Source organism: Eublepharis macularius, chromosome 4, assembly GCF_028583425.1.
Source record: "Eublepharis macularius isolate TG4126 chromosome 4, MPM_Emac_v1.0, whole genome shotgun sequence".
Lineage (NCBI taxonomy): Eukaryota > Metazoa > Chordata > Lepidosauria > Squamata > Eublepharidae > Eublepharis > Eublepharis macularius.
This window is the reverse complement of record NC_072793.1, coordinates 94,907,047-94,974,455: the sequence shown is the minus strand read 5'-3', so window position 1 is coordinate 94,974,455 and position 67,409 is coordinate 94,907,047. Positions and strand designations below refer to the sequence as shown.

Below are 67,409 nucleotides of genomic sequence, written 5' to 3'. Positions count from 1 at the left end.
GTACATATTTTAGCATCACAGCACCTCTTTAAAGTAGCTGAATGATCTGATGTAACCCAATGATATCGCATTGAACAGGAATTTGAAACTAGATCTTTCTTAGCCTAAGTCAGTTGCCCTGGCTTTACAAAAATGGGAGGGAAGAGAGGAAATGGTAAGTAGTCAGTTTTGAAACTTCCATCCTAAGAAACTTAAGTTATCCTAAAAATACCCGTTAATACCTATTGTCACATCAGTATCTTGCAATCAAGTGTTATGAAAGCTACAGGGAATGCTAACAGGTGGTAAGATATACTTATCCTTAGAGTCATACAGACATAGTACCACAGTGAGGTTAAAATGAAATATAAGCATTTGACTGCTTGATGGAGGATGACCTTCCACCAATTTTAGCTTGAAAGAGGGGTTAGAAACAGGATAATATTCAAAATTCACCCCTTTCATTTGCAATTCTAAGTTAGCCCCCTGCCCTCTTTGATAATATATTAATAATTTCAGGCAGCAAATAACCAATTTTGAATTGTTTACATCCAACAAGATAGGATTAAATCTGGCTTGTAGGTCATTGCCCATATGCCCCCAAGCACACTCAGTAGGGAAAAGTGAGAAGGGAGTTCTTCATGTTTATAAGGTCTCCTGTTAACCAGAGGTTATACTATGGTTGGAGGGGATACAGGGAACTGTAGATAAACCAGGAAGATGCCATTGATATGGCAGCCCTGGATGCTACTGGGCATCCCACAGTCTATCCTGAATTTCAATTGCCTCCCTGTGTCTTCAGAGAATAGGGCCAATGGAAAAGAAGGATCTGTGCATTCAGAAAGCACCAATGTTGCCTTAAGGATAGTGTGTTCTCTCCACCACCAGTATTCTAAGAGGAATTCCTAATTATCATATAGGTGATAAAATGAAAAGCTTGATACATCTTTATATTTACCTGTTCTGTAAAGTTTTCTTTTTAATTTTAAATGCCTTCCTTTGCAGAGGGAGGGTTGGTTTGTAGAATACTGCAGGCAGGTTAGAATCAAAGAAAAGGCAAGCCCATTCCACGTATACACCTCACAGCTGCCATCTCGAGAACTGCTTTTGTAAGAAGCCATATCCCCATGTCTCTGATAATGTACCTCAATGGGATCTTGTGGCTTAAAACAAGAATTGCTTTTAGAGAAAATTCTGCATTTTTTTCTGTTCCACACCTTGCGTCTTTTGCTTCTGTTCTTTGGCAATAAGGTGACATCATAGCATAAAGGCAAATTAAGATAAAACAAACGTGAAGTGGGATATTCAGGATCTGCTGCTGTTTCTTAAATCAATGAACAGAGGCATTTTCTATTGCAATGAAATTACTGAGACAAGGGCAGGCCCAGCTTTCACTTCCAATAAAATTCTATTACCTTTTTCCCCCAGACTTGCATATTTTTCTCAGTATTGACTCATCTCTCCTAAGGGGAAACTGTCAGCTCCCATTTGGCCTCAAACCTTACATTTTGCAATAACCAATTTTTACACAGCTGAGAGAAATCATTGTTCAGGAGGAGGGAAGCAATATTGTTTACCCGAGCACTTGCCATCAGTCTTTGCTGCTGAATCTTTGAGGCTCTACAGAGAGGTCAAGAAGGTGAAACTAATCAACTCCCTTACCAAAATTGGACAAATTGCACAGTAAATTGTATCATACTTTTCATTGTCAGAGGAAAAAAAACGAAGTTTCCAAAAAGACCAAGCTGATACACTGCTTTCTTTCAAGCTACCCTAGGCTGTTGAGAATTCTACTATAAACTGCCTACCGAACCAGAAAGTACTTCAGAATGTATTTATCTACATAGAGCAAAATTCAAGTCAAAAGCTTATACCCTGGAAATCTGTTGGTCTTTAAGGTGCTGCTGGAATTGAATCTTGCTGACCAACACAACTAGCCATTTGAATGTATCTATATAGTGTTCCATCTGTTTAGTGACTGCTTAGGGACTGCACTATAAGTAACCTAGCTTTGTCTTTTCCCCTCTCTGATTGGCTGGGTATTGAGGCTGGGTTTTGTGCCATCACAGTACTATTTCCCCAACCTTTCCCCAAGATACTCATGGCAACATACATGGTTTTATCTCCATATCACTTGCATCCTTTCATCCAGTGTCAAGAGCTGACAAGTTGGTTGAATCAACAGATTGCCAATCTGCCATATTGCTGGAGCCTAGAGCCAGTTCCATACTATTAAAGAACTACTTCACTCAAGAATAGTGGCACTGAGGAGAACTTTTTAAAAATCTGGAGCGGAAGTGTTTGTCTGTAAAATAAACATGAAATTCATTAGGCAACACTAGCCTCAAAAAGACTTAAGAGAAGGTTAGGTCCAAGGGAAGCTGGGCTGTGGGGGAGGTATGGAACAAGGAAAAGGCATGTGGGGACCCGAGAAAGGAAAACTGGAAGAAGCAGAGACTTTAGAAAGAAAAGTAGAGTAAATCCAGGTGGGAAGAGAAGCTGGGTCTGGCACAAGTCTATCTGATACAAGAGAACGTCTTTATTGTCAGATTTCTATACACGATACTTGCATTTGATGGACATCTTGCTAGTATTGGAGTGTGCACCAAGAATTTATATTTTCCTTCTGGGTCATCTAGTTATTGAAGGTTATCAGACTCACCCAATCCCCTGCAATACTGAAGTCAGAATAATTTGTTTGATTTTTGCTTGCTTGTATGCCTGTTCAGCGTTCAGGACTTTCTCTTGCTATGTGTGTGCACACCCATCTTTCCCCCACCTTTCTATGTATAATCCTTTTTTAAAATCAGTTACGTTATTGTGCTGTTAATGAAAAAAGTTCAATAGTTTCTAAGAAGTCCACAGCCAAAGTATGAAGACTGCATCCTTCGCCCATGTGTAGCCATCCTCTGCTCCTGAACATGGAGCTTCCACTTACGTCTGACAGGCCTAAACCCCGTTTGCCTGTCCTGTCAGTCAATTAAGTGGATTCTACAAGAGAAGATGAAGATTTCTCCATTAACTCTTAACACTACCTACATATTATCTCTCTTATGTTCTCTTCCTGCATCTCCTGCCCAATTTTTTTCTAAACTAAAAAGCCCCCAATGTTTTAGCTTTTCTTAATGGAGAAGGTGCTGTAACCCTTCCCCCCACCACCACCTTTTTTTGGTTGCCTTTTTCCTGTCCTCTTAAACCAGCTTTGAGATGGGGTGATTAGAACTCTACATGGCATTCCTAATGTGGCCACATAATAGATTTGAATAAAAGCATTATGATACTAGTTTTATTTCCAGTCCCCTTCCTAATAACTCCTAGTATGAAATTTGTCTCTTTTACTGCCACTTGGTACAGTATTTTGATAAGGCTATCTACTGTGACCTCAATTTCTCACTTTAGCATTGGTGTTCTGTATTCTGCTTGATTCTATAGTCCCTAGTTTGATTTTTGTAAGAGTTTTGGATCTCCATTATGCATGTACAATGGTATTCGCTATTTTATTTGTTATAATTCTGCAGTTCACGGCCATGCTTGACAGGCTCAATGTCCTCAAACTTCTCATGGGTGCCAATGTGGTATACTGTTGGTGTGTTGAAGCTGAACTGAGGAGGCCTGGGTTCAAATTCCCTTTCAGGCCATAAAACTCATTAGGTGAGCCCCGGCCAGTCATTCTCTCTCAGTTGAACTTAACTGATGTTGTGAGGGGGAAAGAATGAGATCACCCCACAGGTGTACTTGAGCACCTTGGTAGACTATAAATGTGAGGAATCAACTAACAGCAAAAGGTTCTCTGCAAAGGTTCAGGAAATAAGAAGGCAGTGGTGAACTATGAAAAGGCTAGGGTGTTTTTTTTTAATTATCCAGTTGGGAGAATTGTGAATCCAAGCAAATGCAAACACGTGCCCTTTTTTGAGTGGGGGAGATGAGAAATTGTATTACACACCCTTTTTGTATAATAAGGTGCTGGTGCCATCCAGTGGCCTATTCATAAAATAGCTGAAGTGTACATACTCAAGGATGATGATGATAAACATTCTCTTGAGGCCAGTTCTATCAAGACCAGCATTCTGGTCCTCACCATAGCCATCCAGTTGCCCTGGACGGCCAACAAAGCACGTAGGTTAGAGATCACATCTCCACAGGACAGAGTCTTTGGAAATGACAGATGAAAAAGGTATTAGAATGTAAAATTTTGTTAACAAGTGATTAACTATTCCCAATCATATATCCTCCTGCCATTGGAAGTCTGCTGGATGATCTTGGCCTGTCACACAAACAAGTACTCCAAAGACCTCCACTTTTCATTAGCATTCCCCCATGTACATTCTGTGAAGAAAAAAATTACATTCAAATTAGTCCTTCCTAAGGAGAGCAAAAAAACCCCCTGTACTCATACAGAGTCTTGCAATCCTTCCAAGGTACTTTGCTCACTAAAATCATTTGATCCTAGGTATAAACAGGCTCAGTTTGGACCTTACTTAACCTGAAGGGTAAGGCAAGCCCAAATATGCAAAGATTTTGCTTGGCTTTATATTAATGTCTTCAAAACATACACAGATACAGTAAGAGAGGGGAGGTGCCACTTTATCCAAGGAAACTCCTATTTTGGCCTACTCTGGCATAATTAATGGACTATATAACAGCTGCCCATTTGTTCCTCTTAGGTATCAACATTAGGGTCTCTTCCCATGTTGTCAGTCATTTGAGGGAACTCTGCTTACTCTGGTCTGACTGATACCATTAAAAAGTAACATCATTAGGAATTAATCCAACAACTTTCTTAAAGAAAATTTTTACAAAAGGATATATCGGTGGTATATGTCTCCTGGTAAATTAGCAAAAATGAGTAAAGGTACGTCAAACAAATGTTGGAAATGTGAGCAACATGAAGGAACATTTTATCATCTTTGGTGGATTTGTCACAAATTCATATGATAATACAGAAAATATTGAAGATCAATATACAATTTAAACCAGAAGCCTTTTTGTTGGGACTAGAGATGGGCACAAATCGAATTATGACCCCAAAAAACACACAAACCAGGCCAGTTCATGGTTTGCCCCAGCACCAGCCCACACTTACCTTGCCCTGTGGGCCTGCAGTGTCCTCCCCTACCTCCCACGAGGGGCAAGAAGGCTGTTTTCAGCTTCTTCTGCCACTGTGTAGGCCCGCAGGGTGTCAGAGGAAGCCAAAAACAGCCTTCCTGCCCCTCAAATGGCCGCTGCGGCAGCCATTTGAGGGGCAGGGAAGCCGTTTCAGCCACCTCCGTTGCCCTGCAGGCCTGCGCGGCAGAGCAGGAGTCCGAAAACAGCCTTCCCACCCGTCAAATAGCCACAGTGGCCATTTGAGGGGCAAGGAGGCTTTTTTTGACCTCCGCCCCCCTGCAGGCCCGTGCAGTGGCAGAGGAGACCGAAAATGGCCCTCCTGCCCCTCGCGGGAGGAGGGGGAAGACACCGCAGGCCTACAGGGCAAGGTGGGGGTGGGGTTTGGGCAGTTTAAAGGGCTCTGCCCCATGAGATCCCCCATGCCACCTGCCAGCTGATAGTTTAAAGGGACCTGCCGCTTGCAAGGCAGGAATGGGCCCTTTAAACTGTCAAATGCCCCTTTCCCTGCCACTAATAAGCAGCCGGAAAGAGGCATTTTAAACCTCACGAACTGGTTCGTAAACTGGCCCCAGTTCATGCCTGTTCGTGGTTCCTGGTTCGTGAACACCCACGAACCGCGAACCTCATGGTTAGGTTTTTTTGTGGTTCGTGCCCATCTCTAGTTGGGACTAATGGACAAACAGTTGGAAAATAAACATGATATCCTATTTCTATATATGACAACGGCAGCTAGGATTTTATATGTGCAAAAATGGAAAAGTACAGTATTGCCTTCAATGGATGACTGGATTGTGAAAATGATGGAGTTAGCAGAGATGGCTAAACTTACAGCTCTGATCAGAGATAAAACACTGTCTACTTTTATGGTTAATTGGAAACCCCTTATTGACTTACTGCTTGTGATGAGAAAAAATGAATTGATGATTTGTGGATTTGATTTCTAAGAAAATAAACTTGGGAAAAATAAATAGAAGGGGGGCAGTATTGAAAAGGTAATTTTTAGAGGTATGTGTGTAAAATGTGTGTAAAGATATGATAGGTGTTGTAGAAGAAAATGGAAAATGAAATATGTATTTTTCTTTTTTTCCTCTCTTTAATTTTCATTCTTTTTCTCTTTTTTCTCTATTCTTTTTTCTTTAATTTTTCTTTTCTCTGCCCTTTTATTGGGCTTTTAATCTTATTGATAAAATAAATATTATTTTTTTTGAAAAAGGAATTAATCTAACAAAAGAAAAGAGTCCAGTAGCACCTTTAAAACTAACCAACTTTACTGTAGCATAAGCTAGCAAGAATCACAGTTCTCTTCTTCAGATGCAATGCTTATGCTACAGATGCAAGATTATGCTACAGTAAAGTTGGTTAGCCTTAAAGGTGCTACTAGACTCTTTTCTCTTTTTGCTACTACAGACTAACTCACTGGTGGTGAGGAGAGACCCATGTTTGAATCCCCACTCTGCCATGGGAGCTTGCTTGGGTCAGACACACACACATCCTAACCTACCACACAGGGTTGTCGTGAGGGTAAAATGAAGGAGAGGAGAACAATGGATCTCAAGTTTGGATCTCCACTTGGGAAAAAGGGAAGATATAAATGAATTAAGTAAATAATAGATAAAAGTTGCTGAGAAATATGCCTAAAGTCCATTGGGTGATATTTATCATGTCAGTTTCATGAGAACTAGTATTTACTACTTCACAGTAAATCTTTTCATTACCTTTCCTTATTGAGTATTAGTTTGCAGGCTCAAATGGAAAAGGTACCATGTGAAACAGATGTTGAACAAACACTTCATGGTTACTTTTTGATATGATAAAGTGATGTGAGGAGTGGGCCTTTGTGCCCCCCTGCAATCAGACTGCACTGGGAAAGCAGAGGTTATAAGTCAACATCACAGCACATAATAGAAAAGTGTGTGGCAGGAAGAAGGGGGCACAGTCATGAAGACCTCACCAGTGTTGAAGCCAGATCTGTGGGCAGGTAAACAAGAATCAGAAACAGGAAATACAAGCCAAGTGTCAGGAGGTTTATTGTAGTGAGAAACAAGCTAAAAGGCATGGAGGCATCTCTCCACTGTGAGAGCCCATGACTTTCTTAGTGCCACTCTTAAAGGATGTGGAGTCCTTATTCTCTTCATCTGTACACTAGCAGCAGTTCCTTCCAAAAAGCAGTAAAGAAATATTGCAACTGTATAGGGGGTTGCAACTCCACAGGTAGGGCTCCACAACACCTGAGGGTCCCAACCTGTTGGTTGAAATCTACTGTTTTAGAATATACCTGATTGATGACTTCTGTGTTATGTTTCAGGTAGGTAGTCGTGTTGGTCTATAATAGAACAGCAGGTTTCAAGTCCAGTGGCACCTTAAGAGACCAACAAGATTTTCAGGGTATAAGCTTTTGAGAGGCAAAGCTCCCATCTGAAGAAGGAAAATCTTGTTGGTCTCTAAGGTACCACTGGACTCAAATTCTGCTGTTCTGTATCCTGAAGTACATTGGACAAAAGCTTCAATTTCCTCGAGTGATTTAAGTCATAACTCAAGGGGACATGAGAGACCCATAATCAGACTTCCCATCATCTTTAATTGTATTTAGAAATAATCAGGGGAGCAAATTGGATTGGCTTCTTGGTGCTAGGTCAGAAGGTTTTAACCCACCCTCACCTGGCACCATGACTCCAATCTAATTCAGGGGAACACACAATTGTTTTTCAACAACTGTAAAGATGTCAGAAGATACAATCACAAATCTCATCTAGTTGTGCTCTTACATTTAAATCTTTATGCTTTTCTACATCAACTCTTTGGAGATCTACCATGATTTTCTCCAGTTTCCTTCCTGATCCTTTTCCTGATCTTTCCTGCCTTTGAAAGGTACAAGGCTAGACAACTGCAATTTGGGCTGCCAATCCTTTAATAATCTTGATTTCCACCACCACCACCCTATATTGCCAGAACTGTTCAACAAAGCATGCAAAGCTGCTGATTTTCTCAAAATCATCCTGAAAGCTAAGAAGGCCATCAGGGCCAGGGAACACTGTCACAGCATTGTACTCAGCTTCTCTCATAGCAAGGGGTACAAAGAACAGTTTCCCCGGCAGGCAGCAACAATGCTAGACAATTCTGCTTGCCAGAACTCGAATGCTGTACAAGTCAGTACTTGTGCCACCACCGAGCCCCTTCAAAGCTGGGAGCTGCATGTCAGAAGCTCTTTATTAATGAAGCCTCCCACTTGAAATATTGTGAGTAATTCTTACAGCACACTTCATCCAAGTTTGCAGTTTGAGACAGACATGGCTTCCAACTACAAATTTCTGTTTTGCAGGACCCCCTCCCCTCCGCCCCTACAAGGAACAACACTAGAATTATATATGTTAAAGGCAGGCTCTTTTTTCATGAGATCTCTATCATGAGCTTTCTTTGGTGGATTTATTTGGGTAAGCAAGTAATACACCCATCATAATTCCCTCTAACAGGAAACCAGGTAGTCCATGGGCCAGACCGTATGCTAGAATTAGGTGCCAAATTTCTTTATGTTTTTCTGAAGGGGGTATGTCTATGTATTAGGTTTTGAAGTGATGACCTGTTCTGATTGGTATGATGTCATAATCATGGCCAAAGCCAATTTTTTCCTACCTTTTCTAAGCTGAGCTATAACTCTTGAACCAAACGACCGATTTCAATTTTTAAAGCACTGTTCAGAAGATTAAAATTTGCATGCTAATAATGCCTTGATTTATCACTACTTCCATGAAAAAAGGCTTAAATTGAGGGAAAAGAAAATTTTCCCCACATTTGATGCTTTACCTAATCCCAGTCACCTGAAGTATATGAGACAATTGCATCTTATTATTTTATCTTTCTGATGAGCTATAGTATGAAGAAATTCATTCTCATATGCCATAGTTAGGCACATGAAATCAGATCCATTTTATATGGTTTTTATCCATGTAACAAGTAACTTAGAGTGATTGTACATTGTAACATATTCAACCAAGAAAAACATTTATCGTGCATTGCAAAATGAGTTTCCTGGAACCCTGTTCTATTTCCTAATGATAAAGGAAAACTGCTTCTGTATCGTGATGTGTCTTGATATCCAAACTTGCAAGAGTAAATCGGGCTCTGAAAAGTGAGTTGCTTCATTTGAAGTCTGTACTTATTGATAATGTAGCCTTGGCTCCATTACAAATAAGGAGTGACACCCACAATCAAAGAGTACTCTGAGTCCTGGAATCAGAAGATGTTGGAAGTATCATGAGGTGATTGGGTGCTTCGCTTGACATGCATCCGGACAAAAAATCCCATAGTTCTTTGCCTATGACAGACAGATATATGATGAAGGGAGCTTTTACTCTCAAAAGCTTGTACACTAAGAATCTTATTATTTTCTAAGCTGCCACTGGACTCAAATCCTGCTGGACATGTGTATTTCATACAAAGAATTACCCACAATATTTCTTTGGGGTCCATTGTAGCATGTGTTTTGTGCTTGAGGAGAAACTTGAGTTTTTGGACTAGGAGGGGAGAATAATGGTTGGTAAGCATAAATAAAGCCTCTTTTCCCCAACCTCCCCTTGAAAAGAACAGTTTATGCATATGCATCTGCCCAACACTCAACTTAATGCCTTTCCCCAAGTATTCTTCGTAAGTGCTGAACCCCGTTTTGTGTGTGCTCAAACTTGGTGGGTTGATGATCTGCAGGGAGGACTGCTCTGTGCAATTTTAGCACCATTAAAAGCAAAAACGGATGCCCCAGATACTCAAATCCCCAAACTCCCTTGAAATGAACAGTGCACGTCCACATTTTACCTGAATTGATCTCCTTGCAAGTAAGAGAATTTGTGGAGGAATTAGCAGGCAAGGATGACAGTTATGCAAGAGGTCGGTAACTATGGGATCTTTTCCACCAATTTTTACAGAGTCCCTTCCCAAAATAGCAAACGAGGCTGGTGTTTAAATTTCAAAGAGCAATATTTTATTGAAAGAGGAAAATGCATGCACATACACACAGGGTAAATAGTAAAAATGGTTACACACACACACACAGAGTCCTAGGAAGCTAGGCAGAAGTTGGAATAGAGTGAGGAAGGGCAAAGTATATCTACCTATCCTGAATAGTAGTCCAGTCCATGGAAGGAGAGAGTACCTTCAAACATCCAGCGTCCTCGGCCAGGAGAGCAAGAGGCTTAGAGTAACCTCAAGGGAACAGCACTTTGGATCCAATAAGTGTGCACAATTTGAATGGGGACAGGGCACTACTTTTATATGGTAAAACATGCCGTGAGGTGGGGTAGCCCACCTAGCTGCTAGAACAAAGACTCCAATGGTCAGTTCCTGGGAGTAACAAAAGGTTTGATTACCTTGATTGGTAGCTGCCAGGGCGTATAAAAGAGAATGCAGAATTCGCTCTAGCGCTGCACAAAGGGGCAGTTTGCTAATGAAGTCCACCAGAGCTAAGTTGACGAATTTAGTTGGGGGGATGTACTTTCCCAGGAATGAATTTACACTTATGAATGCCATTTGATTAGCTCCTCAATCAAGGACAGGAGATCACATCACGGGAGGAGGGAAAGAAATGTGTTAAGTGGGGATGACTCTGTGAGGCCTTTGTTGCACTGGGTTTCTTAGGAGCTGGGGAGACTGCAAATCCAATCGCCACTGATCATGCCGCATTCCAATGCAGCATTCCATTCATGCCTGGGTCTCCCAGGCAGGACTCAGCAACTGTTAGCTGGAGGTCCTCTGGCTGCAATATAAGCTGCCACCATCATCCAGAGGCCTGGTGATTTTATATCACAAGCAGCCATGTTAAAATGGCTATTAAACATGGCGGAGGCTGGGCCGACTGCTTACACACATCCACAGCCAACACCCCACTCTGCACATGGGCCCAAACTCATGATAACGAAAAACCCAAATGAATTTAACCTAAATCAGCACCAGCCTTCCCAGAACAAAGCAATAAAGGAACGGAGTTTGTTTGAAAGCTCCAGATCATTCATTCATCCAGCCTCCTTCTTTCCTCAGAGGCCTGCACTTAAACCCACAGAAACAAATATTAAAACACCCCACATTAATATACACAAACTTATTTATATGCAAACATTACATGATGACCTTCTGTTTTGTTTGACATTCCCTCAGTGATCCCTCCCTCCTGCCCAATGTTTGAATTATTTTTGTTAAGTTTTTGTATGTATTTTAGCTCTGGTTTTAATGATGCATTGGGGAGAGGTAGGTTGGTTTTAATAGTTTTATAATGTGATTTTATTATGTATTTTTTAATTTGTTGACTGCCTTGGTGGCTCTTGTGAGGGCAGAAAAATGGGATAGAAATTTTGTAAAATAAACTATACTGTGAATGTTTTTGTACCAAGCCATAGAGAGGTGGAGTCCACTCCACTTCCACCATGTAAAGATATCTTATTCAAACACACACTTAGGACCAACTTCCAGGCAGGAATTTGGAGATGTAGTTTGCAAAGCTAGCCAAATGTACCTGACAGAGATGGCAATCTTGTCATCAATTAGATGCATGAAGTATCTGTACCAATTGCAATTTTGAAGATGTGATAATGCAAGTGTGCACATTTCTGTCAACTGCCAAACTGCTCATGCCTAGGGTTGCCAGCCTCCAGGTAGTGGCTGGAGATCTCCCGGAATTACAACCGGTCTCCAGGCCACAGAGATAAGTTCACCTGGAGAAAATGGCTACTTTGGGGGGTGGATTCTATGGAATTATGCCATCCCAAGGTCCTTTCCCTCCCCAAGCCCCACTTTCTCCCAGTTTCTCCCCCCAGATCTCCAGGAATTTCCCAACTTGGAGCTGGCAACCCTACTCATGCCTGTCCTATGAACTTCCTTGCACTGCTACGTGTAAACTACAAATGTAGCAACTGTAAAAAAACAGATGTGAACTTCGCACTTGAAGATTGAGAAGATTATTACAATGAAGATGAACATTAAAGTCAGTTGAATAAAATATTAAATATCAGCAGTTGTGAAATGATAGCATAATATTTGTAAATAAAAACCTATGTATATTGAACAGCTGCTAAACTCAGGGGGGGAAAGGATGTTTCTCTGCAGTAACAAAGTTATTATTATCTAGTTACACTGAATAAAAATCATATAAAAGTTAATCTTGTCTTATGTGCCCACCTATGGGCATATCAAAATGAATTTCTTCATGCTATGGCTCATTGGAACAGCAAAAGAATTAGCTACAATTGTCTAATATACTTTAGGCAAGTATCTGGATTAGGTAAAGCATCATGTGCTGCAAATAGTATAAAAATGGGAGGAAATTTACTTTTCCCTTCATTTAAGCCTTGTATCATGAAAATGGTAATGTATAGGGGCATAATTAGTATTAATTGCTAGGAATTTTTTAGCTTCGAACAATGCTTTAAAATTTGAAATTGTTCACTTCTGTCAGAAGTTATAGTTCAACTTAGAAAAGGTAAGAAAATTGGATTCAGGCATGTGGATGACATCATTAAAAGCTTATAGTACCAATCAGAATGGGTTATCACATCAAACATAATATAAAAACAGACTCCCTTCAGGAAAAAAAGTATATAAGTTTTGCCACCCTACCTGATACCAGTATGTCAATTTTTGGCTCCTGGCCCACTGACTAACAGTCAAATACCTATTATGAGGTCTGCAAGAATACAGGCTCTTTTCACCAGCAAGGCTGAGATTTCTGCATATGTAGAACTTTCTAGGTATGAAAAGCGTCCATACATTTTAAAATACTCCTCCCCTCACAAAAAGGCCTGATGAATATGGAGTACATTCACTGTCCTCAGAATGCTGAGAGCAGTTGAGAGGAAAAGAGAGGAAGATGAGGTAATTGGCCTATTCAAGATGCTGAAAGCTTATAGTATCCTGGAACGAAGCTGAAGTTGGTTCCCAGTTCCCAGTTCCCAGTTCCTTATTCGCAGTTCCTTATTCCTTATTCGTTATTCGCAAAGCCAAAGAAAAATATTGTGGGAAAACTGAAAAGCTCTAAACTCCAAAATGAAGTTTGCAGGGGCACATATTATCCTAAGTGGCCTGCCTGGAAAAAAACTTGTATTAGACATTGCTTTGAATAAGGACGTAGGGAAGTATAAGCCCTCTGAAACCCAAAACAATCTTTGGATCACCCCAAATCACACACCCCTGCACACCAGAGACTGTCCCCTACAAGAGGACATGTGCTGGTGCTGATCCAGTCTCTGGTTCTGGACCTAAGGCCTCGAATGTAGCCTGCCTCCAAGAACCTTGTATTAGACATGGCTTTGAATAAGGAAGTGGTGAAAATAAAAGCCCCCCGGCACCCCAAAATAATCTTTGGATCACCCCAAATCACACACCCCTGAACTCCAGAGACTGTCCCCTACAAAACGACATGCTGGTTCTGATCCAGTCTCTGGTTCTGGTCCTAAGGCCTCCTATGTGGCCTGCCTGGAAAAAACTTGTATTAGACATTGCGGTAAGGAAGTGGGGAACTATAAGCCCTCTGAAACCCAAAACAATCTTTGGATCACTCCAAATCACCCAGCCCTGAACTCCAGAGACTGTCCCCTACAAGAGGACATGTGCTGGTGCTGATCCAGTCTCTAGTTCTGGACCTAAGACCTCGAATGTGGCCTGCCTCCAAGAACCTTGTATTAGACATGGCTTTGAATAAGAAAGTGGCGAAAATATAAGCCCTCTTCACCCCAGAATAATCTTTGGATCACCCCAAATCACACACCACTGCACTCCAGACACTGTCCCCTACAAGAGGACATGTGCTGGTGCTGATCCAGTCTCTGGTTCTGGACCTAAGGCCTCGAATGTAGCCTGCCTCCAAGAACCTTGTATTAGACATGGCTTTGAATAAGGAAGTGGTGAAAATATAAGCCCCCCGGCACCCCAAAATAATCTTTGGATCACCCCAAATCACACACCCCTGAACTCCAGAGACTGTCCCCTACAAAACGACATGCTGGTTCTGATCCAGTCTCTGGTTCTGGTCCTAAGGCCTCCTATGTGGCCTGCCTGGAAAAAACTTGTATTAGACATTGCGGTAAGGAAGTGGGGAACTATAAGCCCTCTGAAACCCAAAACAATCTTTGGATCACTCCAAATCACCCAGCCCTGAACTCCAGAGACTGTCCCCTACAAGAGGACATGTACTGGTGCTGATCCAGTCTCTAGTTCTGGACCTAAGACCTCGAATGTGGCCTGCTTCCAAGAACCTTGTATTAGACATGGCTTTGAATAAGAAAGTGGCGAAAATATAAGCCCTCTTCACCCCAGAATAATCTTTGGATCACCCCAAATCACACACCACTGCACTCCAGACACTGTCCCCTACAAGAGGATATGTGCTGGTGCTGATCCAGTCTCTAGTTCCAGAGTTGAGGCCTACTATTTCACCTTTCTCTCAGAACTTTGTACTTTATATTGCTGTGAATAAGGAACTCAGAAATATAACATCCCTCGGCACCCCCAAATAATCTTTGGATCACCAGAAATCAAACAGACCTGGGTTCCAGAGACTGTCCCTCACAACAGGACATGTGCTGGTGCTGATCCAATCTCTGCTTCTGGAGCTGAGGCCTCCTATTTGGCCTGCCTCCCAGAACCTTCTATCAGACATTGCTGTAAATAAGGAACTGGGGAAAATGAAAGCCCTCTATGCATCAAAACAATCTTTGGATCACCCCATCTCACACAGACCCGAATGCCAGAGACTGCCCTCTGCAAGAAAACGTGCTGGTTCTGATCCAGTCTCTACTTCTGGAGCTGAGGCCTACTATTTCACCTTTCTCCCTGAACCTTGTATTAGCCATTGCTGTCAATAAGGAAGTGAGAAACATAAAAGCCCTCTGCATCCCCAAATAATCTTTGGATCACCCCAAATCTCACAGACCTGAACTCCAGAGAGTGTCCCCTACAAGAAGATGTGCTGGTTCTGATCCAGTCTCTGGTTCTGGACCTAAGGCCTCGAATGTGGCCTGCCTGCAAGAACCTTGTATTAGACATTGCTTTGAATAGGGAAGTGGCAAAAATATAAGCCCCCCTGCACCCCAAAATAATCTTTGGATCACCCCAAATCACACACCCCTGAACTCCAGAGACTGTCCCCTACAAAAGGACATGTGCTGGTTCTGATCCAGTCTCTGGTTCTGGACCTAAGGCCTCCTATGTGGCCTGCCTGGAAAAAACTTGTATTAGATATTGCTTTGAATAAGAAAGTGGGGGAAATATGAGCGCTCTGCCCCCCAAAGTGGTTCTGGTGCTGTAAGATCCCTTTTCAGCTGCCTCCAAGAAGCTTGTATTCGGAAAGGTTTCTCTCTCAAAGCAGCCCTGGTCTTGGGTCTGCTCAGATTTGGAGCCTGGACTAGTGTTAATTTTTATGCCCTTTCCTATTATTCCCATTCAGATATACTGTAAAACCAGCACATGTCCTCTTGTCCTGGGCTATCCAGGTCAGGGCTGTGTTGTATTAATGTACCTTTTTTGTAATTATATCTGTTAATAAATAGTAAAATCTAAAATCAGGAATTTCAAATCTGACCCCAAGGGTCTTGAAGCAGTATCATTCTCTTCTTTAAAAAAATAAAAGTATTAAGATGATGGAAATTCTTTAAATACGTTTCTGGGTCTTAGTATGTTCAGGGGAGGAATCTAGTATTAGTGAAACCCTCATTAAGGTTTCTAAAATTGGAGAGAGAGAGAGAGAGAGAGAGAGAGAGAGAGAGAGAGCGCAGAAATCAGTTTTGACAAAAATTAAAAGCAAATTTTGTCCCCCTATAAAATTCAAATTCCTTCCCAGTTTTACTGATTTCCCCAACTTGTATCTGTTTGAAGCATGCTCAGTAAATTTATCAAAATCAACATGCAGAGGACAAAGAAGTGTCAAATGTTGTTTTTAAAGGTCTCTGCTCACATAATGCTATATCTCTTTCATCTTGTATTTTTATAGACAAATAAAGCTAGTACAAGATAGTGGATAAGATGGTAAATTGCAACTCCTGGTTTAAATGTCCTCTGCCACCAATTCACCAGATGTTTTTAGACAAGCCACTCTCTCAGCTCCATCTGTAATAACACTTATTATTGAACAGTAAAGCAGCAGGCTCATGTGGATGAGGAAAGCTTCCCCCCCCCCAAAAGCCCCTCATAGACAAGAGTATCTGGTCTTAATCTACTTGGGCAGCTCCCCAGCTTTTCTAAATTAAGGGTGGGAAACCCCTGTAATGACCATCTTATACTGGGATTTTTGCATTGTTTTCTAATTTTGTAATCCTATCTGATTGCATTTTTATATTTTGTATTAATCATCCTTGAGTCTCAACAAGAAAGGCAGACTAAACAAATAAAATGCTCCAGAAGGGATGGAATGGTGAAAGCAGTTAAATCACAATTATAGTAACTATAGGCAGGGGGTCAGCCTGCTCAAGCTCTAAGAGTTCAGAATATCATTGAAAAAGAAATGTTAAGGCCTAGAGCAAGATTTTCAAATTGTTTTTCCTTCTGGTGATTTCTCACTGGATGCCAGCTTTGGGGGATAATAATACTGGCCTACAACAAAAGGAAAATAAATGAAGAGCTTTGAACATCAAAAGCATTATATAAATGTTTACTGTCACAAATCCTTACCATTATAACCTATGTTCCATATTATGATAAACCTGCAAGGAAAACACACATCTCTGTAACAGAACAAATCTTAATGGAATTTGTCATACCACTGGCCAAAGTTAAAATTCTTCCAAGAAAGCGTGTACCTTGATAAGGGAAAGCATTTTCACCAGGTGCTACTAATGCTATTTTTATGTTTTGCATTGGGTCTTACCATGACTTTAATAGGTATCTAGTATCTTTTTATCTCACTCTTCCTTCAAGGAACCCAGAGGGGCATACACAGTTCTTCTTTCTCCAGTTTATTCTCACAAAACCCTGAGAAGTAAGGTTTGTAGAGTATGACTAGCCCAATGATGCCCAACAGGTCTCACAGATTCTAGCCTGACAGTATAACTACACCACACTGGTACCTGTGTTGTTGTTTGTTTTTAATTATTTATGTTTTAGTGCTATTGATTTTTTAGTTTTGGCTTTTGCATTTGTTAGTATTTTTATTATGTATATGGGTTTTACATAGTTGTTAAAACTCCTTAAACAGCTGTAGAGGGGAAGCAATATACAAACATTTTAAATAAATAACACTGATCTCTCTCTGACATGTAATATTCTTCTGCTTGACTATACTTGCCAGTAGATCTTGTACAAACTGTAGTCCAACTATCTCACTTTCCCATTCTCAAAAACTAAATAGTATTGGGAAAAATAGTTATTCTGTAACCTGTGTATTTCCATTAGATAAACTGTATTTTACATGGGGTGAGGTAGGAGGATATTCCGTTTCAAGGTAATTTTAGACGTTTGTAAAATGGATTTTTAAGAACTGTGGTCTTTAGAGCATAGAGTTCAGCCTGCTTCTTCATATTCCAACAAGTATATTAGTTTAATGCTGGTAGCTCTAACAAAAGGTCAGATTGTTTCCCATGTCAAGAGACAGCAAGGTAAGTTTTCTTTCCAGGTACTCGCAGCCAAAAGGAGCCCAAAACATCCCTGTTCGCAGTAACCAACATAATCACCGATCGAACTTTTTTGCAGTATTTCCATGATCGATTTGACTAAATACAGTCGCGAAAGAAACTAGCGCAGTTAAACCCACTAAGAGTAGCTGTTGGTTCTCTTATACACACGCATCCTGCGCGCTGGGGGGTGGGGGTGCGGCGGGTGTTCCTTGAGACGGCCCGCGGCAAAGTGCCGCCTTGTGCACTTTGTGCCCACCCCGCCTAATACTGTATTTTCTCGGCCCTCTCCCAAACAGCAGGACCTCACTAGGCCAGACACAAGCATACCCACCCACCCGTTGGCCTCTCACGACGCCTCCGCCACACATAAACAAACGAAACCCTACAACTGTCCATACACGTCTCTAGCTCTGCCCCACCCTGACTTGACGCTGCCGGGAAAACTTAAGAGCCCGTTCGTAAATAGATTGCGGGCTTTTATAGCGCCCTTTCCCGGCAACCTCCGCACGCCACGCGCGGATTGGCTGCTGGGACGTGAGGGGGCGTGAACGCGCACGTCGCGTTCTGTATGAGAGCGTGAACGCGCTTTCTCTCTGCCCCGCCCCAGCGGTTTCCGTTCTTAGCCGCTGCTGGAGTTTGGGCCTGTGGAGGAATAAGGAAGCAGCACCGGGGAGACGCTCGGGAGCCCCCTCAGGTAGTGGGGAGGAGGCGCGGCGAAGCGCCTGTGGGGGCCCCCTCTGTCCCGCGTAGAAAAGGGGCCGGAGGAGAGGAAGGGTGGGGGCCGGGGGAAGGGGAGCTGTATCTGGCCCTGCGCGGCCTGCCCCGCCCGCCCGCCCGCGGCTGCGGAGGGAGCGGGAACCTTCACTGTCCTCCTGGGGAGGCGATGAGAATAGGAAGTTTTCCGATGTTCTCGAGCAGGAGGTGGGAGTGAAGGTCGAGCTTTCTCTTCCTCCCGCGGCTTTAGTTCTTTTACGGTGTGTGACGGGAGTGGTGGGGGTTTATTTTGCTGCTGCTCTAGCGTGAAATGGCTTGGACGCCGCCTTCACCCTCTGGGTGGAGTTCAGGAGCTGCTTGTTTAAGGAAGAGGAGAGTGAACTGGGTCTCTAGGTGGGTCTGGGATTTTAAGTCATTGACTTCTATGGGGCTATTTTAGTCGGGCAGGTAACGAGTGGTGTTTCCCTCCATTCTTCAATTAGTCATGTCTCTTCCCTTTCCTCTTCCATTGTTCATGTAAATTCCTACAAAAAGCAAGGAGGAAAAAGTAAAAATTTCTGTGGAAGTGAGTGGAGCACTTAAGATTTCACAATCATGGTGGTGTATCTTTGGTTCTGTCTCTTTTTAGACCAGCAGGATTTGAGGCCAGTGGCATCTTAGAGGACAAGGAGATTTTCAGGGTATAAGCCTTTTAGAGTCAAAGCTCCCTCAAAATCTTGTTGGTGTGTAATGTGCCCTGGACTCAAATCCTGCTGCTCTGCTACAAACTAATATGGCTACCTATCTGAAACTGTTTCTTTTTAAACATTTCATAAAGTTAGACTTAGGGTTTCAGTTGAAAGATTACCATCGTTTTAAAAGGTTTTCTTAAGCATATATATGTTCTGTAGTCTCTGGTAGTAAATTTTTCATTAATATAGAACTGGGTGGGCAGAGTTCAGTAGCATTAAATAGCTGCTTGCTCCAAGGTAGCTTCATCTTGTCAAGCCTCAGAAGCCAAGCAGGGTCAGCCCTGTTTAGGATTTGGACAGGAGACCACCAAGGGAGGTCCAGGGTTGCTACTCAGAGACAAGCAATGGCAAATCACCTCTGATCATCTCTTGCCTTGAAAACCCTATGGGTTGCCATAAATCAGCTGCAGCTTGATGACACTTTCTACACAGAGAGGCACACAGTAGTCCCTACTATAACTTTTCAATCTGCAGCTGATTTAAGTTCCATCTTCCACTCTCTAACTTTCTTTTATACTTTTATGTATTTTCTTAGTATAGGAACTTTGGATTTTAAGGAAAAGTTTAGTTGACCTGCCTGGAATTAACATTCCCAAATTAAGTGCTTATATGGTATCCAATTAGGCTAAGCAGTGTGAAGAATGAAGAATGTGTATTTACTGAAAAAAGTTGGTTGTTATTGAAAGCTTACTGTAAGGTACCTTACCAAAAAGCTGTCTTTCAAATTGATTATTCCACCCACCCACCCTCAGTGACTTGAAAGAAGCACTAGTCACATTCATGCAGTCTTTTGTGAAGTGTTTTCTGGTGGTGGTAATCAACATTTATGTAGCCCAGTTTAAGGATGTAAGGTGTGCTTTATTCTATTTAAATAGCCCCAGAAGGTATGCTAGTATTATTGCAGATTAGGCTGCAGTACAGTGGATGACCTGGGGGCACCTGGAATGCTCTTGACTGAGCAGTGAGGTCTCAAATTGAAACTTGCCTGAATCTCCTAAATAAACTATTTATATAGAGATAGTATGGGGTAACAGAGTACAACCCTGAGTTCAAATTCCTAGCTAGCCAAGAAGCTTACTGTATTCTGGGCCAGTTATCTAGACTACCCTACAAGTTAGGATAAAATAGGGAAACCATGTCCTGGGGAGGGGAACATACCTAGTAATAAAATACTTAGTTATTGGTATTTTATTCTGTGATTATTTTTAAGTGTTATAGGGTATGTTTGCAAAAAAAAAGATATGTATAAAGCTCATGATTTTTTTTTTAAAAAAAAGCCTGCATCAATGCTACACTGGTTCTCTGGTATCTCTGTTTGGCTTAATATCTGTAGTATATGCAACAGATCTTTGGGTGGTGTCTGGACCTAACCTAGAATAATAGTCTGGAAGAATGTCTTTCTGGAAATGGGGCAAAAGCCCCAAACCAGTATACTGTAATGCTAGTATGGGTACATAAGCAAACTAACAGCAGTGGCCTGACGTACTACTTAAGGCAGGTGTCTTTACAGGAAGTAATAGGCAAATACAGCTTAACACCTCTATTCCCTGGTAGCTTATTCAGAGTAATGTCTGCTGAAATCAACAAGCTCTTCCTGATATCCACCTATCACATGCTACTGAAGGACTCAAACCATACAATTGTGACTGGAATTACTATGGCAATAATCTTTTGTTTGACACAGCATAGTCCTACTCTCCCGTTACAATCTCAGATAGAAAGATGAAGCATTTTTACAACAGTCTCTGTATAAAATGTTTCAAACATAGAGAAGAATAAGAAGTTATAGTTTAACATACATAATTTCAGCTGTCACTTTTCATACATTAGAATTACTGATGATTGACCATAATAAGCAATAATAGTGACTTGAGCACTGTATGAAAATAATCACTGGATGTTTTAAATGTGGCATATGCTAATTTTAAATTAATAATGCCAACATAGCTAATAAAAAGTTTTACCTCCTGCCTGGTAAAAGCTCTTCTCAAGCATTCACAGACCCCAGCCAATAACATAGCCAGTTCTGTTGCTATTAGCGGACCATGGTAAACTCCCTCAGCCTCCTTACCAGGCTTTGGCACACTCCTGCACTGAGTACTGTAGGCTTATTACTTGCCCTTTCCTGTTTTTCTAAAAAGTAGCCAATAAACCTATCTAATGGCTTTGACCTGAAAACTTTCCATGTGAGTTTCCCTTTTCCTTCCAATTTGTGTTTGGTCTAGTTTAAATAAACCCATTTTGCCTTTCACTGGCTATGTGATGTGCTAACCATATTCTTATTAGTATCCTGGGGTCTTCCATTCTGTAGTGTGGTGTGTTTGGGTGTTGGAGCTTATTCTTCTTGTTTACTCCCCCTCTGTTTCCATTACTTCTTACTCTAAATTCTCTTGGCACAGCAATCAAAGGTGCGAGTTGAGTAAAATATGTCAAATGTAAAAACTTTGAATTACACTGGTAAGCTGGTCTGTGCCAATGTGGTATGCTAGTAAGAAAGTGGCTGAAATGGTAGGACCCATCTTCTGCATTGAGCTCGCCCCCCCCCCCCCCCGTATTGTACTGGTAAAAAAATTACATGACTTTCACTCCTGCTTTGAACATACATTTCTAAATGGCTATTGATGCCTTTTTTATGACCTATAGAACTTTGATGGAAGAAACCTGTATTTTGCTATCTCTCCTTAGCCTGTCAGTATATCACTTCTTGCAGGTAGGATTTCTTGTATAGCTAGGAAAAATCAGTTTTCATTTATTTATTTAAAATATTTTTATGTCACTTTTCCTCCCAAATGGGGTCCCCAAGGAAGCAAACATGAAAACATTCAAATGTTAAAGCAACATTTAAAATACTATATAAATATTATATATATAAAAAAGATTATATAAAATAATTCAGTTAAAACATACAAACACACAACACCAAAACCAGAGAGGAAGACCAGTAACAGTTACTGGAGGAGTGCCATATGAAACAAACTTCACCTGCTGGCAGAAAACAATAGTAGGTGACAAATAAAATTTCCTTGGGGAGGGAGCTCAAATGTTTTGGCACTGCTGCCAAGAAGGCCCTTTCTTAGGTTGCCATCCATCTAGTTTCAGATGGTGGCAACATCCAGAGCGAGGCCTCTACAGATGACCAGAGTGGAGAGGTGGGTTTTTCCAGCATTCTGCCGGTGGGAAGCTCTTGTTTGACAAACTACTACTTTTATTCTTTACAAGTTAGATTTGCAGTGTTTTCAGATGGCGTAGAACAGCTTCTGGTTCTGAAAGCTAAAATGAACACACTTCCCTTAAGCAGATAACTTTTTGATAAGATTCAAAGGGTAACTTTTCTGATTTGCTCACATTTTGGTATAATGAGTAGTGTGATTCCAGTTTTGCATTATGGTATGGTGTATGTATGTGCAGTACAAGCACAGAAAAATATTTTATTTGCACATTATTTGTGCTCCTGAATTAATCTTTAAATATTTCTAGCTTTGAGAGTAAAGTCTACTTTCACCTTGGTAGCAGCTCTCCATGGTCTCAGGATGAGATCTTTCATATTGCCTTCTGCATAAAAAAATGGAGATGCTGGAGACTAAAGCTGGGACCTTCTACATTCAGAGTAGATGATCTGCTTCTGAGCCATGCTTCCTCCCTTTGTCATACATGGTAAAATCTCCATAGTCGGCACAAGATTAATAATGGTAAGGCTCTCTGTAGTGCCTTCCTGCTCCCTTAAGCACAGTGGGATAAGCCCAAGGGCTCCTAGTAATAATGCCATGTGCCACAACAAAAGCTTCTACTGAGGGTTAGGGGAGCTTCCAGAACAATATTACATGCAATATGGGTGCTGGAAGTCGAAAGTAGGATTGCCTAACACTGCCTCCCCAGAACTAGCTTGAGTTTTATTTGCGCAGGTGGGGGAGTAGTGTTGAGCTGATTCCCCTTTCTTGATTTCCCCTATGCCCTGACCCTCAGCAATAGTTTTTGTAAAGAGTATATTGCTGGGAGAGGATACTAAGAATCACTTCTATTAAGTTATTTGTTAATGGAAACTTGAATGCAAAAAATATATATTTTGCAGATTTATGCATCAGTATAGAAACCCATTTTTCTTGGATTTGAGTCCAGTGGCACCTTTGAGACCAACAAGATTTTCAGGGTATACACTTTCAAGAGTACTGCAGACCTATGCAGCTACCTACCTGAAACCATTTTTCTTGGTATAGAATTAGAGTTACTGTGTTACAGTATCTTGAAGTGCCACTAACTACACATGGGCCAAATTATGCCCCAGTCAGCAATTAGGTGTTTAACATCAATGGCTCTCCAGTGCACCTTTTAACAGAGATATTTAAAAACACTAATCTTTGTAGTACACACATCACTCTTATATGACAAGTTAACCACACTTAGTGTGTGTCAGGGGTGGGTGGGAATCCAACCATCCTTTAGTCTTGGGTATCTTCTTCCAATTTCTCTGGGTCTTCCTCAAGTGGAAGAGCCACAAGCTAGAAGAAAGCTTCAAGCTTTGCTTAGTGAAGTGGTAGGGTGTGGGTAGGATTTACCCCAGTAATTTTTGACACTTCTGCTCCTTTAATTTGTTTCTCATTGCTTCCTTTTTATATTGATTCCTATTCCTTGAGTAATAAATCATGAGACAATGATTCTAAGAGGATCAGCAAATTGAGAGCACATCTATTGCCTCCCTTAAACTTCTTTTTAAGTAAAGTAATATGAACTTCCCTGACAGAAGTGTCTCTGTAAATCCTCATTTCTGTACAACGTACAGGATCTTGACATATCAAAGATCTCTGTTCATCGCATTATTTCATTTCTACGCTAAGGAGCTCAGGGCAGTCTATGTTGTTCTTCACCATTCGACTTTATCAGAACAATCCAGTGAGATAGGTTAGAGGGTTAGCTAACTATCTGTATTGCCATCTAATCTAATAGTAAATGCTTAACTGTGTTACTGAAAACTCTACCTTGTACAGTTCTGCACTAAATCCACCAAAATCCAAAAATGAACATGCTTTAAAATGTTAGAAGAAAACATACTTGGCAATATATAGTTAAGCAGGCCTCCATAAATCTTACTAGAGATGAGAGCATGTACTTAATATATGGTGTTCTTTGCCCTTTTGTCAAGTTGAGAAATGCCTGTCCTCATGTCACACAGCTTTGGAGCTGGTAGAAGCAGGAAAAGACTTTCACTGCTTCTGCCTGCTCCAGAAATTCCATTGTAATACAAGAGTACCTTCCAACACACACATTCCTGAGTCTTGTGGCATGCACAGAAGACTTGTGTTCAGGGAGGAGCCAAGTCAAAACGTGTAGATTCCTGCAATTCATTTGGAGCTTATTGCAATAGGAAGTTTCTGATAAGTTTATCAGGATTGAGAGACACTAAACATGTGGCACTTGTAAGGATTTGATTTGGGTATAAAAGAGGAATTTCCTTTTTCTCAGCTTTATACCCACATATGGTGCTTTGTTGGTACTAGAAAAGTCTTATTCCTGACAAGCTGGCATGTTCAGACGGGATTCCAAATGACATGAAGAAACCCCTTGACAGGACAAGAGATTACTTTTGTTGCTTCCCATGAGGAAACAGATGGTGGATAAACTTCTGTATGTGTACAGATGCAGTTTACCAAACAAGCGAGATCATCCCTAGATGCAAATGATCAGCTGTTCTCAGTATTTTAAAAAAATTAAATTGTAGTCACTCAGAGCCCAGTGGATTTTGGACTGTTTATAGAGGAAGATTAACTCTTCCATCCCTGTAGTTTCATTCCCCCTTACCCCCAACTCTGGCATTATGTGTGGAAGGCAAAAACTGTCTCCCTGCTCTTTTCAGACTGATGGTGTGTGAAGATTGATAGATGAAACCATGTAGGGGGTCCAAGGATCAAATCTTTCTTTCTTACTGGTGTTTCCTCAGTCCACATTGAGGCCATACGAGGATGCAGTTTGTAACTGGGGCAGAGTGTTAAGACCATTTTTTAATAGTACTAACCAGTTTCTTTAGTTCTGAACAGGTGCACCAAATGTAGATAAAATCAGCAGCTTGTTACTCAGAGCCTCCTATTAGACATTGAATTTCCCCTTAGCATTGTAGAGATTACCTTGAAAGCAAATAATGCCTGCAGAAAGGTCCAGCATTCAAGAGAGCAGGAATTTTGGTGCTTTTACATAGTTCTTTGTGTCAGCTTTATGGTCTCAAAATTATATTTTTCTCATTAGCATAATTGTAACATAACACCAAGCTGTGAATTAACTTTGAAGGAGGAACGTCAACCTCATGTGTGATTCCTTCTTTTCACGGGCTATAAATCAGGTCCTGGGTTTTGGTAAGCCCCACTGTTCCATCACATTTGAACTGGCACACTGTTGCTTGCAATCCTACCTCCATGGAAAGCACAAACCATACTATGCTTGTTCAAATGTAACAGAAAACACGTTTTTCAGAAAACAGGAAGCAGCTAATTATCTTGCACTGTAGAAGGGAGGTGGAGTGGAGTAAGTCCAGGTTCTTCTCAGGCTTGTTCATGTGGCATTTGAACTATGTTGTAATGATCCCCAGTGTTCCTAATTCATGTTCGTAGTGCTTGATTGTGAAGGAATCTGATAAGCTCTTACAGTGAGTTCAGAATAAAATTTGCCTTTTTGCATATTTGCTAATCTTGCATTTGCCTGACTTAAGCACAGTGTTTTCTTGCCTCTGACTTTTGTGTTGTTGCAGAGCATAAATGCTCTTTGTCTTACTGTGTGACATTCTGAAAGCAGGAGTTCATTATTTTTATATAGCCAATTCAAAGAAAGATAGTACCTGTTATATGTATATTTGGAGGTGTGCCCAGTTCAGCAAGTTCAGAATGAATTTTTCTTTGTCCCAAGATTTTGGAACTAGTAGATTGTTGCTAAGAGCACAGTCAACAATTGCATGCAGGGTGTCAGACTGCTTTTTGGTTTGTTCCCAATTGTTTTTAAATGTAGTTGAAATAGTTCAGTTTGGTTCTTGTTCAAGCCTATAATAATGTCTTGAAATCATGGGTTTGACACTTCTGAAAGCCTTCTAATTCACATGGGGAAACATAAATGTTCACATTGTGATCTGCAAATGATCTAGCAGTTACTTGGTTCTAGCCTGGACTTTGGAAAGTTGCTGTATTCTGCCCTGCATGCCTAATATCCCCAACAAACTAATTCTTAATATGCGTATGCATACATGCATCTGTGCACATTGTTCCTTAAGTCAATGAAAGTGAGACTTTGACAACTGTAGGATGAGCCTGACAAGGTAGAAGTACACTGCACTGCAAAGAAATGCTGTCCCCTCCCCTTCCTTCATCACTGTATTTATCTTCAGTGCAATAGGGGGGATTTACAGCCCTAAAGTAGTAGTCCTCTGCCTAGCCTGCTATTTTCAGAACACAATGAAAGTAAAGTACAGAAACATGGTTAAAAGCCCAGATGTGTTAAAATCTTTCCTGATTTTTTGTGTATTCATGATTAATTGTGGTCATCAGTGCCTCTTAAACATATTCTGAAACAGAAATTTGGGGTTTTTTTTGTCCCCCTCTCTAAGTTCAGCCAACTGCTAAATAATGGTTTGAGTCTAGTTGCTAGTCAGGTTTGGTTTAATTTTCTGGTTGTGCAGCTTTTTTTACTCTGTTATTGTGTGCCAGGACTTCTGTTCATTTTGTTGCATAATGATATGGCAGTTGTCCACTCATAGTAGTTGCTGTTGTTACCACAGGAAGTTAAGGCAGAAGAAGATTTCTCCTTGTTGTGCACTGTTAATAAAATGACACACACTATCACTTTATTTGTGAATAAATGTTACTGCCTCCATGTACTGCAGTGGTGGGCAGAAAGTCACTCAGGCATGACCCTTTAAACAAACATAAAACAGCTCTCTCCCTTCCCCATTTCTGTTATAATCACTTATCCTCGTTCCATTATATCTTCCACTGTGGGGCAAGTTACTGGGGAGGGGGCACTCAACTTGGTGGCCCTGATGAGGACTGAAAGGCAAAGTATGCATTTTGAATAGCCCTTGCTGTTTACCTGAGCATTTGGTAGTACTTGGTGGTGCATAGTGGCTAAGTGGTTGGGATGTGAATCGGCACTCTGCTGATTGGAATCCCACTACTGCCATGAACTCAGTAGGTAGCTTGGGTAAGCCACTCCGCTCCTCATTTGTATTGTAGTGATAATAACAACAATGACTTTGTTCACTGCTCTGAGTGGGGCACTAATCTGTCTAGAGGAACAGTATATAAGCATCATCATCATTATTGTTACTGTAATTGGATATTAGTTTTCTGTTTTAATCAGTTCATGTTTATAAGCTACCTCAGGAATAGAAATACTTTAAACAAATTAGGGCTTTTGGTGACTTCCAAGCTACTGTTACCAAATTGATCATTCTCATGACTACTAAAAAAATATATTAAAGACAACTTCATAGGTATAGGAGGAAAAATACTTTACATCTGCTGATACGTTATTAGTTTTAAAAAATTAACATTGAAAGTGTAGTTTTGATATTTCGGTTCTTTTGAAAGAAAGAAAAGTTATGTTGAGATGGAGACTGTAAGAAGGTAAAGTGAAGGTCATGGGAGTTTAATGCCTGTTGTCCGTGTGTCCTTTTTTTCCTAAATTGCTTTTATGTGATTGGGACAAGCCCATAAGACAGGGGCTCTTTTCCTGTTATGTATAGTTTTGTGCCCAAAGCATCTGATGTTTCAAAACACTGATTTTGTGTTGTGGTTCCAACTGAGTTGGGTGGGTATGGATATTAACTGAAAGAATTGTTCATGACTGGATACAAAAGTTTCTTCTGGATTTATTACATTGGATCCAGCAAGAATCTTTGACCTTCCTGACTTTCCTTCCTTCTCCCCCCCCCCCCCACCTCCGGCTACCATTTTCAACCCTAGGAAAACTTATTTCCAGCTTCTTGGAGCCTTCATGTAATAATAGCCACACAGGTCAGAAGACTTCAGTGGGGAGGAAGGGAAAAATACCTCCTTTTCTGTCAACAGGGCTCTAACAGGAGAAGAGACAGGAGAAAGTAATTTCACCCTCTTTTCCTCCTGGCTGCAGCCTCCCAACCTGCATGACTATGACTGCACACTGGTCCTTCAACCTGGAAATAAACATTCCTGAGGCTGGAAATTGCTGCTGGGGGGAGAAAGCTACAAAGATATTGGTAACCATCAGTGCCTTTGTTGATGGATCATGAGATCCAACTCATGCCATTTTGTTAAGTGTTGGAGTTTTTTTGGTTGTTTTCTAATAAATTGGGACTTGCCTTACAGCACTAACAGTGCAATCCGATGCAGTTCTGTAAGTGAAGAAGAACAAAGCTCTGACTCTCAAAATCTCATACCATGAAAATCTAATTGGTCTCTAAGGTAATAATAATAACAACATTTGATTTAAATACTGCCCTTCAGGATGACTTAGCACCCACTCAGAGCGGTTTACAAAGTATGGTACTATTATCCCCACAACAAAACACCCTGTGAGGTGGGTGGGGCTGAGAGAGCTCCAGAGAACTGTGACTAGCCCAAGGTCACCCAGCTGGCTTCAGGTGGAGGAGTGAGGAATCAAACCCGGTTCTCCAGATTAGAGTCCTGCACTCTTAACCACTACAGCAAACTGGACCTGAATCCTGCTGTTCTACTGCAAACCGACACAACTACCTACATGAAACTATCCTATGAAGAACTCCCCCATCATGCTGTTGCTGAGAACTAATCTACAAGAGACAAATTACACGAGGACGCTCACGTGAAGGGAGTTGCAATGTTAGTGGGAAGCTGAGTTTTAAAAGAGATCAGAATGCTTTGTCAATTTCCCTGCTTTACAGAGCCAGCAAAGGTTACTCCTCAGAGGGTTTGTTTATTTCCTCTTTGCCTCCTAGAAGGGGAGGTGAAACTGACAGAGCCTTCAGGAGGCAAAGTAGAAATTAGCAAACCCTCTGAGGAGCAATCTTTGCTGGCTCTGTAGAGCAGGGAAATTGACAAAGCATTCTGATCTCTCTTAAAACCCAGCTTCCCGGCTAACATTGCAACTCCCTTCACATGTGCATTCTCGTGTAATTTGTTTCTTGTAGCTTAGCTTTGAGGCTCCTTTGTAGGAGGAGAGAGGCAAGAAAGGTTGTGCTTTGCTTGTGGAAATCCATTTAATCAGTGGCTTAGATTTTACCAGAAATTTCTAATAATTCCATTTGCTACCCTGTTCACTATAAAGCTTGCATGTCTCTTGCTCTCCTTTTCCAAGGGGGATATATTAATTGGTTTCATGAATTATTATAGAACATCCTAATTAATCTGGCTTCTCTCTATCAGAATGTGTGTCTAAGTGCTTGAATACTCCATTGATTAAACATGAACATTGTATTTGATGTCAGCCTACCTAATATTTCAGATCTACATTAAAACATACAATCTAATATGCTGTGCTTTGAAGAAAATATGCTGAGGAAGGGCAAGAGATATCAGAAGCAAAACTGTAGACTCCATGACTGCAACAAATTGGTTTTGGATGCAAAATTGCTACACCTGAGCATGTGCCCACTGTGTGCTGGCCCAGGTTTTTTGCCTCCTGGGCACTCCCCCACCACCAGCAGCCAGATGAGTGGTAGTGTAGGACAGAGGCTGAAAGCAGGGGATTCCCCGCCCCAACTGGGGGACTGGCAGCCCTAACCTCCAGTGCCCTTTTGCCACCTTTGCCTCATAGCACCCCTGCCAGGGGTAGTATCACCCACTTGAGGAACCACTAGTCTACAAATACGGCTTTCAGTGCAAGCTGTCTGTTTCCTCTCTATCTTGTCTCCTTATTGTAGGGAAAAAACAATTGCAGTACAGCCTCTGTGACCTCTAAAATCCAGGTTAGGATTTATGGGAAGTATTCTCACCTCCTGTCTTGTCAAAACTGAACTTATTCACATTACGATTGAAAGTGCTTTAATTTGCAGAATATAAAATGCAGTTTACAGGACCAGTTACTGTACAGCCCCAATCCCAGTTTGATCATCTGATGGAATCACTGTGTAGTGCTAAACCATCTTGTGAATAAATATAAGGAAGTGACGGGCTCCAAACTGTTCGTGGCCTTTCTAGATCTCAAGGGTGCTTTTGATTCTGTTTCAAGAGAACTACTTTGGAAGAAGCTTATAAGTGCTGGGATTGATAAGAGATTGTTATTTTTGATTAAAAGGTTACATCAAAACACTACGTGTCAGGTTAGATGCTCTCATGAAGGAGATCTAACCCCCAAAATTCCAATAAATACTGGGGTAAAACCAGACTGTATTTTAGCCCCACTATTATTCAATCTCTTTATAAATGATCTGGCTGGCTCCCTTTCTGGAGGATATAGACGGCCACGCTCCAAGACTCGGGCCAGTCCATGTTCCACTGCTTTTATATGCAGGCGATGCAGTTTTACTTCCTCTCCCCCCGATCGGTTTGAAAAGATTATTATCACGCTTTCATGATTTTTGCGAAATAAACAAACTGACCCTGAATTTTGAGAACTCGAAAATCATGGTTTTTGCAAAAACATGGAAACCTTTAAAATGGAATATAAGAGGTAACAGTATTGAGCAGGTCAGAAGTTTTCGTTACCTAGGAGTCAATTTCAATTACAGAGCTAGCTGGGTTCCGCATAGGAGGGAATTGATAAAATCTGTGAACTGCAATGTACTTGCACTCACTCACTTCTTTTTCACCAAGTTTAATCAATTTGTGCCCACAGCTATCAGAGTATTCAATCACAAAATTAGTGCAGGACTGTTTTATGGTGTACCGATATGGATTATGGCTTTCAACAAGGATGTAGAAAGAGTACAATCCACCTTCCTACAGAAAATATTGGGCCTTCCCATGTGTGTGTCTTATGCGGCCGGCCATCTGCCTTGAAACCAATCAAAGACTCCTTGAGACTAAAGCATGGATTAATACTATCAAATTTTGGTTACATCTACATTTTAAGAATAATGAGGATAGCCTCATCTTTTACATGCTGATGGAGTCTGTCATCCATGTGGCTTAACAACATAGAAAAAAAATTAAATCAATAGGGATTAATAGTGAAGATTTGTTTTCCCTCACAGAAAAATCAGCTTATGCACCGATCAAAGACTCCTTGACATCGAGATTCAGAATCTCAGGAGTCTTGCAATAGGCAGATGTTCACCCCTAGGTTTGGGGGTTTTACCCCATGGGTATAGGGCAGAATATCTCACTTGTTTAGTGGCCCCACATTATCGCAGAGCTTACTTGTTAGCTCGGTTTAATGTGCTACCTTCTGCGATACTTTATGGGAGATTCCATAAAATGCCATATGCTAACAGGTTATGCACTTGTGCTCAGCAAGACATAGAAACCCTGGAACATGTCTTTCTGTATTGTACTTATTACTGTGATATACATCCCACACTCATTGACCCGCTGTTGAGAGAGCAAATTGGAAAATCTGATAAATGTAAAGTTATCTTCCTATTGGCTACTCAGAACCAAAAAGTTATCGAAACCGTAGCTAAATTTTTGTATCTTGCATCTATGAGGCGAGTTGTGTATTTGTAGACTGAGTTCTGGTTGTGTCAAGTGTTTTTGTTAACATGGATGTAATGCCAATAAAAGTTGCAGAATTACATTAGGATTGAAAGTGCTTTAATTTGCAGAATATAAAATGCAATTTACAGGACCAGTTCCTGTACAGCCCCAATCCCAGTTTGATCAACTGATGGAATCATAGCCAATGTTACAAAGTACCATGCAACTGATCCTGCAGGCTTAGTGGATTTGCTAAAACAGCAGTCCCATATGCTAAATAAATGCCACTAAAATTCTGGCCATTTATGAAGCAATTTAAACCATTAGGCGGGATCAACTTCCATTGATCCTGAACAAGTCTGTAGTTATGCCTCAAGTAGTTCTGTGGATATTAACTTATTTGTGATATTATTAAGCACAGAACCTTGAGTACAACGTCTAAAGAGTGCACATATACTGTTATTTCTCTGCCAGGATAACCTCCTTAACCTGCTGAAATGGCTTTGTGGATATAAGTTTGAATTACCTTTTTCAGCTGAGATTGTGAAACAAGACCCCAAGGCTTATAATATTGAATATATGAACAACTGCAAGTTAATTAAAATATGGCAAGTTCTAATGCAAGGTTTTATTGAAGTCTCCTAATTTTCATAAAATGTTAATATTGCTTAATGCCCCAAAATCAGAAAAATTGTCTTAGCTAAGGCCACAAAATTAATCTAAAACTGCTTTTTAATGTCTTCATAGGCAAAACATAATTGTCTTAGGTTAATAATGTCAGATGTTTACATTTTGGTGCAGGGCTTAAAAAGAGGGAATGCTCTAAAAACCTTAAATCATTGCATGTGTTATAATTTAAAAACTGACATAAGTCGCCAAAATAACACATACAAAGCAAGTTTTGTTCTTTTTTAAGTCTTTAATTTAGAATGCTAACATAGCACTTGGCAGCTGGCAACAGCTTACCTCATGCACTTAATTTAAGTGCAGGAAGCAACTTTTTAACTCCCACAGACCTCGGGGGAGGGGGGTTATGCACCATCTAGTAGATAATAGTTAGCAGTGTATGCATATATTGTTTTTGTTGACTTATGGGTAGGATCCTTGGCCTTTTGTAGCGGATGAAACTTGGTGGGAGGATGCTAGCCCATACGTTTTTCTAGCCCACTTGCCTTCATAATATTATTTGTCTTTTTTAAAAAACTTACTTGGCTGGAGACGATGGTTAGATAACCTGTGTCATCAACAAACCAACATTTATTCATGACATGAACAAGGCCCAGGTGCTCAGGTTTGGGCATGTTCATTGCCTGGCATGGCATGCAAGATGAGAAGGGAGTTGGTAAGCCTGAAGGTTTTGATTTTGTTTGCATAACCAACAAGTTGTGGTTGGTTTGTCTGAAAGTTGTCAAAAGTTTGACTTGCCAAAGGCAATTAGGCAAGTGGCTGGTATAAAACCTGGTAATGAGGTTGATACCTTGACCTGGATAGCCCAGGATAGCCCAGTCTCATCAGATCTTGGCTGCTAAGCACAGTTGGCCTTGGTTAGTAATTGGATGGAAGACCTCCAAGGAAGAGCAAGGTTGCTATGCAGAGGCAGGAAATGGCAATCTCTGAGTCTCTTGCACTGAAAAGCCCAGGGGGATTGTCATAAGTAGGCTACAACTTGATGGCACTTTCCACCAGCACCAATGAGGCTGAGACACAGCTTGGTAGAAGAATAATTGGGCTCCCTTCTAATCTACTTTTCAGGTTTTTAAAATTATTTTTATTTTTCAAATAATACAACTAGCAAATCATCATCAAGCAAAATTTCTTGAAAGCTTTCATCCTCCCTATTTCAAAACATTTATGCACCCAAAGTTTATGCCAAAGTGGTTATAATTTAAAATATAAATTGATAAAATATTTACTAGACGTGGGATAAACAGTATTGTGGACTGTCATAAATTCCACAAAGGAGGCCATACTATGAAGAAATGAGAGTAGTTCAGGAACTCGTAACAAGAAGTGTACTGTGTTATCCAAAGGAGACTGAGATACAGAGAAAAAAGATCTAAATAAATGGACGTGAACAGTTTTTGGATTAAATGTTGGTAAAACTCTCCAGTTGCTTAAACCCTGTGGTGTGCAGGTAGTTTTGTATGATCCGGCTTTTCTAGTGGTCTGGCAGGTTAGAAAGTCAGCCTTAGTAACTCTGTGTTAATGCTTGGGCCTCTGCTGATCCAGAATGTGGTATACAACAGATCTTGGAGGGATTTGCTTTCCTCGGCTTTACAGTTTCGATGTGGTTTTGGATATGTAGTATAGTGATTAGAGTGTTAAGCTAGGATGGATCTAGGAAACCTAGGTTTGAAGCTCCAATCTACCATGGAAGCTCACTAGGTTGGCCCACCACACACACACTCAGCCTGAGCTTCCTTACATAGTGGTTGTCATCATTAAATGGCAGAGGGCAGAAACTGCATCTTCATTGAGAAGAAACAGGGTATAAATATCTAAATAGCTTTAGTTTTGGATGTTCAGGTAGCAGCTGTGGCCAGTCATCAGCTTAGACTGCCAAACCAACTGTAAGAGAAGGCTGACTTTGGCCACATGTGTACATAATTTCTTTTCTTTCTGACTGTACAGCAGTGGTGTGTTCCTTTATGTGGAGATATCTGAAATGTTTTGGAAAACTGCCCCATTGCTGATGAGACAAGCTTCTTTGACTATATTACTACAATATAATTCAGCTTTACTTTGTTTCCAGGCCCCATTCAAAGTGTAGGTGGTGTTCTTTAAAACCCTAATCAGTTGTGGGGGAGCAGCATGTCTCTGAGATTGTCTTGTTCAACATGAATCCAGCAATGTGTTTAGGTCATCAGGAGAAGCGCTGCTCATGTTTTTTAATTTATTTAGAATGCCTGTGTATTGCCGAAGGTAGCTCATAAAATAAAAATACAATAAAATATTAGCAAAAGAACTGTCACTAGGAGTAAAAAGCTCAAAAGCTTAAAATGATATTCATAAAGCAATCCTCTGGCAGACCATAAAAACAGCTTTAAGAGCTGAAACCCCTCAATTAAAAGCCTACATACGAAAAAACATTTCAGCCTGCTGCCTAAAGGCAGTATTCCATTAACATCAGGATTTGGTAATGTGACAAGACTTCAGAATTTGCCATCTTATGAAGAACATCTGGTGCCATCCTTTTTAGACTTACTGGGGATGATTCTGTTTTTCTGAGCTTTTTCTTTGGGCTAGTTTATTATGGTAAAGATACTGACTGCGTCCAATGGTCCTCTTCAGCTAACAGAAGAACCTTCTGTTGGAGGAAAACTTCTTTCATTGGAGAAGGGAGAATTTTCACTTAGCCAAAGGGAATAAATAGATCAACGCAGTCTACTGATGTTAGTTTTGATCTTATATGAGCAGGGGGACCTGCAAATATCTCACAGGAAGGGGAAATTCATTCTCCCTGTTGCCTCTCTCCAGCCTCCTTGTCTTCCTTTACTACCCACTGCCATTGTCATGTTATCCTTTGCTCAGTCCTCATGCTGCCACTTTCTGCCCTCCCTTAAGCCAATCCTTATTTTCCTTTAAATGCATGGTTATAATGGTAGCCATGATCTTTCAATATCTTAGGACTTTAAAGGTAAGAACCAGCACTTAACATTGTTCTTGGAAACAGATGTGCAAATCTTTCAGAACAGGATTGATATGAAACGTAACCAACCCCTGACAGTACCATGGCCACCACATGTTGAACCTATTGAAGTTTCTGAACCGTTTTCAAAAGCTGTCCCATGTAGAGCTCATTACAGTAACCTAACTTGGATGTGATCAGAGTGTGGATTACTGGCCAGATCACTTTTTTTTTTTTTTTAGGAACAGCCAGAGCTGGCAAACGAACTAGAACTGATAAGAGATGCTGTGTGCCATGGAGTATATCCGAGCCTACAACCTTTGGCCAAGAGAGCCAGCATAATGAATGGTTAGAGTGTCAGACTAGGATCTTGGAGCCCCAGGTTTGAAACCCTGCTCTACCACGGAAGCTCACAGGGAAACTGTGGTCTGGTCACACTCTTGGCTTAACCTACCTCACAGGGTTGTTGTGAGGATTAAATAGAGAGGAGAATGATGTAAGCATCTGTGAGTCCCCACTAGGAAGTAAGGCAGGGTATAAAGGAAATAAATAGAAGCACCCCCAAGCTATGAACCTGCTCCTCCAGGGGATTGCAGTTTCTTCCAGGATAGGCTGGCATTCCTTTTACTATTTAGCCTTTAAAAGCATCAAGATAGTAAACTAGCAACTAAGCCCGTTGTGTAAACAATGGGCTCTATAAAATGGCCCCTGGAGGGCTGCGCTGGGCCTTCCCAGGCCTCTGTAGAGCTGCAGTGCCACACTGGGCCTTCCTGCTGCCACAGAGGCTTCCTCAGGGCCTCCAGAGGGCTGCGCCGTTGCACTAGGCCTATGGAGGCCCCAAGGAGGCCACTGTGGCGACGGGAAGGGAAGCTGTGTTGCCGATTGCTCATTTCTTATCCCCACAGAGTGCGCCTGCGCGAGGATAAAAAGTGAGTCGTAGGCAACATGGGCTTGCCTTTTATATATTAGAGATGGTCAGTCAGTTCTGGTATCCTTTAATGCTACTTTCTTTCTGTGTTACCAAGTATTGGAGTACAATGTAAATCTTCTAGTATGCTTAGTGGGAATATATTTCATTGAACGGTAAACAGCCTTTCATTTGTAATACTGACTGTGGCATTCATACATGTGTGAATTGATAGTTTTGAGGCAGGGCAGTGTTCTTATTAACATCCTACATTTTAGTGAAATATCCTGGACTCAGTAAAGGTGCTCTTTAAGTAGAAACCCATAGTATGCCAGGCTTATTTCTCACTGCTCTATCATGGAAGACCTGTATAGGGACAAATTTTTACAAAGAGAGTTTGCAAGATCTAAAGTTTTAAACAGGCTGTAGGCTGGTCCCTCTTGTGTGAAGGCATCTAGCAAATAACACTTTTTTTGGAGGAGAAAAGTGGGCCAAATGAAGGCATGTCCATTAATGCTGTATCCTTTTAAAGTGTTGCTTAAATCTGATTCACCTTCTTAGGTTAAATAGAGCCTGGAGCCAATTACAGGCAGGTAGAGACAGATCATTAAGTCTCTTGCTTGAGTGCTGTGTGAACTTGTCTGTCAGCCAAGAAGTACTAGATACTAGAGCACTTAAACGAAATGACTTCATAGTCTATTTCTGCATTCAGATATGTGTGTCCCATGACTTGCCTTTGGGGGGGGGGACCCCCAATGTGTTCCTTTAATCCTAAATAGCAACAGGTCTCTGATTTCAGAATGAGTGTAATTATTGAACACAGTATTTTAAAATACTTGTATAGTCCATCCTGCTTGGATTTAAAGGTATTATAATAACATTGTCACATTTAACTGGATTATTAAACCAGCAATACTTTTAAGACATGCTGTTGGAAAAATACTTTCAAACGTTACTTGCCAATGTTGGCTGAGTATGAATTTTATCCAGGAATCCAGTCTGTAAATTTTCCAGGCATTTTGCTTGTGCAATATAATGGCAAGACTGTAGTATAACACAATTTCTGATTCCTTGTTTTTTACTTATTTCAAATGTCTTATCTTGTTGATCACTTAATTTAATTTGGTGTACATCTGAAAACACATGCGATCAAGAAAAACAGAAATTAGAAAGCTGCTTTAAGTTCATACAAACTTCCTATTTTTTCTTCCTTAAAAGTTCAGAATTGGAAGCCATGGATTCTAGATAGAGAGAACTATAGTGGCTTTTCCATGAGTTACAGTTAATTAAATGGGGATGCGAATGAAAAAGTAGTCATCTGTTTGTTCTATTATAGCGCATCACCAATTAGAGTTGTAATCAGTGCTTGGGTGGAGGGAACAATGTATAACATACTTGGCTTACAAAAATGTGTGGAATTGTAATGTAATAAACAAGAGGTGGGATTATATCAAGTAATCGCAGCATGATACCATAATTGATTGGACAAATTTACCCCTGTATTCTCAGTAGCAAAGGCACGCAATGCAGTCTTGTATAATTAATTTGTCCTGGTCAGGCAACAAAATGGACTTTAGGCTTTTTTAAAGTTCCAAGAGATGGATATTAAAACCTGACAGAAGGATCTCTACAGGTCATATATCTACAGGGAATGTGGAATAAATGGCCTTTACTGTATTTGATCACAAATGCAAAAATACTGGTGTCTGCCATCTAAATAGAAGGCTAAGGAGAAGTTGTCCTAAAGCAGTCCTGACTAGATTTCCACACATCATATGGTCCAGAACTTGCTTATAGTTTCATGTGGGGTAGCCCTGTTGGTGTGCAGTAGAAGCACAAAATTCAAGTCCAGTAGCACCTTAAAGACCAACAAGATTCCCCAGGTATAAGCTTTTCAGAATCAAAGCTCTCTTCCTCATATACAAGTAGGAATGGAAGTCCCTGAGCCCTTATACACCAGTCAGAAAATGGGGGGAGGGGTGTTGGAAAGAAGGGAGTCAGAATGCAGAGGTACAACGCAAACTACAATCAGCTTGATTAGAGTGGGGGAGAAATGCTTAGGGGTAGGAAATGCAGGAAATTAGCATGCAAATCTGCACTGTAAAGGTCAACAGACCAAATTACATTGTCAGGAGTAAAGGAAGATCTTAAAATATGGTTATACTTCGTGTGGGATTGTCAAGGACAGAAACTCGTGTTTCTAACAAATTGAAACAGGTCACTTGTTATATTTAGACAGCAAGCTGTGTTACTGCATAATTGTGTTTGAGAACTTTATCATGTACAATGATGCAGCCAAATAAGACTGTTCAGTAACAAACATACTATCTCTATTATAAATTCCTGTGGATCCAGATTACATTTTCCATCCACACAAGGCACTTCTGTTAATGGAACAGAACATTCTTGCCTTCTTCTCCTGCTGCAGCCTGCTGCTCCTTTGGGACAGGGGTCCCTGAAACAGCACAAGGGACAAATTGGGGGTCTGCAGCAGGAAGGGAGAGTTGGAGAGAAATTACCCTACTTCTTCTTTTAACAGAAAAATTAGTCTGGATCCAGCCCTATAGGTTGACTGGATTATAGAACAAATACCTTAAAGCTTTTTGGAGAACTATTAGAAATTATTACCCAGAGTTGACTCGTTCTGGGTTTCTCTTCTTGAAGCTGCCCAAGTTGCTTAGTTTTTTAACAAGCTATATGAAATATGAATGGCAAAGAGAAGGTGATTCAATGAGGTATAAAAAAGAGGGAGTCTGTTGAGCATCACTGTTATGTAGACTATTTCTCAGTGTGTATACTTGCCAAAAATGTAGGATCCAATATATCACAGCACTTAATGGATTTATTCTTGACCTTATTACATGGCTAAGAAGTATGCCAAGTACAGCTAACAGTTCTTTTAAAAATTAAAACTTGTGTGTTTTATTGAACATAAAGCCATTGTTCGTCACTTGTTAATCTTCAAGTACAAACTGAACATGAAGAGTTCCTTCTGCATTGTAAAGCTCCATTTGAAACTGCTGCAACATTGGGGAAGACTGTACACTGCGGGAAAAGTATAGGATGGCTTCCTCTTGACAGGAGAGCTGTAAGAATAAGAAGTCATTGTTAGTATGAGTTTTTGAGTGAGGAGAGAAAATGTATCTGAAATGTCTGTTTTTTGAAAGACGTCAGAACTGTAAGAAAAAATTTATCAAGCAGGACCCTGGGTGGTTACTGACAAATATAGCCAACGGGCTTTTAGAATTACAGTGATGCCATTTTCCAGAGAGACTCCTCGGTGCTCCAGCTTCATATATTTAAAGTGCATTATGAATAGGATTATAAAGTGCAACATGGATGTCACATTCTGCCTTCTTGTGCTATGAATACCCAACAGTGAGAATGGAGTAGAGATTTCCAAAGCCCCCCAAATCACTTTCCCATTAAGATCCAATGTGGTGTTGTAGTTAGAGTGTCGGACTAGGATCTGGGAGACCCAGGTTCAGATCCCTGCCCTTCCACCTGAAGCTCGCTGGGTGCCTTTGGGCCAGTTACAAACACTCTCAGTTTGAGAGTTTGTTCTCAGAAATATCTACAAGGCCTCTGAGTGCTATATGCATCCTGCAGTGTCCCGTAAACAGGGACCCCTTCAACAAATACTTGTGGTTGTCCAGTGGTCTGCACTAGAAAGCTGTTTTACTTTCTTAGCCAATAGTTTGCTATCTCATTTCAGTGTATCTTTTTTGCAAGGCAAACTCTCATTCTGAGGATGGAATAAAGACAAAGAGAACAGTGTAAGCCACTTTGTGTCCTCACTGGGGAGGAAGGTGGGATATAAATAAAGTAAATAAAATAATGAACAGTAGTATTAAGCAATGGTTTTGTGTTTAAAATATCCTTTGTCTTCTAGCTTGGTCATAACAGCCAAACTAAAAGAAGATTATAGACAAAGGAATTTCATTTGTTGAAATTACTAAGTGCCACAATGAAATTTCTAGGTACTTGGTGGCCCAGGATTTGTTGCGCTCCAGTGTAATATGAAGAAGTTTTAAAAAGGCGAACAGTAGTGGGATGGCATTAAATGGTATAGATTGAGCATGTTCCAGCTAGCAGGTGAAAACAGAACTGATGATGTTTGGACATATTTTGGCAAGCAGTAAGTCAAAATGTTGGGACGATAAGGCAGGTGTTCTACCACTGCTGCTATGGCTGCAGTCCTTGCACATCTGCTAGGTAAAAATTTTGGCCCTCTGTTTAAAATTTAACTCACCTGGTTTGGAAGTAATGGTACTATGAAGAGCTATTGTTTAATGGGATAAGTCTTTCCTTTGCCTTCCAATATTTAGTGAGCATCTATTATAACATAGCAGAGATTCCTGTACTAATCAAATTGTTCTCTTTTGCAGTTATGGCAGCCATTCGGAAAAAGCTGGTTATAGTGGGCGATGGTGCCTGTGGCAAGACTTGTCTTCTCATTGTATTTAGTAAAGACCAGTTCCCTGAAGTTTATGTCCCCACAGTATTTGAAAATTATGTAGCAGATATTGAAGTTGATGGAAAGCAGGTGAGTGTACTCCAGCATTTACATTTTTCTATAGTACATGAGGGTTTGCGGGTGAAAGTAAAAAATTTCCTACTGATATTTTTAATTTCTGAAGGTTGATTGTGTTAGTTATCCCTGAAGCTTTAGTTATCTAAGTCTGCAGTCCTAAATATACAGAGAATTAGTTTCCCTTAAAACTAGTAGAGCTGACATGAGGAAATGGTAAGAACTGGATGATTACATTTGATCTTTATGTTCTTATATTGGTGCAAATCAGAGGGCCACAAATTAAGTTCTGCTCTTGAAATAGGGGTTTCCTGTTTCCCCTTTTTTTTGTTGCGACCCCCTTTGTCTCCTAAAAGCAGCTTCAAAGGGTTGGGGGATCCTAGAGAACAGCATGTAATTGTGAATGGACACACGCACATTCATGTACAACCAGTAGTAACTTTGCTTGTGAAAGTGGGGTTTTGACTCCAGCTCTATATAAATGGCACTCCCACTAAACTGAAGCTCTAGAAATCTGAATGTTAGCATGGTTTGCCCCTGTTATTTGGATGCAGTCATATAAAATCAGAGAGAAGATGACTTACTTTGTTGTAAGGATCTTTCTTAACTGTGTTTTGTGTCAGTGGTAGTAAGGTTTTTTAAATAGCTTTGTTTGAGTGAGCATGGAAAAGTGCTTCTGCATTTCCATGTTTCACATGGGTAGAGATGGGCATGCAAACTGTAAGTGTGGTTAGAATAACTTTCTGAAAACCTGTTGCCATATTTAGGGGGTAGCAATTGTTAGGTTGAATTGAAGTTATTCCATCCATTTATAATAGAAGCAGCTTAGGACTGTCATTTGCCCTTCAGAACACATCTGCCAATCAGACTTGTGCATGAGCGCTGCTTTTTAACCAAATTCTGTCTTCTGTTACATATGTGCATCTTTTACAGAAGTCTGTGGAAGTAATAAAGCAGAGTTTGAATTTATTTTGTTTTTGATTGGCAGACTTAACATATTCCAGAATCATCTAAAAGGGCTAGGAGTTGCCATTCAGCATGAGTTTAGAAGCAGGGGACCCCATCCAGGAATTACCCAGCATCTGCAACTGACTGTCTAGATACAGTTTCTGTAGATGTAGTATAAACAAGCTAGCTTAAAATATTAGTAGCAGAGAGCATTGCTTCATCAGAGCAACTTGAGGAAACTGTCTGAAGCGACATCTTCAATCTGAGTATTTCTGTGACTTTTAAACACCAGATAAGTATCTCAAGTGACCATTTTCACCATTGCAGACTCTAGATGCTGTAGCAAACATGGGGTGGGGGAGGGAGAAAAACATTGCCCACCGTTGCTGAGTAACTTTGCAACAGTTGTCAACATTCACTGGAGCACAGCTTCTCAACAGAGATGTTGTTAAAGCTGTTCATTTTGCTCTGGAGGGGCTAACAGCACTGGGGGACACAGCTGACCTCAGCCTAACCTGAGAATGATCCTGTTGTTGACATGGCTGTTTATTTGTTTGATCTACAAAATGTTAGCTTGAGGAAGCCTCCATAACATTATTCAAATTGAATATTTAAACTATCAAACAATTTACAGCTATTTGGGGGAAAAGCTACTTGATGTTCTTGAAGCAGCTTGGTTATAACAGGTTTAAACTTGTTCCTTCTAATGAATGACGTATTAAACAAATAAGCTTTGAGTTTCTTTCAGGGAACCAATAAAAATGAGTTTTTCAGACTCTTGAAAGAGGATATTCCAAGGCTTGCTGCCTTTCCTGAAAAGGCCCTACTGTATCCCACAGCTGTTCTTGCCACTGTGAAAGATGGCATAATTCATAAGCAAGGGAGACTTGTGGGGACAAGAACACATTTCAGACCAAGATCTTTCAGAATACCTTGACCAAAGTTATATGTGCTCAGCAGAGCTTTATCCAGGTGCTTTACTGCCCTTGCTCTTCCTGCAGGTGGAGTTGGCCTTATGGGATACAGCCGGGCAAGAAGACTATGATCGACTTAGGCCTCTTTCATACCCAGACACTGATGTTATACTTATGTGTTTTTCAATTGATAGCCCTGATAGTTTAGGTAAGTAGATCTAAATTAAATCTATACTGTGTTCCCTGTTACATTGTTCATCAAACCTTACAGGAAGTTTACAACCTCACAGGATATGCTTTTTCAGTGTAAATACTAGTTCCCTGTTGGGACAAATCTCTCAATTCTTTTTAAAAATTGGAAAATTTCCTTTTTAAAGTGCACTTCCTGTGGCAGACGGTATTTCCTCTACTGGGAATATCCACACAGCCCTACTAAGCCTTCAGACAGCATATAAATATTAATGTATTCTCATGGAACCACACTGTTCCTGAAGGTAAGGGACATACTAAGGTTCAAACTATGGGAGATGATTGTGCATTTTTAGACCTAAAACTGGGAATAGAAGGTGACCATAGTACCTTCATGGAATATAGGATTCGATAGCTTACAGACTGTCCTAAGAAGCAACAAACCCAGTGTCTTATTTTAGGTACCACACATTCTGTGTAGATGTGCATGAGATGCTTACGAGTTTCACTAATGAAAGTAGGGGCTTTGGACTATTTCTTGTTCTTTACCTACATAATTGTGTGTTTGAAAGAACGTAAACTATGAAGCAACACTTTATCTTGCTCTTAAGGGTGCTATTATGTGGTGGCAAGGGGTATGGAGAAAGCAGCAATTTTTCCTCTACTCTGAAACCAGAGAACTTTTCTTAGTATGTAGAAAAGTAGGATTTTTCTTAACTATGTTAGACTGTTAACAAGTTTCTGGATGCAAGTTTCTAGATTCTCTTGCTAGAAAAGTGGTTTAAAAGAAACTCACTATATGGGTTTTAGCTGAGTTTTCGTTAAAAATGAGGCCTTGCTTTGATTTTATTGTACTTCAGAGAACATTCCAGAGAAGTGGACTCCAGAGGTGAAACATTTTTGCCCCAACGTTCCCATTATCCTGGTAGGCAATAAGAAGGATTTGAGAAATGATGAACACACAAGACGGGAACTGGCCAAAATGAAGCAGGCAAGTCTTACGCATATTACTTTGTCTCAATTGAATAACCTTCATCCTCTTAATAAGAAAATACCTATACAGGATTTGTACGACCCATGAAAGGTAAAATTAGACAGTACCGTAGCATCTGCCTTATTAAGCTTGTGGATTTGAGTTAGCCACGCTCACTATGGCTAGATCATGAAGGGGTGCTCCTATTATAGTATAAAAATCTCATTGATTCCATAGAACACTGACCTATTTAAAGTATTCCCATGCCTAACTGAAAGACTTCAGGCAATAATTGCTGAGAAATTGATATATCTTTAAAACTTCCACACAATAGTAAATAGAGATGCAAGTTTGTGCTGTATGTAGTGCTGTCTTTCAACGTTTTCAGATAATGAGTTGGCTGACATTTTGATTGGCTTCATTAGAAGCACATTTCAACAGTGGTCCAATATCTGCATTGGTTCTTCCTCTTTCTTTGCTAGTTATGATCTTTTAGACTCAATATTCCTGAGAGGTTTCAAAATCAAAACCACTTTAAGAATGCTCTGCCCATGTACCATAATGATTGTGTATACAGAAACCTGCTTGGAACTCTACTGGTGCTTTAAGATTCTGCAAAATCCCAAATCAGCAGACTCTCTTTGGAATTAAAACCTTAATTTCTGTTGGTTTTGGAATAGTGAGGAATGAGATTGTTTATGGTAGAATTTCAGTATTTGTTAACTGTATTGTAACTCTGAGCTTTATGGGGTGGAGTAACTACAAATAGGATAAAGAGATTTCTAACTGAGTGGTCTTGCCCTGGGTCAAAGAGACTACAGACGGCTAGTAATGTTTCCCAGAGTGCAGCGCTTGAGATTCACAGTGAGCTTATATTAGTTGTTTACTGCTCAGCTTCACAAATACAATGGAAGAAAGAATAAATGTATTTTCCATGCAAGTGATTTCTGTAACTGTTGAAGTGCTGTGACTTTGTAGAGCAAAGCAATTTTGTAATATTTTAAATTTCAAAAATGCAAAAATTAAAATATTTTAGTGCAACCTCCTTTTTCTATATAATTCCAGATTTTAAAATATGAGCAAGATGTATGTAGGTACTTGTATAGACTAAGTAGACAGTATTTCAAAATGTCCAGCAAGAGTGTATAAACATGTGACAATCATGATCCCATCCTGTCTGGTGAGCTGATGGCTTATAAATGTAATATGTCCTATAATATGTACTATATAGCCTTCTCTGGCTGTCCTTGTAAGCTTTTAAAGTTAAAAATTGCATTTTGCCTTATAACTACATTTTGAAGTCATTCTCAATTATCTTTCATTGCTATATTTTCAAATACATCACTCTAACCTAACTAATGAAACAGTGGCTCTTAAAAATTCAGGGGAGTAAACCTCTTGTAACCTGTGTTGAAACATTTAGTTGAATTTTCTCCATAATACAGAACTTTGAAGAATCTCCCTTGTAGCTGCAGGAGAGCTTTGGGCTGGCTGTCCTAATTAGGAACAGGAAATAGATTTAAGAGCTTTCTGTCACACTTTTTGACAACTCAAAACAAAAACACTGGCGAAGCAGCAATGCAAATGTTTTTAGGGGCTGGCTCTTTATCCCTGCTCTGTTTCTCATGCCCTTCCTTCCTCTTCTTCTCTTGCCACCACACCCCATCTGTCACAGCATATTTCCTCAGCCTGGAAAATTTGATGCTATTTGGTTCCTGTTGGTCACACTTCACAGTCTGAGGACTTTTTTTGACCTTTGATGGGAGATGGTCTATTTCTTCCCCCTCTTCCCTATAATGCAGAGCTGGTTATGCAGTGTTATGTGTTATGGCAACAGCCACCCTTTCTCCTGGCCTAAAGATAACTTCATGTAACCACAGCACTGTAATTACTGCCAAAGAAAGGGCTTCCCTTGTGGATTGGTATTATTGCATAGAACTTCTTTAATCAGTTCCGCGCCATTCTAGGGCTTGCTGTGTAAAGGAGTGCTTGATGAATAGTGAGCTCTAGTATCCATTAAAATACTTAACTTAAATCACCAACATATAATAGTCTTGTATAACAACTGCACCACAGCATCAGCAGTAAACTCCATAAATGGGGCAGTAACTGGCCACACCTCTTGCTTCTACATTTTCTATTATTCCTCCATAAATAAAGGATTTTATTATTTTCTCTTTAATGTGACAGTGGGCAAGAGAATGTTGGTTTAAGGTCCAAACTGTTGGTGGCAGTTGTTCACACAGCCGTATTGAGCCTCCTGGCACTGTACTATTTTTAAGTCTTTGCCCACCAATTATAGAAGGACTCCTTTGGCTAGAAAATCGTTGGTAAAAGTTTGTTCTATTCAGAATTGTAGCAGAATAAATAGTTTGTATCTGAACAGAGAAGATGGAAAAAGAAATTTACCTGTTTGATTTCCTGCTCAGCTGTGTTAATTAGTTATTCTTGTGTTTGTACAGGAACCAGTCAAACCTGAAGAGGGCAGGGATATGGCAAACCGCATTGGTGCTTTTGGATACATGGAGTGCAGTGCAAAGACCAAAGACGGTGTGAGGGAAGTTTTTGAAATGGCCACTAGAGCTGCTTTACAAGCCCGGCGTGGCAAGAAAAAATCTGGGTGCCTTCTCTTGTAAAGCACAGCCAGGGGAAGATGGCTGAAGCAGCGCCCTGCACTCAATACATTTTTGAAGTGCTGTTTATTAATCTTAGTGTATGATTACCAGCCTTTTTTCATTTATCTATAATTTACTTAAGAGATTTAAAATCAAGTCTTGCTACCAGTATTTAGAAGCCAACCATGATTTTTTTTATAATGGTCTGCATCAAATACATCTGTGCACACAAGGGTTAACTTCAACATTCCTTTAACAAATCTTTCTCTGCACTTGCAGGATATGCCAGGCGCTAATTCAAGACAATTCTCTAACTTCTTGCTTTTTTAGAAATGGGAAAAAAGCTGGTAACACTGAGAATTGGGCTGTAACTACTTCATAACTAACATGTTCTAGCCTATTCAGGTACAACAGACATGGCTGCAGATGAGGCCCTGAGTTGCTTCAGTGTATTCACATAGAAGAAAGTTTGATTTTTTTTCTGCCCCTGCTTCAAGGCTCTGAAATGTAAAATGATAGTTGAAAAATGTGATCACTCTGAAATAACCAAAGTCCCATCCAGCTATGGACAGTGACAGTTCTGTGGTTTCATGTTAGTTACCTTATAGTTACTGTGTAATTAGTGCCACTTAAATGTATGTTACCAAAAATAAATCTATATACCCCAGCCTAGATGTAGTATTTTTTGTATAATTGGATTTCCTAATACTGTTGCTTGTAACTTCTGCGTAAGGTGTTCTGGGTTTTTTAAAAGTGTATTTACAAATACAATCAAATGGAGGGTTATGGCCCCTCCCCCCCATTTGTAAATGTCCAGCTCATTTGTATTACTTAAACATGCCCAGAAAGTTCATCTTATACCTCTTCTAGGAGCAAGGGAAAAGCAGCTGTTACCTTGACTGTAACGGAATGTTTCAGAAGCTTTTAAGTTAACCCCTGCTGGATCCAGCTCCAGTCTGAAAATGCAAGCTCTTGCTTACCATCTGCTGGCCAAATCCCCATCCTGTGAACTTCTTGCTGTTTTGCAGCAAACTAAACTCTCTTCTGTATTTCCTGTTTCCAACAACTAATAGAATAAAGGCAGTTTTCTAAGTTCCCTGTATTCTGGTGTTTGTGTTCCTCACTGTGCAGGATTCTGAAACTATAACCCTGCCCTGAGGCTTGAATAAAATGTGGGAACCAGTACAGTACACTCCATTTCAGAATGTCTGCCTGCAGCAGAGTTCAAAAAGCAAAGTCTGCAGAGTGAAAAAACCCAGCTGTTAAATGTAGAAAGACAAGTTGTTCTCCATATCTAGTGGCTGACCTTTTGGCTAAAAGAAAAAGTTAATTGCTCACAGTGTAAGGGCTGCCCTCCTTAGCAAGATATCTAAACAAGCGTAAAGGATCCTTGTTCATAATGCCAAACAGGCTTGCCTATACTACAAAGAATAACCACAGTAGAGTTTCAGGAAAGCAGTCGTATATACCAAGCAAAATCATTGTCATGAGGCAGGTAGTCATCAGTTTGCTTCCTAGTATCAAGCTTATGCATCTGAAACAAGATTTGCATTAATATACCTAAAGTTAGAAATGTTAGGTTTACATTTTAGGAAGTAATTTTATGGATTGTGTTGACAAGATGCCTGCTGGCATAATTCAAAGCAGTTTGCTAGGAGCTCAAAATAAAGCCTATTATCAATTAGTTTTACTGGGCAATCCAATCTAAAAAACCCAAAATTGCCAACCTATAATTAATGGGATTTACATAGGAGTAAAGTGAAACTTCTATCAACGTTTGAACATGTATAATGACTTAATTTCTCCAGAATGACACCTTTCACCTTGCTTGCCATTTTATGTCTGTGTAGTTCTAAGCAGTCAGTTACACAATCTTGTATATGAAGCCTTATCAACTACATTATAAGTAAGGCAGGTCTCTTACAGGCATACAGCAGGCTTCTAGCATCTTAACTATTGTCTCTTAGCTATTCCACAAACAGCAAATAGGGCAAAGGACTAGTCTGACTGGTTGAGCAACTTTGGGCTCCGTTTATAATGCTACAGATCTCTAATCTCTGCAACATACACCTATGTGGTGCTTTTGACAATGTCTTATTTACCCTACATAAAATTTAAATTGGAGTTCTCTCATTCATGGTATACACAGTTGGCAGGGATGAGTTTCCAATTAAATCAATATATTTTCTTTTGAGTTGAAGCTTAATACATAATGGAGAGGAGATGCACACTTAGGCCCCATGGAAATTGATACCTAATTTGTAAAAGCCAGTTCTTGAACTGCAAACGTTGCAGAAGACTCCCCTTTCCATCTCATTAACCTCTAAATGATTACTGCATACTAAAGAATTACCACTCTAGCTGGTTTACTAATGAATTTGGGGTGTGTTTAATAAGGACGCTGCCATTTTAAGGGCCATTTTTAAATAGCACAAAATTTGTTAGCAAGTGAACTGCTGTCAAGTGTCCAGAAGATTCTGATCATGGTGGATTTAGCCTTTATCTAGAGAGAAAAGGAATGCTCTGAAATAAAAGGACGGCCATCAAGCTATTCAAAAGTATTCTTGTTGGGATATTATGCTATTTAAGCATACAAGTAACGGCATCACTCCTACAGCAGAAAGATGTGATTTCCCAACTAATGTGGTGTGAGGACTGCGCACTTGCTACATTTTTGTCTCCTCCTTTCATTCAAGCTGTCTTGTCAAAGGCAGAAACCAAAGATGTTCTAAACTTGTCCCCAAAGGAAAAAGCTCTGCCCCATCTTACATACCAAAACTTTACAAGTTTAAAAAGCAGTTTGTGATATAGTTGTTTCTGCTGTTTGTAGAAAATATAATTGAGATTCAGATCAAAACAAGGACAGTTACAAGTTTTGCTGAGCTAGTTGGGTCTCAGGTTTTGCTAAGATAGTTAACACCTATAGTGAATTAAGAAATCACACATTCTCCATTGTGTGTGTGTGGGGGGGGGGATATTTATTTATTTTAGAAAAATTATAACCTACCTTTCTGCCCTCATCAGGCCACCAAGGCAGCTAAAAATGTTAAAACCAAACAATACAACTTTCAAACAAAGACAGGTTAAAATACACAATGCAATAAAATACATATACTTAAGAACAATAATTTAAAAGAAAGGAAGGAGAGCTGACCTTTTTGTTTCGTGCATTCTGAGGTGTCTCCCTGGGGAGAGAGTTCCAGAGTTTTAGTGCCACAACTGAGAAGGCCTTCTCCCAATTGCTTCCCGCCTAATCTCAGAAGGCAGGGGCACCCAAAGAAAAGCCTCAGAAGATAACTGTAGAAGTTGGGTAGATTTGTAATGGAGTGGGCAGTCCTTCATATCTTCCCTCTACCATATAGGGGATTGTAAGAGTTTGATACATTTTATTCCACTTTGCTCATCTTTGTGGCTTCTGTGTAGTCCTACATTGGGACTGTGCACGCACAGGTCAGCCACAGAGAAGATTTCCAGAGCATTCTAGAAGACTAGGAGTGCCCCTCCTTCCTTTGGCGCTTTCCTGCTAAAAACATCACATGATCAGGAGGAGGGGTGCTATTCCCCCAGTTTTCTTTTTGCCACCGCAGAGAGGATCTCCATTGCTGCTCTCTGCTTTTCCTTCACCTCATCCTTGAGGCTGAGGAGAAATTATTATTATTATTATTTTAGTTTTTAACCCTCAATAGACATTCTAGTGAAGAATACAACATTTAAAAAAGAGAAATGTCTCCATTCATTGTTATGGCTCAAGAGAGGCTTCTTCAAAATACTGGAAAACACCAGCCTGATTAAAGGCACCTGCTCCCTTGAGTGCCAAGCGTTAAATCCAGACATGTGGCTTGTCAGAGCCCTTCCACAATGGTTTTTCTCCAAGGCTGTGACGTTATGCCAGTCTGATTGCTTCCCTTGAATACCAAAGCTAAGTCCAGAGGTGTGGCAGAGCCTCCTCACAACCTTGGAGCTCCTTCTCCAAGGTTGTGTCTTCATGCCTGCCTGATTAGAAGTAAATCCACATTAAAGGTAAATCCAGAGGTGTGGCCCATCAGAGCCTCCTCACAATGGCTCTTCCTTCAAGGGTACCAGTGTGCTAGTCTGATTAAAGGCACCTGCCTCCTTGGTTCCAAACAGATGTGGCCTGACAAAGCCGACAGTTTCAAGACTCTCCCAAAGGCTTTGCCTGCAAGCCTGCCTGGGTAAAGGCCCCTCTCCTCCTTGGCTGTGTCAGCTCTGAGGGGAGACACCTGGAGGTACAGCATAACATGTCTCTCCATTGGGATAGAGAGGATTTTTTCTAAAGGCTTTGGCTACCTGCCAGCCTGAATAACAACCTCTGTGGTTCTAAAACGGGGAGATTTTTTTTCTAAGTCATCCAGTCTGAATAGGCCCCTCCACTCCCTTCACTGTGTGGGATTTGTGGGAAGACACCTGGCGGTATAACTTAACGGAGGCCTTTGGAAATGTGCCTGCCTGACTCAAGGAATCCCTCTTTCTCCCAGGCTGTCCTGAGTTCCAAGGTGAGGTCCCTAGAGGCAAGGGTTGACACAGCTAAGGCAGCCTGGAACCATCAATGTAATGATTGGGGCTCCTCAGCTACTTCTGTTTTAACAGAGATGATAAACCTGCACCTCTAAGCCCAATGCTTTTTGAAGGCAATTTTTTTCCTGTCTCTTCCATGCATGCCCATGCCCCCAATATGACATACCCAGGTCTTCCATGTCCTACCACCTGTCCGAATCCAAACAGGAGCATTACCAACAGGACAGGAGTCTGACAGGTGACTTCCACCTGTTCACCAAACAGCTGGTGCGAATGGCCAAATCTCTCAACATCAAGGTTTCCTCAATAGACCCTAAACCTAAGGATAAAATCCTTCAGCACCTCTATTCTGGAAATCTATTAAAGAAGGTTTTGTAGAACTGTTAAACATCATCTGTGAAAAACTTGCCTCTGCACAGGCTACCTCTAAAAAATCAGCCTCTACGAAACTAGAGAGGACATTTGTTTGTTTCTTTTTACACATCCTTCGCCCTCCTCCTTGGTAATGGAGGAAATGCAAACCATGCAATGACAGGGCCCTCACTCCATGCCCTCTGACAAAGACGACAGGAAGTTTGATAGCCTGGGTAGAAAAATTTAATCATCTGTGGCCTTGAACATCAAAATGACCAACTACACAGCTATTATGGGGGCATACTAAGTGTTTCTATGGAACCAAATGAATGCTTTCATAGATCAGTTACCAGAGGATCAAAAGACCCTGGTAAAAGTTATAATGATTGAGGCATTGAAACTCTCCAAACAGTAGATTAACACTGGAGAAAAAACTGATTAATCTGCACAAGTGCTCACTTCAGCCATTGTTTTAAGATGACACGCCTGGCCACGAACTACCACCTTGCCAGTTGAAACGTGGCAAAGAAGAAAATCTACCCGTATCGCCAGCAACAACCATACAGAAGCAGGTCTCACTGCTTCCAACCATACCAACAGCAGTATCCTCCTTAAAGATAAAACCAACCATATCAGGGCCAATACCAGCATAGATGGTCTAACATTAGATCTTGCCAAGGACATCAAATTCCCTCAGGGAAAGATCCCCAGACCCAACCTAAGTAATTCTTACTATGTTCTAAACAGTCAGTAGTGTTTGGAGACAGGCTGGCTGGTTATTTCCCGGTTTGGGGAAAAGTTACTACAGATTCATGGGTTCTGAAAGTTATACAAGTTGGTTATAGAATGTAGCATCAGAGCTTGCGATGGCAGCCGCCGCTGGGCAGGGCGCTGGTCTGTCCGGCCCTGACATCAAAGGGGTGCCAGGGATGCTGCAGGACCCTGCTCTGTGGAAGGAGAGGCAGTATACCTCACCCAGACTCCCTCTCAGTCCACTCGCTGGCCTGCTCAACCTGCGCCACTCACCCCCTTTGATCTCAGCCATCTCCTCCTTCATCAACTCTCCTCCTTGCCCTCACCTTCGCTCCACTCCATCACTCCTACTCAACCCACCCCACCCTCTGGGTAGGCTTCTCTTTTATCCCTTCAGCCTAGCCATGCTCCACCTGCCAACCATGCCCTCCTGCTGCCTTCTAACCATGGCCCTAGCTAGCCTAGGCAGCTGCACCTGTGCTTGTTTGGCTGGAAGCCTTGGGCCAGTTCACCTGTGCCTCCTTGGCTGGCTGTCCATCTCCCACAGAATGCCTCAGGCAGCTACACCTGGAGCTGCTTAGCTCTTAGCATCCCCTGGACTAGGTTATTGCTTTCCAGCTGGGCTGCAGGCTGGGGCGTAGCTCTGAGCTGCTGAGGCTGCTTCTCCTCCCTGGCTGGTAAGGCTCCAGATTGGCCCGCTGCTGGCTGCCTGTCCCCCCTGTCTTGGCCCTCCCCATCTGCTCTAGCCCCTTCTGGGTTGCCCCCATGCTCCCTGCCTGGCCCCCTGGACTCCCACTGGAGGGTGGGACTAGCCGGCCTCCACCTGCCCCTTCTAACCCTCTGAGGCTTGAGTGCCTCTTCCCTTCCCCCTGTAGCCAGCTGGTGCTGGGTCTGGCTGTCTGCTGAGGCAACTGGGCCACTGTCTCCTGGGGGTCTCCTGTCCTCTTCTCCAGGTAAGTCCGGGGGCTGGGCTGTAGACCCCTGACATGTAGAAAGGACATACAAAATAAAGAGCATGATCATTCATGTTACTAAGTACAGGTTTCAATCAGCATTAGCCATTCAGACCCTTTTCTGCTTTATGGCTACTATCATAGCTGTAACACCTATGGTCCAGCTAAACATGCGCACATTACAACTTTGGTTTCTTTTGGAGCACAATTCAATTACACAATCACAAGACAAAGAAATACACAATACCCGGAGCAGTTATTAAATCCCTAGCTTAATGGGCACAGAATAATCACCTGCTGGCAGGTGTGTTTGGTTCATCACAAATAGAAGTATCAACATCTACTGATGGTTCCACGTCAGGTCGGGGTGTTCACTGTGGCCCTCTCTCATGGGAAGCGACTGCAAGAGGAGAGAAAGTTGCACATTAATGTTCTTGAGAGTGATACGTTATGCATAAAAAATAAGGTTCAGATCCTGACGGACAATTATACTGCTATGTTCTATGTGAACAAGCAAAGGGGCACAACATCCAAACTACTATGCAAAGAAGCCATAGCCACTTAGGAATGGGCAAGAGAACAGGGCATAACCATCCAGGCAGTACACATCTCTGGCACTACCAATGTAATTGCTGACAGACTGAGCAGACTTCCATCAGACAATCACAAATGGTCAATAAAAAATACCAACTTGGAACAAGTATTTCAGCAATGAGGAGTCCCAGAGGTGGACCTATTTGCCAAAGAAGGGAATCAGAAAGCCCCTCTGTTTTGTTCTGGAGGGGCATAGGCCAAAGGTCCATAGGGGATGCATTTCAGATAGTCTGGATAAGTCACCTTTTCTACACTTTCCCCTCAGTTCCCCTAATGGCCAAATGGTTAGTAAAATGCAGACAAACCAGATATTATTGTAATAACACCTTTCTTGCCCAGACAGCCCTGGTTCTGTAGTCTAATGCACTTATCCAAGGGCTTGCTGTTCTATTTCACCTCAGACCTAGATCTACTCAGCAATCACAGAATCTAGTATCATGATATACCCAGACTAAAACTGACAGGAAGATTGGTTTTACAAGGGGAAAACTCTCTGACAAAGTAACAGAAATTATCCTTAATGCAAAGGGAAAAAAATACTAGGAAATCCTATGCCTTCAAATAGGAAAGATTTTCCACTTGGGCCAGAGAAAGAGAGCTGGATCCACTTGACTGCTCTCTATCCAAATCCTAGAGTTCTTTCTTTGAAGCAGGAGGGTCTCTCAAATTCATCCATTAAAGTTTATTTGGCAGCTATATCTGCCTTTCACCCTCTTATAGATCGGAGAATGTCTTTTCTCATAATATAGCCAAATTGTTTCTGAAGTGTCTACAAAATTTATTAACCCCTGTCAAAGATATTGTACCCCAATGGTCACTGCAACTGGTACTATCCATACTTATGTCACCTCCATTTGAACCATTAACTACTTGTCATTAGCTACTTGTCATTGTATCCCTAAAGATGGTGTTCCTCATAGGTATAAGTTCAAGTAGAAGAGTTAGTGAATTGACAGCACTACACCCTGACCCTGTTTCTTAAAGTGCACCAAGGGAAAGTGCTAATCAGAACTAATCTGAAGTTCAGATCCAAGATAGCAACCCAATTCCACTTATCTCAGGGTATAGTACTCCCTGTGTTTTTTCTGACACCTTTGACAAAGGCAGAGAAAGCACTACACTCATTAGAAGTGTGTAGAGCCATACTCTTCTACCTGGAACGAACTGCAACATTTAGAAAAGATATACAACTGTCTGCTATGCAGGCCCTAAGAAAGGGAAAGGAGCCATGGCACAGACCATTGCAAGATGGGTGACATGAGCTATTAAGACATGTTATATGGCAGCAGGCTTACCTTGTCCAGTAGAGGTAAACACACATTCTACTAGGTCTCAGGATTCCTCAACAGCACTGTTGAGAGGAGTCCCTCTGCATGACATCTGCAATACAGTGACATGGTCTTCAGCAGACATGTTTGTCTGCGCCCTAGATAGAGAAAAAGGAAGAAGCAGTTGGATAGGCTGTCCTTCAATCACTCTTCCAATGAAGAACACATCCACCTCCAGAGTAAGTGATTTGCTAGTCTCCCATGCGGGACTGCACAGAAGATGGACAACGAAAACAGAGTTGCACTTACCAGTAACTGTTGTTCATTGACGTCTTCTGTGCCGGCACACATACCCTCCCTCCTACCCCACTGATGCTCTCCACTATTTACCTGTTGGGCAGGTAGCTCAGGAGAAACGGAGGGTAAGGGGCACCATCTCCCAGAAGCACACTCGGTTTCAGTGGAGAACACCATGTATGTGCTCTGGAAAGACAGGCACCCCCTAGTAGATTTAAAGCTATAAAACCTCATTGTTCAGCAGACCTGCACATGCGTGTGTGCCTGCACAGAAGATGTCAATGAACAACAGTTACTGGTAAGTACAACTCTGTTTTTCACAGCCTATATTGGTACTGTCTAATCTTTTAATCTGGAGCTGGACTGCCTTAGTCCATGCTAGGACTTTTTAAAAAATAGTGGCTGTTACTGTGACTATCTCCTCTCCCACCTCTCCTCTCAGGGAGGTCACTTGTCCTCCCATTAATTGAACTATTCAGACACTGAAAAAAGGGTGTTATTTTTGAGTGCTCCTTACTTGTCAAGTTGGACAGATGGAAATGCCTATTTTAGGTCCAGGTCATCTAATTTTGTGTATTGTAGTTTTTACAGTTGTGCTTGGCTGACTTATTCATAGAATTGTAGAATTGGAGGAGCCTTATAGACCATCTAGTCCAACCCCCTGCCCAATGCAGGAAAAATTTAAAGCATCCCTGACCACCCACTCCTTGAAGACTACCCATGAGGGAGAACCCACCTAGGCAGCCAATTTCACTGCTGAATTACTCTTACCATGTAGTTTTCTGAATGTCGAGCCTTTGCACCTGAAGAAGTGAGCCACAGTCTCTGAAAATTTATGCTAGAATAATTATTGTTAGTGTATTGTCGAAGGCTTTCACGGCCGGAGAACGATGGTTGTTGTGGGTTTTCCGGGCTGTATTGCCGTGGTCTTGGCATTGTACAATGCCAAGACCACGGCAATACAGCCCGGAAAACCCACAACAACCATCAATTATTGTTAGTTTTTAAGATGCCACTAGGCTCCTATTTACTTTTCCTGCTAGTAACAAAAGCTGCTGATACCTTAATGCCCTGAAGCTTTCAGGCAGCCTCAAAACCTCAACATGATTTTAAGCACTTCTCCCCTTCCAAAAATTTGCTGCAGTTAGGGAGGAGCAAAAATAGCCAGATTCAAAGGAGCAAAAATAGCCAGATTCAAAGAAAAAACTGTAATTGACTCATCTCCACCTTTTTGTGGAAAAGAAAGTTAGGAAGAGGCTGGAGATCTGTTGAAATTCCTCTAATATAATGTTATCATTATGTAGCAATCTCTGTCTATGGCTGTTGATTTGGCCACACTATGGGGCTGAGGTGGTTGAAACAGCCTATGAGCAACTTTGGCCTCAAGAATGTAACCCTTCTAGCCTGAAGAAGTTGGCTGTCCTGGGACTGTGATGTGATATAAGGAACATTTCAATAGTTGGGTGTATCGTCTGGACAGATAACAATTTGCTGTTTTCCAGCCAACCAATATGAGCATTCTTAAGAGAAAGAGACCAAGTCCAGGAAATGGAGAGTTTAAAAACATATCCAAACCCTTAACACATAAGCAACACTTAACATTATTCACCAAACCTGGTAACTTTCCCCATCTGGTACTCATACGGTCATCAAGTACCATTTACACCTATTATTCATGTCCTTGAAGACCCATCAAGCAAGTTATTGTTTTGAGGTCAAATACATCAGCTTGCCTCAGGGAGCATATTGCCCTATATCTGAAGCCCCTAGCTACCTGAGTGAGTGGGTGAGTGTGAAAGAGAGAGAGAGAGAGAGAGAGAGAGAGAGAGAGAGAGAGAGAGCAAGCGAGCAAGCAAGCATGTGTGTTTGTTTGTTCTGGGACCTGTATGCACACCCCCAAATCCATTTGGGCTTTCTCTTCTCCTCTCCATTAAATGCTGGTTGTTTTGCTGCTGCCTCCATGAATCTCCATCTTTGAGACTGGTAATTATAGCCTTCCCCAAAATTGCTTTCTCCCCTCTCCTCCCCAGTTCCCTCTTAGTTAGCCTTGTATGAATTCTGCATGTGATTATATGTTTGCCCTTTTATTTCTCTTTGAATAACAACCTTTCCTGCTGAATATCTGGCTGGTTTAAGAGTTCTCTTGAAGGAAAAATCCCTGTAAAGATTGGTGGAGAATCTCAGTTATCACCACCACCACCCTCTAGCTTTGTTTCCTTTAAGCTAATTTCCCCCAACTAATTAGGACACTGTCTATTTAGGTAACACCCTTTGGGCCAGCCCATGCCAGGATAGAAAGGCTGTGTGCTACTTAGGGAAGGTGGAGCCTGGCCCAAGCAGGGTGTGCACAGCCAGGACAAGTGGCACTTGGCCCAGGAAAGGCAGCATGGAAAGGTAGTGCCCAGCCTGGGAGAGCTGCATATGGCCTGGGGAAGACAGTGCCCAGTCCAGGCAAGTTGTGCATAAATACACCAAGCAGATTCAGACATGGCATATAGATGGACAAGCCTGGACACTGTAGGGTTGCCAGCTCCAGCTTGGGAAATTCATGGAAATTTGAGAGGTGGAGCATGGGCACCATATGATTGGAGGAGGGGGAGGGGGGAGGGGGGGACCTCAGCAGGATATAAAGTCATAGAGTAGACCCTCCAAAAGAGCCATTTTCTCCAGGGGAACTGCTCTCTATGGCCTAGAAATCAGTTGTAATTCCAGGAGATCTTCAGCCACCACCTAGAGTCAACTTCCAAATTTTTAGTGAAGTTCTTCCTGAGAGTACCTGTTTTCTATATTTTACCAAAGATCCATAAATAAGTCCCCCCCCCTCCCAGTCATCCCATTGTCTCATGATGTGGATCAGCCTTGGAATCTTTGGCTAAATATCTGGATTATTTTTACAGCCTTTAGTTTGTCAAGAAATATTATATATAGAAGATATTAAAGATTTAATTAACAAGATTGACGGTGTACAACTTCAGCAAAATGCTATCTTGGTGTCCATAGATTTAAACACCTTGTACACCAACATTCCACATGATGTCTCCCCTCATCATGTAGTAGTTATCTGCCCACAACTTAAAAAAAAATCCCTAGACAAAACCAACATGGCCACTTATCGCCCCATCTCCCTTTCTAGGCAAAGTGATTGAGGGAGCAGTAGCTGACAAACTCCAGGGCTTCTTGGATAACTCTAGTGCTCTGGACCCTTTTCCTTCTGGATTCAGACCACATCATGGGACAGAGATGGCTCTAGTGGCACTAGTTGATGATCTCTGCCTGAACAAAAGGCCATGCTTCTTTCTTGCTCCTCCTGGACCTATCTGCTGTCTTTGATACAGTTGACCATGCCACCTTGTTGAGATGCCTGGAAGCAGAAGTGGGTATCCAAGTATGAGCCTTAGACTGGTTTAAATTGTTTCTCTTGGAATATACTCAAAGGGTAGCTGTTGAGGACCAACAATCTGCAGAATGGGAATTATCATGCAGAGTTCCACAGGATGCTATCTTATCCTCCAGTGTTGTTCACCTTCTGTGTTAAGCCTTTTGAAGAACTCATTCATAGCTATGGAAGTGGATGCCATCAATTTGCAGATGACACCCAGCTCTGTGTCTCACCACCACTCTGGATGGGGCACTAATCTGTCTAGAAAAGTGAAAGAGGGACTCTGGTATAGCTGGTTAAGATCTGCACTAACTAAAATCCAGACTGCAAGCTAATTCTCCCATTAAAATAGCAGTTCTGGTAACACACACCACTGCCTCCTTCAGTGAGTCTGGAAAAATCCCAGAGTTCTGAGAAAGATTAATGATGTCAGCTAATGGTGCCTGAATCCCAGCACTGCCAGTTTTCACCAGCCATGATGGGCACGGACGGGTCCAGTGGGCATGTGGTAGGTTTCACAGCACAGCACGCCTACCTCCTCCTGGGAGAGTGGCCTGAATTGATCTAATATCAACCCTGAGGATGACCAAGGGGTCCCCAGTTCACATACTGCATCAACCATGGTGGACAGGTCCTGGCGGAGTGACAAGATCTTATCCGCAAAATAGCCTCCAAAAGCCTAACAGCTTTTTCTTTTAAATAGATTTTATTGGATGAGGTGATATAAAGTAGTTAGTTAATACATACAACTTATCCAAATTAAACCTTTCTAAATATATAACCCCACCCCTCCCCTCCCCCTTTTCTCTATTGACTTCCAACAACACTCGAACCCCCCGTTTATTCATAGAGATTATTATTTCACTATAATACAATTATATTGTTACCCATGGTAGAGATCTTATATATATTCCCTTCATTGAAATCTTACTTAATAAAATTTAAAATCCCTCCAAAGACCACAATTGTCCTTTAACATTGCATTTCTTTTCCAAATATTTCTTAAACTTCTTCCAGTCTTCCAGAAAAATTCCTGGATCTTGCTCTTTCAGATTTCTAGTTAATTTGTCCATTTCGGCCATGTACAACAGCTTCCTTGTCCATTCTTCAATATTCGGTACTTCTTTTTCCCAATATTGAGCATATAAAATTCTTGCTGCTACTATCATATAATACAACAATATCTTATCATTTCTATTAACGTCTTCTAAATGTAAAGATAGTAATAACATTTCTGAATTTTTAGGGACATTGTATTGTAATATCAAAGACATTTCAGCACATATTCTAGACCAGAAGTCTCTAGTCTTTTGGCAAGTCCACCACATATGAAATAGAGAACCTTCATGCTCCTTACATTTCCAACATTTATTCGATAACTGTTTGTTAGCTGTGGCTAATTTTTTCGGTGTTAAGTACCATCTATACAGCATTTTATAACCGTTCTCTTTAATACTGATACAAGTTGATATTTTTAAGGTATTTTTCCATAGTTGTTCCCATGCTTCCATCGCTATTTCCTTATTACAATTTATGGCCCACTTTACCATTTGCACCTTGACTGTTTCATCTTCTGTAAACCACTTCAATAACAACTTATACATTTTAGATACTGCTTTACTATTATCCCCCAATAATAGTTCCTCTAGTTCTGAATTTTTAATTCTAAAACCATTCTATATTCTGAATCAAATAAATCTTTAATTTGTCTATATTGTAACCAACCATATTTAAATGGCAACTCTTCATTTCTCTTAAGTTTCAACCCATCATTTTCTAATACTGTTAATTCTTTGAGGGTAAGCCATTCCTTTCCCTGATATTCCATATTTGGGTTGATTACTTCAGCTGGAACAATCCAAAGTGGTTTCTTTAGCTCTATAAATTTCTTATACTTGAGCCAGGTTGACAGTAGATTTCTTCTCAGGTAGTGGTGCTGAAACATTGCATCCATATTCCCGTATGTGCTTCCCGTACCACATATATGCATGCCATCCAAATAGTTTATTATGTCCTTCCAATGTTAATAACTTATGATTGGTCAAAGACACCCATTCTTTTAGCCACACCAAACATATTGCTTCATGGTAAAGTCTTAGATCAGGTAACTGAATTCCTCCTCTTTCCTTAGCATCACAAAGAACTTTCATCTTGACTCTTGGTTTCTTTCCTGCCCAGACAAATTCTGATATCTTCCTCTGCCATTTTTCAAATTGTTTCTTATCTTTCACAATTGGAATTGTTTGCATTAAAAACATCACTCTGGGCAGTACATTCATTTTAATTGTGGCAATTCGACCTAACCACAACAAATTTAATTTATTCCATTTTACCATGTCTCTTTCAATTTGAGTCCAGAGCTTTTCATAGTTATTCTTGAACAAGTCTATATTCTTAGCTGTCAGCTCTATCCCCAAATATTTAGTTCTGTGTACTACTTCGCAGTTTGTTAATTCACTTAATTCTTGTTGTTTCTTCTTACTCATATTTTTAGTTATTATTTTTGACTTCTTTTTGTTTATGTAGAAACCCACCAAATCTCCAAACTCCTTTATTTTGTCCAGCAGTCTTGGCAAGGTTTGTAGAGGGTCTTCCACTATAAACATCACATCGTCTGCAAATGGTCTCAATTTGCAGGAGGATCCTTTTATTTTTATTCCTTTTATACTATCATCTTCTCTAATCCTCCTCAATAATACTTCTAAGACCATCACAAACAAAAGCGGCAATAGTGGACATCCTTGTCTGGTTCCTTTCCTTATTTCCAACTTCTCTGTCAGGTCGTCATTAACACATATTGTTGCTCTTTGTAAGTTATAAATTGTTTTCACTGCTTGTATAAATTCATTACCTAGATCCATCTTCTCCATAGCTGCGAACATAAAATCCCAGTTCAAATTGTCAAAGGCCTTCTCTGCATCCGCAAAGAAAAGGCCAACTTCCTTATCAGGTCGCTTATCATAATATTCAATAGCATTTATCACTACTCTCAAATTGTCTTTTAACTGCCTATTTGGTAAAAATCCGGCCTGATCTTCATCTATAAAATCCATTAACCATATTTTGAGCCTATCCACCAGAATTCTTGCCATTATTTTGTAGTCATTGTTTATAAGCGATATGGGTCTATAATTTTTCAATTCTGTCAAATCTTGGCTTTCTTTTGGGATCAGTGCAATACTAGCTTCATTCCATGTATCTGGGAGACCCTTTCCTTGAAGCATATCGTTCATTACATTTTTTAAAATCGGTACTAGGTCCTCCTTCATTACTTTATAAAATTTAGCTGTGATCCCATCAGGTCCTGGTGCTTTCCCAATCTTAGCCACTTCAATTGCCTGTATGACTTCTTCTTCTGTTATTGGAGCATTCAGTCTCTGTTTCATCTCTTCTGGTACCTTTGGTAAGTGGGCATTCCTTAAATACCCATCTATCTCTTGTACATTCACAGATTTCTTTTGAAATAATTTAGCATAGTATTTAAAGAACGCACACTTAATTAGTTGATGATCTTTCAATTCTTTACCTTCCTCCATTATTGTATTAATAATTTTCATTTCCTTCCTTCTTTTTCAGTTGCCAGGCTAAATACTTTCCTGGTTTATTTGCTCCTCCAAATGACTTCTGCTTTAATGTCTTTAACTTCCATTCTAGCACTTTATTACTAATGTCTGTTATTTGATCCTGCAATATTTTAATTTCCTGTATGATCGACTTTTTTCCTGGTCTTTTCTTCAATTGTTGTTCTTTTTTATATATTTTTTCTTGAATTTCTTGCCATTTCTCCTGCTTTCTTTTCTTATCCTTACTGTTAAGTAAGGTTAAATTTCCTCTCATTACAGCCTTATAGGCATCCCATACCATCTGTTTTGAGACTTCATTGTTGTTATTTGTTACAAAAAATTGCTTAGTTTCTTCTTTCAAATACTTCAGATTTTCCTGATCTTGTAATAAATCCTCATTTATTCTCCATCTAAATTTTCTTTGACCCATTGTCCATTTCCATAACATCGGATTGTGGTCTGCGCTCACCGTCGGTAAGATTTCCACTTTTTTTGTCAATAGAGTCAAATCTTTTGTTGCCCAAATCATATCAATACGTGAAAATGATAAGTGCCTTGCGGAGTAGTATGTAAATTCAGTACTTTTCGGATTTTCTTTTTTCCATATGTCTTCCTAATGTTCTTGTCGAACTAATTCAAAAAAAGTTTTTGGTAGCTTCCCTGATTTTTTAACGGTTGTTTTTGATTTCTTGTCTAATTGCAAGTCCACCACACCATTGAAATCTCCAACCAATATCATCTGATCAAATACATCCTGATCTAATTTATTCAATAAGTCTTTTAAAAAATGGCCTTTGCTCCATTTGGCGCATGGAGAGCTATTACCAATATTTTTTTCGCATTTATATTTATTTCCACGGCCACATATCTTCCATCTTGATCCTGAAAAATTAATTTTGATTCTACATCCTCCTTTACATAAATCACTACTCCTTTCTTCTTTTGTTTAGACGCTGATATATATTCTTTCCCCAATTGTTTGTGTTTTTTAAATATTTTATATCTTTATCTTTAATATGTGTCTCTCGTAGACATACTATATTACAATTTTGCTTCTTTAGCCAATGAAAAATTGTCTTTCTCTTTTGAGGTGAGTTTAGTCCATTCACATTCCATGATATTAATTTGTCCTCCATATTTTACATTTTTAATAGTCCAGGAAAGTCTTCTGCATTTTCCTGTAAAATTTTTTCCATTTGCTCCTTTGTTTTGATGATAATTCTCAAGGCTTTGTAGTAAAAGCTTAGACCTTCTGGAATTTCCCATCTATATCTGATGTCTTTGTCTCTTAGTTTCTGGGTCAATTCCCTATATTTTTTCCGCTCTTGGAGAATCCATTTTGGGACTTCTTTCATGATCTTAATTCTACTCCCCTCCTTTATTAAAGGTTTTTCAAAATGCCTCTTAAGTATCTCTTCCTGCATTCTCTTAGTCACTAATTGCACAATAATATCTCTTGGTAGCTTTCTCTGTTGTGCAAAAGCCGAATTGATTCTGTACGCCAAATCCATATTTGCTGTTATTTCATCCTTCTCTTTCCCTAAAAATTCTGCCAATATCTCTGTCATCTGTTCTTGTGTGGTTTGAGTCTCAGATTCCTGAATGCCACAAAATCTTAACTGCTTTTCCGTCGCCTTACACTCCATCATTGCCACTCTTGTCTGAATCACTTGATTTTCATGTTTCATTTCTGCTTTTATGTCATTTGTCTTTTGTTCCACCTGCTCCACTTTTTTAGTTGTCACTTGCAAATCTTCCTTTACTCCCTCTATCTTTTTTGCCAGTGCAGCTACATCAGCTTGAATAACATCTCTCATCTCTTTAAAATCCTTTGCCAACATTTCTTGCATCTTCTGTAACAACTCTTCGTGATTCTCTGCCACTTTTCCCCCCAGTCCTTCAATCGCAGCATCCACCGAAATTTGCCATTCCTTATCTGCTCCTTTTTTCCGCCATCGTGGGGCTCGGTTTCGAGCCTCCCCACGTATCTGCTCTTTACCTCAAATCCGTGTTGAATCGTTTAAACCTTGCCTTTTCTTAAAATTTCTTAAAGAAAAGGGTGGGGAAGCCTTTTTAAAATCCAAAATGTCGGCGTTTTTTCTCTATGGTACCATTGCAACATCTCTATGATTTCTGGTTTAACTTCGTACCTTACTTAAGATGACGCACTTCCTGTTCCTGTTACCTTCGTTGCCTCCCAGTAGTATATTTGTTTTGGTTCCTTTTTCCGTCAATCCTCTTCCCTTTCGCTTTGCTGTCCTTGCTAGGAATCCAGTTGTCTGCTCTGCTGTTAACTTCACAATGTTTCTCCAGTCCCCCCTCCGCTTTCTCACGCTGGTTATCTCAATTCTAACCGCAGTAAGTATAAACAATATTTATTTTCAAATTTTTAGTCCTTATTTACTTCCCCAGCGTCTTCAATTTTACTCTGCTTCTATTACTAAACGTCTCTTCTTTTATATTCTGTCCATTACTTTGTTTTCCCTTGGTCTTTTTACTGCCATTCCTTTTTTAAAAGTCCAATAACGATCTTTACCTTTGCCGATTCTGCGGGTTGTCTGTGTTGTTTCCTTTGTTTATTCTTTGGTAAAAGCTGTTACTGAAGCTTGGTTCTGACGATCTTATGCCAATTTAATGACTCTTGAGGCACTGCAGAAATAGAAGCTCGCCCTTCTCCGAGGGTGGTGGGAGTCCTTGATTCAGAACCCCCTCCCTCACCAAGATCACGTGCTCTCAGGGGTGCGTAGCGTTCGAGCCCAACTTCTCCCTGAAGTTGGGGTGGAAACGGGCGTTGGAGCGCTTCGCTTTCCAAGAAAAACAGTGTCGCAGACAGCCCAAGTCTTAGACTGCTTCAGACCGCCATGAATCCAAACCGGAAGTCCAAAAGCCTCACAGCTTATTACTGAATTTACATTTTTATTTGTCCCATGTGTGAGAGTTGTTAAAGACCAAATCACTCTGCAAAGTTGTGCTGGGCAAGAACTAGCGGACGCAATGGAAGCTGCATAGTAGTCTCTTTTTGCAGCTTTCACTGCTATTCTTAGGCCTTCATAAACATTGTTATGACCCTTACTTTCTCTAGGGTAGATTGCTGACACCAGGAATATTATATTTCAAGATATTTTATTTAAGTTTTCCTTTTAGTAATGAGCCTAAGCATCAGGCTCCTTCATGGTTCTATGTGGCCCTGAGGATAGGAATGGGATATAGCAATGACAGCTACTCTGGGATATAAGAAAAACAAAATAAACAAAAGAAGCATATCAGTTTCATAAAAGTAGTTCTTGGTTCTTAAAGTTACTTCATTTAAACTGATTCATACAGATCTCTTCTAAGGCTTCACACACAGTTAGCCTCTTTCTCTAACTCAATATTTCTCACAGACGTGCTTAAAGTTACTCAGGCTGCACACAGCTTGCCTCTCTTTCTCTAACTCCACTCTCAGTCTAAAACTGCATTCACTCCGCCCACACTCTCAGTCATCAACCAATCATATCACTCACTCATCCCTCTCTTTCACCCCCACGCTTCACCTATCTCACACCAAGCATTTAAAGACACATGCACCCATTTACTTAAAATAATTACGAACGTCCTATACGATGTTCTTGTCACTTTGTCATGGAGTCGCCGCCACACTTGCTCTAGCAGTCTCAGCTCCCGTTTCATTTGTCGTAGCTCATCAGTATACCAAGGAGCTACTCTAGTTCGGGGGCAGAGAGGGCGATGGGGAGAAATCTCATCAATAGCTTCAGAGAGATGGGCATTCCAATCCTCCATCAGCTCATCCAATGAGCCACCAGGGGGCATTGGATCCCGCAGAGCGTTATCCATCTAATAAATACAATAAATATATACAAATATCATATGCCGTGGAAATATACAATCTAAATAGACTAATTCATTACAAACAATATCCACAATAAGTCAGTATTGGACAGCTGAATGGTTCAATTATAACTTCCTTAGGAGAAAAGTCTTTAACCTTGTGAAGTCTTTAACCTTGTCTTTTCCTCCTGTATGCACAGCGAGACAAGGAACAAGGAATGGCTCCATCCGTCTCTGGTAAGTATATAGACCTATTAATTTCTTAGATGTTTTTGCACACGGCTGATTAATTGAGGTGTATCTACACAGACAAACAAGAGAACTTGAGCGCCTGTGGGGATATATGGTGGTCTCTTTCTACAACTCCTGATTAAGTGTTGCCACAAATCAAGCATATAATTACTCAGTTCCTTGTCTGGTTGTTTGGGATTTATCCCCTAATATGAAGTTGCCACCTGTGAAGAGAACACATCTAAGAGATTAAAAGCCCTATATATTTACCAGAGATGGACAGAGCCATTCCTTGTTCCTCGTCTCACTGCACCTACAAGAGGAAAAGACAAGGTTAAAGAAACGAAAATGAAAACTTTTCTAAAACTACTTCTTTTCTAAAACTTTCACACTCACATCAGCCTGCATGCTCCAACCACCCTCTATGATATTTTTTTTAAAGAAATTTTTATTAGGTGAGTACAAATTTACAAACATTATTTCAATTATTAAACCTAGATATCAATTTTCCCCCACCCTTTCCCTCCCCCCTTTTCTGGTGACTTCCAACAGTTTTCCAACCCATATCCTAATCTATAACTTATTTTTCTATTCTCTATATATATAATTAACTCTTATTACATTAATAAACTAAATAATTTCCATTAAACTCAAATCTATTTAGAATTTAAACTTTACAATAATTAAGACTTTTCTTTAAATGGTAAAGATTACTGTCCCCACTAAATTCCCCTAATAACTTTCAAATTGCCACAATTTCCCCTTCATGTCCCACTTTTTTTCCAAATACTCCGTCAATCTACCCCAATCCTTAAAAAATTCTTCAGCATTCTGGTCTCTCAGACTTCTTGTCATTTTGTCCATTTCCGCCATGTACAGCAACTTTTGTATCCAATCTCCAATAGATGGTATTTCTTGCACTTTTCATTTCTGCGCATATAGTATTCTTGCCGCTGTTGTCATGTAAAATAGCAATGTTCTGTGTTGTATAGGAACATCTTCCATATTTAAGTTCAGTAGCAGGAGTTCTGGGTTCTTTATTATTGAAGTCTGCAAAATCTCATTTATCATTTCTAAAATATCTCCCCAGTACTGCCTAGCTACCTCACAAGTCCACCACATATGATACAGTGATCCTTCATGCCTTTTACATTTCCAATACTAGTCTGACATCTTAGCATTTCCATAAGCTATTTTTTGGCATCAAATACCACCTATATATCATCTTAAAAACATTTTCTTTAATACTGGTACAGGTTGAGATCTTCATTGTA

At 40.6% G+C, this 67,409-nt stretch overlaps 1 protein-coding gene across 1 annotated transcript; it reads left to right on the top strand.

Annotated features, from left to right (window-relative positions):
* Window positions 1-18,251: 18,251 nt before the first annotated feature.
* Window positions 18,252-47,474, top strand: RHOA (ras homolog family member A). Its single transcript, XM_054975847.1, has 5 exons — window positions 18,252-18,360; window positions 40,598-40,755; window positions 42,690-42,810; window positions 43,652-43,782; window positions 46,227-47,474. The coding sequence occupies exons 2-5, from the start codon at window positions 40,600-40,602 to the stop codon at window positions 46,398-46,400; spliced, it is 582 nt and encodes a 193-aa protein (XP_054831822.1). The 5' UTR covers window positions 18,252-18,360; window positions 40,598-40,599; the 3' UTR covers window positions 46,401-47,474.
* The last annotated feature ends 19,935 nt before the right edge of the window (window positions 47,475-67,409 follow it).

Excerpts from the sequence above, each read along its gene's own strand:
- RHOA (XM_054975847.1), top strand. The coding sequence starts at position 40,600 with ATGGCAGCCATTCGGAAAAAGCTGGTTATAGTGGGCGATGGTGCCTGT. Across the intron at positions 42,811-43,651 it reads TGATAGCCCTGATAGTTTAG|AGAACATTCCAGAGAAGTGG; the intron begins GTAAGTAGATCT and ends ATTGTACTTCAG. Across the intron at positions 43,783-46,226 it reads AACTGGCCAAAATGAAGCAG|GAACCAGTCAAACCTGAAGA; the intron begins GCAAGTCTTACG and ends GTGTTTGTACAG.